The following is a 72,089-nucleotide window of genomic DNA, read 5'->3' on the forward strand; positions in this document are numbered from 1 at the left end:
ACCTTCCTCACACTAATAATAGTAAAGGAGGTGGGAGGGATGGAAAACTAAATATCTGTAGAAAAAATATATTTACTTTTCATTAGAATTTTTCTTTCACATAATTTATTCTCTTTTGAAACGGCCCCAAAAGGACTGAATAAAAATCTATAACAACCAACATGACTTAAAAATAAAAAAAGAAACAAAGTTCCAAAAATGTGGTAATCAATTAAAAATTGCACAATAAAAAAATATTCCAGTCTTTGTTCATGGAGGGCTCAATGCAGACGGAAGCTTGCCAGCGGGCAAATGAGCGAAGCACACATGGTAATCTCCATAAGGATAGTTAAAGTACTTTAATCTGCACTTTACAGAAGGATATCAGAAATCATCCTTCTGTAAAGTGCAGATTAAAGCACAAAAGAAAAAAAAAGATATCTTAACAATGTTTAGTAAATAAAGTTGTTATGGTGTCAGAAGGCCCCAGGGTCTACACTTACATCAAGGGGTTAAACCCCTGGCAGCACTCTGCACTTTCTGAAACTAAGATTTTAGAAACCAGATGCCACTTGGGGGTGTTTAGACTTGTGCTGGAGGCACACTTTGGGGTTAAACCGGTTTAGAGCAGTTTAACCCTTTGAGGAAAGAGTGGATCCGGGGGCCTCCTTCCACCATGACAACTTAATTTAGCTGACGCTGTTATGGTCCCCAAACTACCCATTCAATAATAGAGACTGAAGTACATAATTAATATACTTGCTCGATGGGTGCTTATTAGAATAATGGCCAGTCGGGATCTTTACCTGCCAGATGCTGTCCATTTCTGTGCTTCTGGCTCAATCTTTCTGTTGCTGATCTTGCAGTACCTGCCTGAGATTCCCTTTGTTATCCTGCTCATCAGCTTTTTTTTATCATGTTTTTGTGACTATAATGGTGGTGCGTTGTGTCATTGTCCTGAACATACATTTCAATATGTCAAGCATGCACATCATGTCTGATGAGATAAAATATTTTTTCATAAACAAACTGCCTCGCGTTCTGCACATGTCAATGCCAGCAGAATCTGATCCTGAGCCATGGAATGGTGTCTTCCAGCACTGTGACTGCTCTAGGGAGAACTTTGTGAAAGCAGAGGAATACTTTTGTGTCAAATCACAAAGTGAACTTGTGTTTAAAGGGACACTCCAGGCACCCAGACCACTTCTGCCCATTGGAGTGGTCTGGGTGTCAACTCCCACTACTCCTAACCTTGCAAGTGAAATTATTGCAGTTTTCTATAAACTGCAATAATTACCTTGCAAGGTTAACTCCATCTCTAGTGGCTGTCTAGTAGACAGCCACTAGAGGGCACTTCCTGACTCATAGCACAGATTATCTGTGCTAGAGCGTCGCTGGAGGTCCTCACGCTGTGTGAGGACCTCCAGCGTCGCTCATTTCCCCATAGGAAAGCATTGAAATAATTTTTTAATGCTTTCCTATGGGGAGCTCTAATGCACATGCGCGGCACATTAGGTCTCCCCGGCCGACGGAGACAGTAGGAGGAGCGGCGCAGAGGAGGAGACAGCGACGAGGGACATCATCGCTGCCTCAGGTAAGTGACTGAAGGGGTTTTCACCCCTTAAGTAACCGGGGATTGGGGGGTGGGAGGGAGAGGGAACCTGCAGTGCCAGGAAAACGGATTGTTTTCCTGGCACTGGAGATTCCCTTTAACCCCTTAAGGACCATACTTCTGGAATGAAAGGGAATCATGACATGTCACACATGTCATGTGTCCTTAAGGGGTTAAAGGACCACTAAAGGCACCCAGACCACTTCAGCTCAATGAAGTGGTCTGGGTGTCAGGTCCATCTAGGGTTAACCCTACAGCTGTAAACATAGCAGTTTCAGAGAAACTGCTATGTTTACATTAGTGTTAATCCAGCCTCAAGTGTCTGTCTCATTGACAGCAGCTAGAGGCGCTTCTGCGCTTCTCACTGTGATTTTCACAGTGAGAAGACGCCAGTGTCCATAGGAAAGCATTGAGAATGCTTTCCTATGGACTGACTGAATGCGCGCGCAGCTCTTGCCGCCCATGCGCATTCAGCGGAAGAGGGAGGAGAGTCCCCAGCGCCGAGGGTGCCCGGCGCTGGAGAAAGGTAAGCCTTTAACCCCTTCCTCTCCCTAGAGCCCGGCAGGAGGGGGGCCATGAGGGTGGGGGGACCAATTAGTACTATAGTGCCAGGAAAGCGAGTTTGTTTTCCTGGCACTATAGTGATCATTTAAGAAGCAGTCAGAGAGACATGGACCAGCAGAGCCAATCCTGCACATATGTATGAAGTGGGGCAAACTTTATTATGAAACATATGAAGGACAAAAATCATTACAATAAGGAGAAGGATAATTAGGATCGCACTGATTGGACAGGTGGCCAATTGGGCCTTTTCCTTGGGACACCAGTAATGATCAATGGGATATTTTAGGGAAGGGCTTATAATTAACTGCCCAAGTATCCATTCTATAATATCCGCTATGACTATACCAATGGTTCCCAAACCAGTCCTCATGGCCCACCAACAATCCAGGATTTACGTATTTCCATGTGTTATTCCAATAGAGATACCAACAAAACCTGAACTATTGGTGGATCTTGAGGACTGGTTTGGGAAACACTGGACTATACAATAGAGAACCATAGATTAATATAGGATCAAGGGGCAGATAATGTGAGCATGCAGCTCAGGGCCAGTTTATACAGCCTGCTATGTGGACAGGGTACTCTGGATAGTATAGGATGCGAGATGATGCACACAGGTAGTATGGGATTTGCCAGCCCCTATCTAGTTTTACTTTTTTTTCTTGGCAGAGTATAGCATTTCTTTCATAAAAAAATGTTGTTGCACAGCAACAAAACAAATCTTATGATTAGGCACCGAAAAGTCCAAAACATGTTCATATGGGTTTTCTTTATTTTGCGTGGCTCCCCTTGTGATTGTTTCTATTTTTTATATCTGAATGTAAAGTGCTGATTAAAGTTCTCTTACTATCTTTATGGAGAATACCATCATGTTGTTCTTTCCTTATAGCCTACTATATTTTTCTGTATGTGTATATTGCTGGTCAGATAGCTTAATGAAGCATTATTTGTTCATCGATCATGTCTCTGCAGTCTCACTGCTCAATTATCTGCCATTTAAGAGTTAAATCACTTTTGGTTTTGTGCATGCAGCCCTAGCCTCATCTCCCTTGGCATTGACTCATACAGCATGCACGTGTTAACTTACTTTATAGCTTTTATCTCCTGCTCTATAAATTGAACTTTAATCACATACAGGAGGCTCATGCAAGGTCTAGCAAGCTATTAACACAGCAGGGGATAAGGAAATCTAAATTAAACAGAACTTACAATAAAGGAAGGATAAACATTAGATGGATCTTTACAGGAAGTGTTTATGGAAGGCTGTGCAAGTCACATGCAGGGAGGTGTGACTAGGGTCCATAAACAAAGTGATTTAACTCCTAAATGGCAGAGAATTGAGCAGTGAGACTGCATGGGGCATGATCTATGCACCAAAACAGTATCATTAAGTGAAAGTTGTTTTGGTGACTATAGTGTCCATTTAATTAAATGGTTGCTAGTTTAATATATATTAAGAGGCAAATAGTTCAGATTTCAATAAAAATGCAAAAAACAAGTTTATTTATTTACTGTATCTTTCTGCAGATTGAAATCTGTGCAATCTGTGTTTGGTAAATATATAATTATTTTACATAGGATTTGCATGCAAGAAATATTTATTCTTAACCAGATACTGAATGGATCCAACCAAATGGTGTTAATTCAGTGGATTGACTGAATTTCAATCAAATTTTGCTTTAGTAAATATGAGAATTAAAAATCTGGTAATTTTCACCCAATTTTGAAATTCACTTTTAATTTCCAACAGTTCACACGTTAGTGAATAAGCCATAAAGTGTGATGAATAAATCCACGCTATCTTGCATTGATTGAGAGAGCCTGAATATCAAACCAAATTGGGAAATTGACTACAGCTGTGATTGATTACAGAGATGAGAGTAAGGCTGGGTCCAGGCAGATAGTAGTGTTCAAGCTTACTGCATTCATAATGCCAAACCTCCCCCCCCAAAAGCTACAAATAAAAACAGAGGAGTGAGCTGCCACATGGAATACCTGCCAAAGTCTTATTCCACAATCTATTGCAGGAAATCCCTGGGCTTTCATAAAGAAATAGTCAAGGATATTCTAAGCTTGCTAGTGCAGGGTCCCCACTAGTTCCTGTTAACATTTGTAAGAGTTTGGCTCATTTACTGTTATATCCCCAAATAAAAAATTTGTAAAGTGCTGCAAAATATGATAAAACTTAATAGTTGACAATTATAATAAGGGTATACACAGATCTACAGTACAAATAGCAATCTAAAATAACACTGCATTAGAGAAAAACAAACAGAGGAATACAAATCAGATCTTGCCAAACTGTTAGGCTCCCCCACTACCTTACACAACCCCACATGCTGCTCTGTACTCGGCCACCTCTTTAGAATCCTTTAGAAAAGACAATATGTTCATCAAATAGGTCAGCTCTTCTTCCCTTTTCACAAGCTCCGGTCATGACCTCTCCTCCATGGATTCCTGGGGGGTAGTCTATTCTCTGTCCCACCATCTCCACTATTATTCATCCAATGAATGACTTTTACTGTAAGTAATAATGCAATATTGTACTTCTAACCCATGTATACATACCCGTTTGTGGCATAAATTGGACTTATTCACTAAACAGTTGTTTGAAAAACAAATTTGGAAAATATAGGACAAATAGGCAGGTTGGGTATATAACAGAATAAAGACATGCCCAACTCAGCTGCAGTTTATCACATTTCACTGTTTAGTAAATAAGCACCTAAATCCTAACTGCTTTAAATAATTTGGATAGGTCAGTCCCATGCACCTATAATAGGCAATGTAATTACTATTGCTTATCATATACAACATAATCTCTCTTTACATATATGTCTACAATCTTCCAGTGAATAAACATATTCTCAGGATCACACAGTATAGACCAGGAGTAGGCACTTCAGATTTTGTGAAGTACATCTTCGTTAATGTTTTGCCAGCAACATGTCTGTAGAAGCTCTATGGGAAATGTAGTCCACAACATCTGCAGTGCCAAAGGTTGCCTACCCCTGGTATAGACCTAACTCCTTCCTTTTCTTTTAATTCACTCAAGATATCTTCTACAGTTAGGTTGGACACATCCACCGCACACCTCCTAAGTGTCCCTATTTAGTAGGGACAGTCCCTATTTTGGGCTCAAATCCATCTGTCCCTATTTTCTAGGAGCTCCATATAGCTGGTGTGGCTGAGTGTATAACAGAGCTTTTACAGCAAACATTCAAATATAGTGTTCCTCCTTGTTCATTTGAAATGTTGGGAAGTATGCCACCATGTTCCTTTGATACATATAATTTATATGAACTGCTCTCCAGCACATAAAAAGTACTGGCCAACAGTATTTAGCATGCATATGCTCCCAAGGTACAGCCTTGATTCCATAATTTATTTTCTCCGAAAATTCTAGGTAATACAGTGACGCATCATGTGTATTGACTGCAAATATGGTGTCCCTGCCAACCCTATTCATTTAACTCATAAATTGTACAGCTCCTTGATGAAATCACTGCTTGAATGCTGGTGACTGAACCAAAAGGGACTGTAGTGGTTATGGTACTTGACTGCCTTTTTAATCTGCCTGTAAAAGGAACACTATAGTATCAGGAACATAAACGTGTATTCCTGACACTATATGTTTAAAATAGCCATTTAGATCCCCGCATCCACCCTTGTCCCTGTTAAAACTTACCTTTTTTTAACCCCTTAAGGACACATGACAGGTGTGACACGTCATTATTCCATTTTATTCCAGAAGTTTGGTCCTTAAGGGGTTAAAGACCACGCATGTCTTCTCGGCTCCCTACCTCCTTGGCTGAGGTTATCAAGTTCCATTCAATGCTTTCCGATAGGGAGCCTACTACGCCGCGCTGCACCAATCAGCATCTACTCATAGAAACGCTGCCTTTTCACTGAAAAAATGCAGTGTTTACCTTAAAAAGCCTACATTAAAGGACCACTATAGTGACAGAAAAACAAACTCGTTTTCCTGGCACTATGTAGTCCTTAGGTCCCGCCCTCATGGCCCCCCTCCCGCTGGGCTGAAGAGGTTATTTTATTGTACCCTAATGTATCAATGCAATGTTTTGTGGATCCAGGACATACTTGAAAACAAGAGAAATCTCAATGTATCCTTCCTGATAAAATATTTTATAAATAAACAAAACCCTACAGCCACTTTCTCCAGCGCCAGGCTCCCTCGGCACTGGTGATCTTTCCTCCTCCTGCCAACGTCAGCGCCGAATGTGCATGCGTGGCAAGAGCAGCGCACCCATTCAAACTGCCCATAGGAAAGCATTACTCAGTGCTTTCCTATGGACGTCCAGCGTCTTCTCACTGTGATTTTCACAGTAAGAATTGTGGAAGCGGCCTCTAGTGGCTGTCAGTGAGACAGCCACTAGAGGCTGGATTAACCCTCAGTGAAAAATAGCAGTGTTAAAACTAAAGGGACCTGGCACCCAGACCACTTAATTGAGCTGAAGTGCTCTGGGTGCCTATAGTGGTCCTTTAATCTTTAGCTGTTCTGGTGACTATAGTGTCCCATTAACATTTATTTGACTTGTATGTATGCACACTGTAAAGCCCTGCAGAATATGTTGGTGCTCTGTAAACAATATGTTATTATATGCATACAGCAATATATCTTCCGGCACAGTTCTTGTGCCATATTTTTCACATCATTAGTTATCTTCCCCCTGGAAATGTGATATTTTGGGAGAAACTTCTAAAGAAGGCATGTTATCAGCAAAAAAAATAGGGTTATGCATTAAAGTGAGAATTGCTGGGGATTCAAAGTGCTGCCAAAATGAAAACAAAATTGACTTAAACAAGTTTCTAATTCGGTTATTTTTAGCCTAAATTTTGAAATTCATTTTGAATTCCAGGCAATGCTCACTTTAGTGTTACAAAAAACTATAAAAATGAAAAGATTAAAGTGATGTACAGAGAGCTGAGAGTGAATAGTGTGTTTATCTACTAAATATCAAATTGGAAACCAAATTGCAAAGTGTAAGACAAAATTGCCAAGCTACGACTAGAGCCGAGTTGGATAATTTTTCCAAATCAGCACTTTTTGTCCAAACTTTGGAATAACGTTTTCAGTTTACTACAATTTGATGATCAGTGAATAAACCCTTTTGTGTGGAATTAGGGAGAAAATGACAGAATGCTACCTGATAACAATAAGAACATTAAGATAGAGAGAGATTGTAACACTGGACTGAGGAGGTATGAGCCAGAGGGGGAGAGGAGGAGTGTGACAGATCCAGGGAGGGGAGTAGAGGAGTAGAGGAGAGGAGGAGGGTCTGCTCTGCTCTCATTGGATATCCCAGCTGAGCTCCTGGCTGAAACCTCCAGCTCTGTGCTCTGCTTTATCATTCCTTGCTAGCACACAGGGAAGGCTCCATACTGCTCCACTACACTGTCAGTGCTAGACATCCCCTTATTATTATTATTATTATTGCCATTTATAAGAGAAATATAACCTGCATTCATTTTACAATTGTTTATAGCTGTATTTTAGAGGAGAAAACAATCTCCTTTCTAATTTTTCTCATTGTATCTACAGTGTAAAAAAGTGTGAGGTTTGGCACACTATGTTGTCAGGTGAGAGTATTTGGATTTTTGTAATGCTTTGGGTAACCCCGAGCCTATCTGCTCGGGAGTCCCAGCCTAGTGAGTACGACTATGTAAGTTTCCAGCCAGAGATGAGACGACAATACCAGAGTGGACGATTTTACTCTCGACCGGCACAATGTGTGGATATTCCCCAGGACCTGGCATTGTGCCATGGAGTCGGATACAACAAGATGGTACTGCCCAACCTTCTGGACCATGAGACTATGGTAGAGGTGAAATACCAGGCTAGTAGCTGGGTGCCCTTACTCAGCAAGAACTGCCATCCAGGCACCCAAGTGTTCCTGTGCTCTCTGTTTGCTCCTGTTTGCTTGGACCGGCCCATATACCCATGTCGCTGGCTTTGCGAAGCGGTCAGAGACGGTTGTGAACCAGTCATGCAGTATTTTGGTTTTCCTTGGCCAGAAATGCTTCGTTGCGACCAGTACCCTCGAGAAGATGTCTGTATAGCAGGCACATCACCAAATGCCACTCAAGCCCCACGCCCTCGAAGTAAGTATATATGAAGCGCCAACTCTAGACTTGCAGACATCACCTACTGTAAAGTGACTGTCATTAGTGATTATTCACTTTTTATACATGTGTGTCTATTTGTAATATCCTATACTTTCTTGTGTATGCCTAAGAATGCATGTTCTCTTTTTAGATCTAACTCTATATGTGTGGCTAGGTTAGCCATTGTGACTTTAGTGCGTTACAAATGGATAAAGTGCAATTCTGTAGCAAAGTTCTAAAAGAGAAGCAATCGCCATGGAAACCAATGGAATGCATCTGCTGATTGTCCCACTGTTAGAACTCTGCTCCACAATTGCTCTTCATAAAAACCCCATTGTGTCCCCTGCTGTGACTCTCCATGCCCCCTGTTCTGTAATTGCAGACCTAATCATCTGTTGCATGTGATACAGAGTAACTGTCTTCTGTATTACAGTATTCTGATTTTCTTGTATATAGTGATACCTCCCTCAATATCTGTAATTTTATTTCCCTTGTGAATATATCTAAAATACACCAGCCTCCTTTTTTAGTTGAGTTTTAATTTTTTTCCCCGATGCAACTTTCTCTCTCTGTTAATTTTCTCTCCCATTTATCAAATGTTTCTCATGCAACTGAACACAACATATTAAAAAAGCAGTAGTGGTTTAAACAATATATAATTATTTAGTAGACATCCACCATAATACAAAGAACCATAGGTAAAAATACAAAGCGTTGATGATGTCCATTTTTGTTATTCAAAGAACTATGGCTATCATCGCTATGTGCTGAAAGCTTTGAAATACATTCTTAACATTGCACCAGGGGCATATATTTGATTAAAGCTTTAGGACCATCAGTTAATGTCTCCATCTTTCCCTGTAAATATATTCTCTCTATTTGAAAGTGTCACCATTGAGAGCAGATAATTCCATATGAAATGAATAGCTATTCATGCAGTACACCCAGAGATAATCAACTGGTTTAAGAGCCCAGGATTTGATCATTCAGTTGTGTACACGTTTGTGCAGCTTTGTTTCATCTTGCAGAGCTGGTTTCTGAAGTTACCACAACTTACTGTTTAGTAAACAAACACACAATTCCTGCCTTTTCATTAGAAATCTAAACCGAATTAGGGTCTTGTTTAGGGTTGGACAACCACTACCATAACTCTCATGCAGCTAATAATGGAAGCTGTCTCCTGGTTATTGTCTAACCGTTAATCAATAAGTGTACTGGTAAAAACCCACAATGCAGAGCTATATAGTATCTCTACACTTTTGCAGTATGTCATTTTCTGGTTATGGTATCAAGAGTGTGCATTTATTCACTAAACCCCAAATTGAAAACCGAATTGCAACATTTAGGGAGAATGTGCACATCGCCATAACTTTCCTCTTTCGGCCTACTGCAATTTAGTGTTTAGTGAATAAACTCTTATTAGGTACAAAAAAAAACCTGATTGCATTCATGATCCTTCTTGCAGTCAGATGGTTACTATGATAAAATGTAGGCTGGTGTCTGTCTAGGGTACAGAGCAGACTCTTTCCCCGCAAAGGGGCAAAGTTAATTCCCTGATTCTTGGAGCGGCTCTGTCACTCCCCCTCCTTTTCCAAAATACTAGAACTTTTAAAGAAGTTTCAAAAAGCATTATATATTGCATCGCATCAGCTAAAATACCCTGGTGCTGTTTCAAGCAGTCATGGTATATGGCTATAATTATAGGCAGGTGATCTTTGGTATCTACAGTTCCTAATATATTTAATGCACATCTAAGAACAACTTCAGGAAGCATTATTTTGCCCTGTAGCAACATAGCTAACTGACTGGTGCTCATCTGTGCAAAATAAATGCACTGCATTTGTCAAATAACAGATTTCACAGATCTTCAAGTAACTCTTAGGGTACCCAATGAGTATTATACAGACCCTCTGTCAGTGAGATGGCTTTGCAGAGAATGATGGGAGTTCACAGAAACTGGTGATTTGTGTGCAATTTGAAGGTGATTACAACATGTTATCTCTATCATGCTTTGCCCTATAAATATTAATCATTTTCCTTTCAGAAATCTGAAAGCACCTGTTTATTAAACAGATGCATTGTCTCAACAGACACTTTTTACTCGCATCTATTAATTCTAAACTTTTATACGTTATTTCGGAGAGAAATGTAACTCAATCCCTGACTCTCTGACATCTGACTTGGTTTTTGCATGGACAAGGTGCCACGGATTTTCAATCCTGAACCCCAATCTGAGACCATTTAAAAATTAGATTAAGATCCCACAGGGCCCAAGGCAGATTACAAGTTTGAGCACTGCCAGCTAGGATTGCTGAATGATTGCACATTTGCCAAAGGTCCCACATTTGCCAGTACAGTCCCTTGTTTCGGGCTCCTGTCACATATTGCAGCGGGGAAAGGGAGGTAACTGCATCTGTGTATTATTTTATTATTTATATAGCGCCATCAGTACTATGGGATCACTGTATGTGTGTGTGTCTCTGTTTTGTATTTTTTTTACATTTTATTATATATATTTTATTTTTTTGTGCATCTGTCCGTACATGAAACGGTGTCCTTGGACAAAAATTATAATGCTTTCTTCAAATGTTGGCAACTGTGTGTGCGGCCTTAGGTCTCCTATTGGTTAATTTGTTTGTTATAGAGATTGCATTGGGAGAGTGTTTGTGTTTTCCTAGTACATGCGTAAATGCATGCTGATATGATTTCTCTGAATGACCATGTTCATTGTCGGAACCTGTGACGTCAATAAAAGCGGAGCAGTAACTGGCAGTGTTGACTGTAAAGCGAACCATCGTTTGCTTCAATCGTCCCCAATATAAAAATACGGCCACTTTTGCTTGTGAATATACACCAGATTATGTAAATCTCAAGTACCATTCCTTTTCTAGCACTCTTTCAAACTCCTCATCTGGGAGCCAGTTTCTCGATTCCAGTACCTTTTTCTATAACTTTATACACTCTTACTCCTTCATGGGCTTAAAGTTCACAATAAATTCGGCACAATTGTTATTTTGCTTGTTGCAGTTGGCTGGTATTGCTATTCATGCAGCGTTTCTGCTGTACAGCAAAGGTGCTCAAAAAAGGGATAAAGGCACACTGGAATCTTTTATTCTCTGGAGACAGCTACCCACCCCTGCTGTGCTCAGATTACTCATTCCATTCACTATAAATCTGAGATGGAAGGGAAGCATATCACAGTAAGAAATGTGCTGGATCAATAGGTCAAGCTCTCAAGCAAAGAGTGTAGAAATCAAATGTGACAAAATGGTGCTTTACAGCAAGGCCAGTGGGGGGGGATATGGTTGTCCCGGTGTCAAAGGTAGAGCAATTGCAACCATATTTGTGTATTCAAAAGAGGATTACTGACAGTAAAAAGAACCAGCTTGAAATCTGCCAAAATTACAAAGTGGATTCAAAAGTGGACATGCAATTTTAAGAATTCTGACCCAAAAATGTAGATTTATTCACTAAGCAGTGAGTAGTAGGAAGTTTATTTATTTATTACTGGTATTTATAAAGCGCCAACAGATTCTGCAGCACTGTACAATTAGTGGAGAACATACAATATACACAGACCAATACAAAAGTTGAACTCAAACTCTCATGTGTAACAGCCACATTTTATTTGTATTTAATTTGTTTCAAATATCAGATACATGGCAGTGCAGACACAGAATGGAATATACTGCAATTTTTAATATTGTCCTTGATACCCTCTGAGTGGTCAGAAAATTTAATTATATCTACTCGGTATATGAGTGAAATGTACATACACTTATGGAGTTTATGGTTTCTGTCCTAGATAAATCCTTTGCATACCCAGCTTTGTATAGAAATTGGGGGAGATTAACCTCGCACTCCCCCATTAATCTACAGCTAAAGAACATATTATAGTGAACGTGAAACCAAATTGCAAAATTTAGGCTGAAATACCCAAGTTTTGGTTGGATATTTTTCCCCCCCAAAATTATTTTACCTAAATTTAGCAATTTGGTTTACACAACACTAAGGGTAACTGTGTCTGCAAAGTCTCAGTCCAACTGCCAGATCTCCTAACAGAAACAAGTAATAGCCAATTCGGTTTACCCAGGATTCATTTTTACGCTACAGGCAGCCACAATGCATCTTCAGGGGCTTCTGAGTGCCATATGTGGCACTATTACTATTGTATTGTCAAATGTAGAATAGAGATACAACAGCACAATTCATTAAGGTATGCACCAGAAGCTTTCTCACTACAATGAGATGTGACCTCCCTGCTGGCTTATTTAGAAACCGGTACTCCAGTTGCATAAGAATGTGCCCAAGCACAACTAGCTTACCTCTGCTACACTTTGGAAAATCTTCATCAATATCTTCATCCCAGTGTTAATTTTGTCGACTAATCATTTTAGACAGATTTTAGTAGACAAAAATGTGGGGGATTTAGATGACTAAAACTGGACTAAATCAATTCAGATGACTATAATACAACTAAAACTACTTTTTAGCCAAAAGGCTATGACTAAAACTAAATTTAAATTTGCCACCAAACTTAACACTGGGAGAATGAGACGCATGGGTGGCTGGGGGAACGAGACACGTGGTGGAGGTGAGATCGATTGAGGGGCTGGGACACACACAGCAACATAGAGGGGCTGGGGGGAAGAGACACACAAATCGGGCTATGGAGAGAAAGAGACCCACAGAGTGGCTAGGAGGACATAAAGAGACACATAGGGGCTGGGGAAGGGGCAAAGAGACAGGGGCTTTAACTACACCCATTAGATTTTAGTTGACTTATACAAAACTGCTTTTTAGTCAAAAGACTATGATTAAAACTGAATTGAAATTTGCCGCCAAAATTAAGACTGCTTCATCCGCTTGTGAATGGAGCAACGTTGTTCACTCTACTCCTATGATCCTCCTCCTCTCAAGCACAAAGGGATTATTACATAATCTCCAGTGCATTGCTACACTGGATGGTAAGTAGGAGATTCGATAGACAGGTGACGAAGACTTTTAGATTTTAATTTTATTTTTTTTCCCTTTTGAAATATTATATTCTTTAACATGGACATAAATTGTGTGAGAAATTCAACGGTGGAAGGAACCTTTTGGGTGTTGTCCCTCTGTTCTTTTCAGAAAAGCTATTGCTTGTAGCAAATAGAGATAAAATTCCTCATTATCTCTGCGGGAAAAGAAATGTTGGACTTTAGCTCCCTGGGGAACCACAGTTGTGTCTAACTTTTAAAAGTTTAAAAAAAATTACTAAGATATAGGAACTGCTCCTTACTTGGTGTCCATTTTAATTATTATTTTGGCAATCTATGTGACCTTTAATGTTCCAAGTATATCTGCTATAGTAATCCATTTATATCCCTGCAATGTGATAAGTCCTATCACATTGCAGGGTTAAATCCACCTGTATTGGCTGTCACCCTGATAGCCACTAGAGGGGCTTTCGCTGCACTAAGTAAAATTGTCATGTAGCAGCTCCTAGGAAAGCATTGTGTTGGATGTGTATGTGGCACCTGCCACACATTTGCATCAGGTCCCCAATGTTCCTCTGAGGAGCATTGGATTGAGCAATCGACTACGTAGGCCACGCCTCCTTAATGATGTTGCAAGATGTGGAGAGGTGAGCGGCGCTGTGTCTCAGCAATGGGAAAATGTGAGTAAAGGGCTTTATTACATTTATTGGAAAAAAGGGGGCCTATATATAACTAGGGATAGGGCCAGTAACGATGTAATGTTCCTTTAACCTCTCCACCAACAAACTATTCAAACCTAAATTCATTAGCTTAGCAGGATAAACATTTACATTTTAATAGGAAGAGGCAGTGAGTGTTAGTAGAGAGGTGAGAAGAGGATTTTGCGCCTTCAGATGCCATGTCCTCAACAGATCAACCACAGAACCATGTACATTCTAACCAATTAACTACCTTCTGTAAAAGCTAGGAATTTGCACACTGGCTGGCAGGAGTATAATACTAGCTGAAATACTAAAGATATAAAAATCTGTAGGTATACTAAGCACATGTCATAATGGTGTTCCTCATGGAATTTTCTCACTCGGTCACAAAGGATGTGTAGTTTTTATTTCTCTAACAAGAACTTAATTGACTTTTTTTTTTAAATTACCACATAAATGTTGCTTAAAGAAACACACTGAGGTTAAAAATATATATTTTTTGGCCCCGTTTTCCTTTACTGCTGTAGACACCCTTAAAAAAAAAAAAAAAAAACTCCAAAAAACCTGGAGGATGATGTAAATCTATAGACCTAAGTGGAGGGGTAAAAAGACACATTTGTCTTACATTAGAGTCTGACTAGGGCACTTCTGACACTGTGTAGTATGGCTGACTAAATTATGACCAGAAGGGCAATGGATATGGTTTATGCATTACACCTTACATCATATCTTCCAACTTATTTAAATTAACAATGAGGGATGCTCTAATTTTAGGGGTTTAAGTGGGGGTGTGGTCAGGGGCAGGGTTGTTGAGAAATTTTAGACAACTAAATTGTAATTATTTATATTCATCTCAACTATACAATATAAGGCCTGTGCATAGGATGGCTATATTGACTTTAACAGGGACTCCTTTTTTAACAGAGCGAGCCTTGCAGCTCTTTCTAGAACTAACACACTTTCAGATAATCTGCTGAGATTGATTGCCAAATACAATAGATGTGTGTCTAGTCCTGTCAAACTTTTAGCAAAATATTGCATGGCTGATCTAAATTGCTCTTGTTTTTTTTTTTTTTTTGCTACTCAGTCATGAGAAGCTACTGTATCTGTTTCCTCTTATTGAAGTGGTTATAGTGTCTGGAATCCCCTGGCCCCAGGGCCGATCCTGGCCAGGTGCACCACACCCAGGTGCCAGGAGGTGGGGGATGCCGCGTGGAGCAGGCCGATGGCCTGTCACAAGGAGACCAGCAGGTGGCCGACTGGCCACCTAAGGGCGCCCCCAGAGTGGCATTTATTTAGCAATGCAGAGTAGGCACCTGCTTATCCCAAAAGGCAGGTGCCTACTCTGCAGAACATTTCCCAGACCGGATTGGAGAAGGAGGCACGTGGTAGCAAGGGAGCGCTGACTGTGCTGATGATCTTCATGCTCCCTCGCACGCCCTCTGTGGTGATGCCGGGAGCCGGAATATGATGTCATTCCGGCCCCATATCACTAAACCGTGTGAGGGAGCAGAGAGAAGCAGGAAGATCATGAAAGTCACTGGACCCCGGGGAGAGGACCCAGAGGACTACTAAAGGTAGGAACAACAAGTAATAGTAAGTTGTGATTGTGTGTGCAAGACTGTGTAAGTGTGTGTGTGTCTGTCAGTGAGTGTGTGTGAGTGTATGTGCCTGTCAATACGTGTGTATCTGTCAGTGTTTGTGTGTGTGTGCACCAGTGAGTGAGTGTGTGTGTGTCTGTCAGGGTTTGTGTGTGTGCAGGGCCACCATCAGAGGGTGACTGCTCTGGGAGTCCTGGGCCCCACATTCTCTATGTACACATACATATAGCGACTATCGCTAGATGTATGTGCACTTGTGGGCCCCCGGCTAGCTGTACACAGCAGAGGGGACCCAGCCAGCTCCGTCTTTACTTCCCAGCTGATCTTCTATCTCTAACTCTCGGGAGCCCTGTGAAAGTAAGAGCTTTGCCACGGGTTACCATGGCACCGCTCCGTGTGCACGTAGGCAAGACTCGTGAGAGTTAGAAGACACTGGCTGGCTGGGCCCCCTCTGCTGTGTGCAACACCTGGCTCCCTGCACTAAGCAACTGGGGAATGTCACCTTCCCCTTCACCTGCCACAGGTAAGAAGCAGGGAGGGGGAAATAAAGTAAAATATATTAAAATAAATTTTTAAAAAGCTCAGTTTTTCCCACAGAATGCTGCCCCTATTTCACATAATATTTACACACACTACACAAACACACACTCTACATTCACAATCTGCGTACTACACACAAACACACACTCGGCATTCACTATACACACACTGCATCCACTACACACAATACATCCACTACACAAACACACTCTGTATTCACTACACACATTGCATCTAATACATACAAACACTACATCCACTACACAAACACACACTCTACATTCACTATACACCCTGCATCAACTTTGCACACACATTCTGAGTCCACTACGCATATTTCATGTGCTCTATACACACACACCACATTCAGCACACACGCTGCGTCCACTACACATAATACATCCTTATGGGGGGGACTCAGGATGGTTCCTGGGGCCCCGTACCTTGAACTGTGTCAGGGGCCCCAAAGTTTCTGATGGCAGTCCTGAGTGTGTGTCATTGAGAGTGAGTGCCAGTGCGTCTGTCAGCAGGGCCAGCCTTTAGGGTGTGCAAGCTGTGTGGTCACGTAGGGCGCCATGACAAGAGGCGTCCGGTGGCCAACACAGCTTTCAAGTTGGGGACACCAGCATATTAAATTTAAACTATTCCCTGGTGGTGCGCAGTTGGTGCAGTCAGATCATATCCTATCCCTTGTGGTTCCAGCGCTCAGTTAGGGAGTCAGAGCACAGGCTCAGAGATTCTCAACCTGCGCTCTGACAACATTGAAAGCCAAAGCCGCGAAGGAGTGTGTATTATGATCTGAAACAACAGGACGTGCGCTTCCTGCTTTTCACCAGCGGACTGCCAGGGAACGTATATAGCATACCACTGTACCACCAGGATCATTTGTGGGGGCCAGTATGTGGCTGGCAAAGGAGCTACTGAGTGTAGATGGTGTTACACCAGCAAAACTCTAAGTAACTGCCTACCTACCCTGTCACTTAACCACACCTGAACACCAATTCAATGAACCTACCAATCAGCCTGCTATACATAAGCAGTGTGTGTGACTCTGTACCTGCTATTGTTTACCTTTGTATTTATGGGACTGTGTTTGTGATGTTATGTCTAAGTATGTAACTGAGTGTTTTGTGTGTCTATGTATGATACTTTGTGTCTTTTAATTTATGTGTCTGTGTTTTGTTTTGTTTTCTGAATGTTTGTAAGGACTGTGTGTATGTGACACTGAGAGACAGTTGTTACTTATATTGAGTAAGTATGTGACTGGCTGTGTGTGTGTTTGTGTGTGTATGTGACAGTGTCCATATGGCTGTGTGAATGTGTGTGTATTGTATTGTGTGTGACTGTCTAGGTATGCATAGGGCAGTATGTGTGTTATTGTGTGATTATGTATGATGTGATTTAGAACGCTGAGTGCTGGACTAACTTGTTTTGTGTATCACTTATATCTGGAGATGTGGTCAACTCCTTAGTTTGTAGAACCACATTTTTGTATTTGTTTTGCCTTTTATATCATTCAAAAGAAATGGAATTCTGTGACTGGAGTGCAGTTTGCGATTATGTTATGTATATGTGATTGCATGTCTAGGCATCTATGCATGTGACTGTATTTATGTGGGGACAAAAAAAGGGTTTAAAAGGGATTAAGAAACATACAAAAAGTAACAGTGGGTTCAGAGACAATACTGTAAAAGGAAGTGAGAAACACAAGGTGGAAAGAAGGGATTAGGAGAGACATTAATGAAGAATCAGGAAAAACAGAGAAGTAACGTATGAAGTAACACACAAATGTTTATTCTAATCTATTGGCATGGTAAAGACTAACCTATTCCAAAACAGCTGAAATGGAAAAAAATATCAAATTCATTTCTTTTGAGATCAGCTGTATTAACCAAGATATATTGTTTTGATTTAGATGTAGAAATACCATTGGGTAGATCAAGGTAAAGGGCCAGGAAGGCGTGCTGTGAGGATTTTTGCACACAGGGCCGTCTAACAGCCTAAGGCCGGTTTTGTCTATCAGTATGTGTGTGTGTCTGTCAGTGAGCGTTTTTAAATCAGTGAGAATGTGTGTCTGTCATTGAGCGTGTCTGTCAGTAAGTGTGTATGTGTGTGTCTGTCAGCATTTGTGTCTGTCAGCATTTGTGTCTGTCAGCATTTGTGTCTGTCAGTGAGTGTTTCAAATCGGTGAGATTGTGTATCTGTCATTGAGAGCGTGTGACTAGATGGAGAGGTGGAGTCGTTGCAAAGAGGAGGGGTTAGAAAGATGACCACACCCACCTGGGAGCGCCAAAAAAGTCTGCACCTGTGACCCTAAGATCGTCCCTGTCCTTTCATTCAGCCTTAAATTGTTTTTATGTTCTAATGTTAAATGATAGGCCCCAGCAGAACATCCCCTCTGTGCTTCTTGGGATAATGAGGAAGCATTGGCTCGAGCACCAATGGGTGGGTGTGATTGGCTGAGAATGTCCGCTGAATGCTTTAAGCCTATCACAGTGCCCATTGCTGGTATGGCTAGAAGAAAGTGAGTAACATCTGCCAAAGTCATACGTTCAGTAGGGGCTGGGCTGTACGCGGCCAGGGACCCTCGTTCAGTGTTAACCTGCTCGTAAATGAGGAACAGCGTCTTCTTACAGCATTAGACTAATAAGAATTCTGATGGCCCATTCTCTTGTCGAACACAAATGATTAAATACCAAATCTATCAAATCAGGTTCATCTCTGCACCTCCTAGGCTTAGTGAGTAAACTTTCTGAACTGTGACCTACTAGGGTGCTGTCCTTTTGGGCTATATTTTTCAAAGTAAAATGATTTTTATTTTTTAAAGGATCACGTATAATTGGGTTTTACTCTATATTCAGTCCTACTATTTACAGCAGTAGTTCCCAACAGGTTTTCAAGGTACGCGGAACACCAACAACTCAGGCATTTACCACTTCTGTAGCTATTGGGCTACCGACATCCTGTGCCACTATTGTGGTTCCACTGATCTGATCTTCTCATTTCAGATTTGCTGCAGTTTACCTGCAGCCATCATTTAGGTTTAAGTGAATTCTCACAATTTTCTTTCCTCTCCATGCTCACTAACTGCTGAGAACGTACGATTGAAGAAGTGGTGTGTGTGATGTCGGTAGTATTTTATTATCTTACAGGTACTCACAGGCACTGTTAAAGGGACACTATAGGCACCAAGGCAACTCTAGCTTAATGAAGCAGTTTTGGTCTATAGTCCATGCCTTTGCAGTCTCACTGCTCAAATCTCTGTAAAGAGTCATCTAATGTTTATACTTTCTTTATTGACTTTCTCTTTAATTTAGATTTTTAGACTTATCTTCTGCTCTGTTAACAGCTTGCTAGCCTCTGCAGGAGCTTCCTGTATGTGATTAAAGTTACATTTACAGAGCAGGAGATAAGAACTTTTAGAAGTAAGTTACATCTGATTGAAAGTAATATTGTTTTCATGCTGGCTGTGTCAGTCACAAGAAGAGGTGTGGCTAGGCTGCATAAACAGAAACAAAAGTGATTTTACTCCTAAATGGCATAGAATTGACCAGAGAAACTTCATTGACATGATCTATACACAAACACTGCTTCATTAAAGGACCACACTGCTTCATTAACCCTGCAGCTGTAAGTTAATCCAAACTCTAGTGGCTTTCTCTCTGACAGCCACTAGAGGCCGCTTCCGCAATCCTCAATGTGATCGCATTAAGGACTCGCTGACCTCCATAGTAAAGCATTGAGTAATGCTTTCCTATGGGCAGTTTGAATGCGCGAGTGGCTCTGGCCGTGCATGCGCATTCGGAGCTGACGTCAGTGGGGGGAGGAGAGGTCACCAGCGCCGAGGGAGCCCGGCTCTGGATTATGGTAAGTGGCTGAAAGGGTTTTAATCCCTTCAGCCCAGCGGTAGGGGGGCCCTGAGGGAGGGGGGGAACCTAATAACCCTATAGTGCCAGGAAAACTAGTTTGTTTTTCCTGGCACAATAGTGCTCCTTTTAAGCTCAAGTTATTTTGGTGACTTTCGTGTTCTTTTAAAGTGCTGACTTCTACAATGGAATAATAATACAGAAGGTAGAATATTTTGTATTAATGTGTTAATCACTACAAATCCATTTTAAAATAGTTACAAAATACGTCTTATGGCATTTACCCATATAGAGATAGTTAGTTATTTATAGGTCCTATATGCTGTTCACCTTGGATTTTGCTTTGTGTTTTCAGTAGTTCTACTGCTGGATGGATAATAGTTGATTTTTTTTAGATTTCTTTCTTTTTTTTTTTTTATTCTTTATTTTGGTTGTGCACGGAATGAACAAACAGCCGGCGTGTGCCACAACAGCGACAACCGGTAGAGTAGGTAAACACTGGTATGACATGTTATGGCATTTGAGATACAGGCACATTTTTATAATATTTGAAAACAGTAGATCAGGATCACGTTTGATTTTAAATATGGTAGCATATTGCACATGTCATGGAGAAACAGGTACAGAAGAAACATATGCGAGGAGCATGACTTGTGCATGAGAGTATACATAGAGTGTTAAGTAATAGTTAAAGAAAATTAACAGGATAACGGTACTCTTTACTAGCGTATATGTGTTAGTGATTGGGGTAACTGAATATTGGATTGCTAGAGTCAGACGCATTTTTGAGAAATCATACAAACAGATCTAACTACAGGCTGATTTGGACATATTGAGACATACTGAGTTAGCTGTAGTGTGGTTCAGGCTAATACAAGTCGTTTATAGAACATAATATGCTAGAGTAACTAAGCGTGTATGGAGTTAAACGTATGATTGATAAGACATGCTAAACTAGCTGTGGGCTAAGTTGGCAATACATAGCAGATTATGGGATCACTGGCAATGATTTGGACAAAAAGAAAATGCTATAGTCAATAACTGTGCTAGTGCGTGATAATCATTATGTGTGCTAAGATAGTGCCAAGGGAGAGAACAATCTTACTAAACAAAATTAATAATAAAAATGTCCCCTGGGGTCCCCCAGGCCAAAAAAGTCCCGCTCTCATCAAGTCGGCAGGTATGAGGATATGCCCCCAAGGTCGTGAGTTCCTGCTATGGCTTTGGGCATTGTGTGAGGTCTCACGGTCAGGAGAGCTAGCGTCCCGGTTCACCCGATGCCTCGTTGGTGCTGCTGTTGCCCGCGATGGTGCCTTGCAGTGTAGCTATCGTGCGGGTCTGTGTGGGGTCGATTGGTCATGCCATGTCGCTTAGATAGGGTCACCCCTGCTGCTCTGGGTACCTGAGGCGGTCCTGAACTTGGCGTCGACGGTCCCCTCCGCTGCGTTGTCTTGCCTGGAAGAGGTGAGCGCTTGACCCTCTGCAGTCTTCTAATTTCTGTCATCTTGGGCCTTGTGTCTCTGTGCCGATCCCATGGGGCTGGAAGGGAGCTGTTCCGACCGGGCCCTCCAGCGTGGTGTCTCGCAGATGGGGCTGTATGCATGCGGGAGGATTGATGTGGGGGTAACCCTTGGATGAGCCCCTTTGGAGGATTTAGGCGACTCACCCGTGGTCGAGTATAGGATTGCTTTAGGTTTCGGCCCCGCTGCATTCTGAAGGCTGCTCTGGAGTCACGGAGTGGGTTTCCCTGCAGACTGCGCCGAGTGGCCGGTCGGAGCCATGCTGTCACCTCTCTCATAGCCATCCTGTATAGCTGTCTTTGGGTCTTGAATCTTGCCCACAGGCAGGTACTTAAACGATGTATGTACTCCATTGCGTGCTTGGGCGGTTTAATTAGTGTGTGCTTGGGCCTGGGCTGCGTCTCAGCCGCCATTTTGGCTGGGCCCAGTGGATCTCGTTTGGTCGACAGCTTATTCATCCCCATGTGGGGTCTGCTAATGTGCTTGTCTCTTGGTCGGTCGCTTGTGCCGGGATATCCCTCACCGGCAAGGGGGGGGTGATCGGGGTCTTAAGCGTTGCAGTCAATTCCCGCTGGTCCGGCGGGGAGGTCGGCCGCCTCTCCCACGCCAGTACTCCACAGGTAGGCCGCAGCTCAGCGTCAGCTACAGAGTGCCTCTTTGAGTCCGGTGGTCCGGCCAGGTAAGTCCCCGGGTGCCACCGCTGCTCTGCTGTGCTAGATTAGAGGGCTCGGTGTGAGATAGAGAGTAAAAGTCGCTTATTAGCCGGGTTTTCTCCCGGAGCTCCTGTTCAGTGCGACCAGTCTGCTCCGCGGTCAGGCCCCGCCCCCTAGATTTCTTTTTAAAGTATTTATTTTTATATCTTTATTCTCTAAATTTAGACCCGTTGGCCATCTAATATATACAGAGCTAATATATTCTTCATATGACTTGTGTTTCAATCCGTGGATGATAGTGATGTCAGTGAATCTGAATTATTTAAAAGAAGAAAAAGTTGTATTTTCAGCTACAATTCCATTTGTTTATTTTTACAATGTTTGCAGGGTTCATAGGGGTCTGTGCCATACACCTCTGATTTCTGAATACACGGTTAGATCCGATAGATCTATAACTTTCATTACGGCAGGGGTTAATGCATGCTGTGGCAACCTAAAACACTTTCACACGCCAACACAACTCTCCAAGAAGCTGAAAGACATAGTAAGGCACAGCTTCTGAACATATGTACCTGTTGGTTTTCTGGGAGCTCTTATATTTAAAGGACCACTACAGTGCCAGGAAAACACTCGTTTTCCTGGCACTATAGTGCCCTGAGGGTGCCTCAGGAACCCCCTCTAGCCGGGCTCTAGGGAGAGGAAAGGGGTTAAAACGTATCTTTCTCCAGCGCCGGGCGGGGAGCTCTCCTCCTCCGATCCTCCTCCTCTCCTCCCATTTGGCTGAATGCGCACGCGCGCATTCAGCCGGTCTCATAGGAAAGCATTTACAATGCTTTCCTATGGACGCTTGCGTGCTCTCACTGTGATTTTCACAGTGAGAATCACGCAAGCGCCTCTAGCGGCTGTCAGTGAGACAGCCACTAGAGGATTTGAGGGCTGGATTAACCCATTTATAAACATAGCAGTTTCTCTGAAACTGCTTTGTTTATAAAAAAAATGGGTTAACCCTAGCTGGACCTGGCACCCAGACCACTTCATTAAGCTGAAGTGGTCTGGGTGCCTATAGTGGTCCTTTAATCAGCTGCTTTATTTGTAGTAGGTGTATGTTACACTGTGTTGACAGATCTGATTAATGTATGTGAATTTAAGGATGAGAAAGTTAGGTCTGTCTAAACACAAATGGCAGGTGTATAGCATGACCAACTGACTTAAAGCATTGCTTGTCTGAAAGAGTTATCAGCACCTACCCCAAATGCTGGCATACTAAATGGATGGTCAAGCCAGTATATTGGTAATCTATATAAACAAAGTGCGTCTAACAATATATACTAAGAAACCAGGAATGGAAATTGATGACCTTATTGTTACTGTTTTACACTAAGCTTTTTAAACTCTTTCTATGCAATTTCCTGGTCACTGGCCACTGGGTTTAGAAGTGAAGCGATAGTACTACAATGTTATGAGGCTTGTAAATTTTCCATTATTTTCTGTGCATTTGGTTTTTTTTTCAATTTATGCAAATTTGTCTTTGCATTTAGAAACAGAGGTACAAGAGAAGAATACAATGAATTGTAAAGGTTTACAGCAAAGCATATTGGGTCCATGTAAACATATACCTGTCCATAATTTCTTACAATGTATTCCTGTGTACCAGTAATAACTTATCCAGGATGACTACCATTCCATATCCAAAAGATATACGAGACATGAGTCATACTGGGATTTGCTTTATTTCTGGGTACAATATGATTCCAGCCATATAAACAGCGTTTAATTGCATTCTGCGGACGTGCTCCAGGAGACCTCAACATCGAAACCACAAATTGAATTGTACTGCCTGACACCCCCACTTCCTCAGTCAAAGTTCTGTAAAATATGAACACTGAAAGTGTCAAGCTTTGTGTGCCATTTAAATTTATTGGCCAAGTGTTCTTCTAAAAAAATAAAATATACACTATACATTATATAAAATAAATACTATATATTAATTAAAAAATACACTGCACTCACCTAAACATGCATAAATGGGGTGCTGCTGGGGCTAATTTATACAATAAACAAGATCCAGATCACCCACTTAAAGGGACACTATAGTCCCCCAGACCACTTCAGCTCAATGAAGTGGTCTGGGTGCCAGGTTCCTCAGGTTTTAACCCTTCAGATGTAAACATAGCAGTTTACATTTGGGGTTAAGCCAGCCTCTAGTGGCTGTCTTCCCGACAGCCACTAGAGTTGCATCTGCGACGCTGGAGGCATATTATGCCTCCATCGCGCAGAGCATCCATAGGAAAGCATTGAGAAATGCTTTCCTACGGACACTTTGAATCCGCGAGCAGCACTTGCTGCACACGCGCATTCGGCTCCGCTGACGTCAGACAGGGGAGTTGACGTCAGCGGGGGAGCCCAGCGTTGGAATAAGGTAAGCTGCACCTTCAGGGCACTATAGTGGGGGCACCCTCAGGGCACTATAGTGTCAGGAAAACCGCTTTGTTTTCCTGACACTATAGTGATCCTTTAACGCTTAAGGCAACTTCAAATCTTACAGATCTAATTTTTTTTTTTTTTTTTTGTAAACACCTAATCTAGGCAAAAATATATACTGCACTATTATCTTCAAATAATGGCACCTACAAATTCAGTAAGAAAAAAAAAATATAAGTGATGTAGAGATTTTTTTTTTTCCATTTACAAATTTTTAGGAAACCGGAAAGGAAAAGCTTACGTTTGGAGACCTATGTCAGTCAGGCAACAGTGACTTACATGTAAAACTGACTCCAGTGCACCTACCTGTGATCATTTACAACCCTCCCCCCTCTGTATGCTTACACACCCTGTTATAACTGGTCAGTGTATCTATTGCCCTTTGTAGCTCCGTTCTGCTGTACAGAACATTTACTGTTGATACATAGTGAAAATAAATGTTTCATTCAACTAATGAAGTATTTTCAGTTTTATTCGTAGCACTTGCAATACTTGTGTTTCATGTTAAACGATTCATTGCTAGCCCTTTGATATGCATTTGTTAAGTATCACACTCCCACCCAGTCCAGCTCTGTCAGATTGTGACGTGTCAAAGTCTACATTCCTGCTCCATTTCCCCCCCACCTCATTTTATTCCCAACACATAAGACAGCTGTGTTTCACATATTGACATCAATGTGTCTTATCACTAGTAATTCACAGCCCACCCACTTTGCCTTTTATTTGCCTCAATATTGGGCCATTTGGTCTTTCTAATTAAACCTGTGGGTTTTGTTTTTGTTTTTTACTTTGTGACTTTGTGCACAGTAGGGAAAACACCTTATCAGAATAAAATGTCACTTGTGTGCCTTTTTTTTTTGTCACACGTATAAAGCTGTTAAGCTATATTTTTATTTACTACCATGAAGCATAATTAAGAAAATCCTTTTAATATCGAGACATGCCAGGTTTAAGTATGGATTTAAAGTACCATAATAATGTATGGTCCTTGAATTGGTTATGCTGTAAGGAGCTACCCTGTTACTGACTCTTTTCTTCTTGTAACTTTAAAGGACCACTCTAGGCACCCAGACCACTTCAGCTTAATGAAGTGGTCTGGGTGCCAGGTCCTTCTAGGGTTAACCCATTTTTTCATAAACATAGCAGTTTCAGAGAAACTGCTATGTTTGTGAATGGGTTAAGCCTTCCCCTATTTCCTCTAGTGGCTGTCTCATTGACAGCCGCTAGAGGCGCTTGCGTGATTCTCACTGTGAAAATCACAGTGAGAGCACGCAAGCGTCCATAGGAAAGCATTATGAATGCTTTCCTATGTGACCGGCTGAATGCGCGCGCAGCTCTTGCCGCGCGTGCGCATTCAGCCGACGGGGAGGAGGATCGGAGGAGGAGAGCTCTCCGCCCACCGCTGGAAAAAGGTAAGTTTTAAACACTTTCCCCTTTCCAGAGCCGGGCGGGAGGGGGTCCCTGAGGGTGGGGGCACCCTCAGGGCACTCTAGTGCCAGGAAAACGAGTATGTTTTCCTGGCACTAGAGTGGTCCTTTAAGCTCACTCCTCAATCAAATACAGTAAAACGCAAAACTAATACTTCCCCTGGGTGTACAAGTATTTGTGTGATATACATTTGCAAACTGGGTTCATTCTATAGTCATCACCTAGTATGTTTTTTCATTCACGTTCTCCTATGAATGGAACTGGTGATAAGTGTTAAAATGCATATGTATATGTCCAGTAATGGCATTTTCAAAAACACACCTTATTTTCTATTGAATCACAGTTTTGGTAAGGGTTAGATAATTTCCCAGGCGAGTGAAGATTTTAGCTCGGCCCTATGGGTTTGTACATTGTGTATGTATGTGAGAGTGTTGTTGAAATGGTGCGACAGGTGGTCTGCATATTCAACATATGCATGTCAGTAGAGTATTCAGTGGAAACTTTTAATAGGTAGAAATAGAGCCGGTTAGCCTGCTATAAAGGATGATTTCTACATCCCACTTGTATTTATGAGTGTGCCAACTTAGGGCTGTGCTCTCAGTCTACCAGATATAAAGCTCTTATTACACTATGATCTTGGCACTATCAAAATCTTGAGAAGATCCTATTATTTTGTAGCGTTTGGCTTTAATAAAGTATGTTTGTACTAGACTAAGCCCTATAAAAAAAATAAAATAAAGGGTTACTCCAAGCATCATGACCACTTCATCAATTTGATTCTTGGCTGCCAGAGGTGTAACAAGAATTACGGCTAATGTCCGTCTGGTGCAAATTTTAATGCCAACCATTTATTGGCTGAGACTGGTCAGCTGAGGCTCCCAGTCAATGAATACGCATCAGGATCGAAATTTGTATTCTGCAGGAGCCAGATGTCCTAAACCTGCCTTGTAGGACCAGGTAAGAGGGCAAATTGCTGTTAATAGGTTTGCCCCATAACCAACAAATGGTGCAGGGGTGTAGTGGTTATGATAGTTGGAGCATCCCTTTAAGTCTTATGAAGTTTTTCTTCTAACTGGACACACATACTGAGTAAGGGTTCAACTTACTGAAGAGAAACACAATGGGATATATCCTTACTGCATGGAAACAACGAGCCTAGCAACTGCTTAAAGGGCAATGGTCACATTAGAACTATCAAAGCTAATATAATTCTTTCATCAAGTTTTAAATGGAGATTAATGTTTTTTTTTATTAAGTATATGTAAAATTATTAATGAATTAAACAAATTTCTACATTTAGTTAATGACAAGATCCTTCAGTCATATACATGCACTTTGGGTCAGACAGTGTTTGAAAACTGGCCGTCTCAAAGGTCTTCCCTGCTTCACTCCCTGCACAAAAAAAAGTGTTGAATTTCAAACACTGCCTGACCCAAGACGCATGTATATGTGGTGACTCAATTTGTGTGATTGACACATCCTCACATCCTTATTACATAACTCCCAATATTGTAATTTATGCATCAAAATTTGTGTTAGCCAGTATTTCTGTCCAGATTGACGTGTTGGCCAGTTTAGCCTTCACATCTATAATTGAGCATGAACAGTTTAGGCTTTATTTGTGAATTAGAGCTTGGTCATTATATTTTAGTATTGTCACTGGGCACCAGAGCCCCAACTTCCATGTTAAACTGCAACCAAATCGCTTAATTTCAGCAGGTAAGAGGGTGCCTGGACTATTGTGCCCCCATAAAAATGTAAAGAAATTGGGACTAGTAGATTATTTTACAACACCTGACATTCATAAACCTTTTGCTGTTGGATTACAATGCAGGACTTTTTAAGCCTCTTGCACTCACAATATAATATCTAATATGTTGATTTTCTTCATACAGAGACAGAGATGTGCCCACAATGTGACAGCGAGATTAAGGCCGACACCATGTATGAGCACATGTGCGCCAGTGAATTTGGTAAGGAAGTCTCAAATATCGTGAAGGGGGGAAAAGGCACTTAAAAAAAAATATATGTATTCAGTACAGTTCCAGTATTCTAGCATTGCACATGCTTTTATAATGATTAAAAGCAAAATAATAATAAAAGAAAGACTTGATTACTAAGAGTAAATGTAACCTGATAACCTAAAGCAATTAGGAGCATTTTTTTGATTTAATATTTTTTTTCATTCAATGTTGACCGTGTGGGGCTTTGGCTAGAATTGTTTTTTGCTGGCACATTAAAGGATCACTATAGGGTCAGGAACACAAACATGTATTCCTGACCCTATAGTGTTAACACCACCATCTAGCCCCGCTGGGCCCCTCATGCCTCCATACATATAGCAAAATCTTACTGTATTCAAACCTGAAGTTGTTACTCTGCATGCTGTTTGCCTAAAAAAAAAAAAATCAAGCAGTCTGCTGACCTCATCAGAAGTGGTAGCCGGATCCAAACACAATGCTTCCCCATAGGATTGGCTGAGACTGACAAAGAGGCAGATCAGGGGCAGAGCCAGCATGATTCAAACACAGCCCTGGCCAATCAGCATCTCCTCATATAGATGTATTGAATCAATGAATCTCTATGTGGAAAGTTAAGTGTCTGCATGCAGAGGGAGGAGATACTGAATGTTTGGATGCATTTTAGGCAGCCATGACCCAGGAAGGATCTCTAACAGCCATCTGAGGAGTGGCCAGGGAAGTTATCACTAGGCTGTAATGTAAACACTGCATTTTCTCTGAAAAGACAGTGTTTACAGCAAAAAGCCTGAAGATAATTCTACACACCAGAACAAATTCAATATGCTGTAATTGTTCTGGTGACTATAGTGTCCCTTTAATGCAAGTTGAGTGAGCACCTCAAATATACTGTAGTCAGTTGAAGTTCAGGAGAATTAAATAAAAAGTAATGCACTTGTAGTTTTCTGAAGCTGATAATTATCTCCAAATGTATGCGCCTGGACTGTACAATCCCCACCTGTGGATATACTTTGTGTCTTGTTCCTATGGGGTAACTTCGGATGATATAGAGCAGTGTTCCCCAACCCCCGGGCCGCGGACCGGTACCGGTCCGTGGATCAAACGGTACCGGGCCGCCCGGATCCCCCCCCCGAGATTCTCCCCTGCCGGCTAATGCAGGGCTGGCATTGCCCAAGTGCCAGCCCTGCAATGTGCCTGCGGACCGGAGGGGAGATCAGAGATCTTCCTCCCCGGTCCGCAGGCACTGTGCTGACAGCCGGCAGGGGAGGGAGTGAGAGAGGACCCGGGAGCTCTTACCTGCAGCTCCTCCGGGTCCTGCTCTCGCGAGATTTAGAGCGTTGCCGCGGTAACCACGGCAACGCTCCAAATCTCGCGAGAGTGAACTCTAGCCCTGTAACTGGGCTAGAGTTCATCACACCACCGCTGGGACCACCAGGGATTCCCCACCGGACCACCAGGGACTAAGAAATGTCCCCCCTCCTCCCAGTAAAGGTAAGAAGGACATGAATATATTAATTTTAATAAAATTAAAAAAAAGAAAAAGCCACCCTATCCTCCTTACCCCCTATACACACACTGCCCCCATGCACACACTACACACATTGCCCCACAATCACTGCCCCCATACACACACTACACACACTGCCCCACAAACACTGCCCCCATACACACACTACACACACTGCCCCACAAACACTGCCCCCATTTTTATTAACTCTCACATGAACATGCTATATACATTCAGTCTGCGTATGTGTGGGACCCTGAACCAACAATTTTGAGTCTATGTCTTTATGTGACTGTGTTTGTGATTTTCTGACTATGTATGTGTCTGTGTGTTTTTTTTAATATATGTGACTGTTTTTTTTTTTTGTCTTATTAAATCAAAACAAGCGGGCCACGGAAAAATTATCAAACGTTTACCGGTCCGCGGCGATAAAAAGGTTGGGGAGCACTGATATAGAGCATAAACAGAACCAATATAGTGTAGTATGTTCAATATACCAAATTAAAAAAGTATTATGTGGATGTACACTCATAATCTACTCACAATTTACATTTACAATTTACTCATTGATGTGCATGTAATGGGGTAGTTCTCACACTTGGGTATACTGGTGTTTCCACTCTATTGGTTTACATAGCATCGTATTCTCACATGAGATATATAAATAAAACAGAAATAAAAAATAGTACTCCCTGTTAACAGAGGCGGCTCTCTAATTAGGCGTCCTTGAGGACCCGACACAGGAGGGGGCCCGGCGGCTTCCCCTGTGTGCCTCCGGGTGCGAGGCCCCTCCTGTCAGTCTGCCCGGGAGAGCCAACCTTTAGTCTGCAGCTCCGCTGGGTGTGAGCTGCACACTGAAGTGTCTCGCGATTTCTAGCCAATCAGAGCGTTGCCGCGGGTTACCACGGCAACGCTCTGACTGAAGATCGCGAGACCTTCACCATGTGGTCTGCAGCTCTGCATCCGGCAGAGCTGCAGATCGGAGAGCCCACTGGACCACCAGGGAGTCTGCCACCACTGGACCACCAGGGAGTCTGCCACCACTGGACCACCAGGGAGTCTGCCACCACTGGACCACCAGGGAGTCTGCCACCACTGGACCACCAGGGAAAAAGGTACCTGTCACCCTGCCACCCCACCTGTCACCCCATCTGCCACCCCCTCACCCTGTCACCCCCTCACCCAGTCACCCCATCTGCCACCCTGCCATCCCCCTCACCCAGTCACCCCATATGTCACCCTGCCACCCCACCTGTCACCCCATCTGCCACCCCCCTCACCCTGTCGCCCTATCTGCCACCCCACCTGTCACTCTCCCCACCCAGTCACACCACCTGCCACCCCACCTATCACACTGTCACCTCCCTCCCCCTGCCACCCACCTGTCACCCCTCTCTCACCCTACCACCCCACCTGTCACCCCCTAACCCAGTCACACCATCTGCCACCCCACCTATCACACTGTCACCTCTCTCCCCCTGCCACCCACCTGTCACACCTCTCTCACCCTGCCACCCCATCTATCACCCCACCTGTCACCCCCCTCTCACCATGCCACCCCCCTGTCACCTCCTTTCACCATGTCACCCCCTCTTACTCTGTCACCCAGCCTGTGACCCCCCCCACTGTCACCCCCTTACTCTGTCACCTCACCCTGTCACCCCCCTCACCCTACCACCCCACCTGTCACCCCCCCTCACCCTGTCACACCCCTCACCCTGCAACCACCCCACCTGTCAACCCCCTCACCCTGTCACCCTTCTCTCACCCTGCTAACCCACCTGTCACCCCCTCTCACCCTGCCACCCCACCCGTTAACCCTTCTCTCACCTGCCACCCCACCTGTCACCCAGAAAACCCATCTGTCACCCCCTCTCACCCTGCCACCTCCCTCTCACCCCCTCTCACCTTGTCACCCCACCTGTCACCTCCCTCTGAAATCGGTCCTTCCTGATTTCAACTAAAAGATTTTACCATCAACGCCATACGAATTGAGCAAAATCTCTTTTGCTCTTAACTTGTGAGTACATTTCCTTTTGTTATTTATACCTTTTTTAACTGTGAGCACTATGTGTTTTATTTATATATCTCATGTGAGAATCTGGGGAGTGTGTGTGTATCCCTCTATTACATGCACATCACTGAGAGCCGATAGTGGACTCAGTAAATTGTGAGTATACATCCACATAAATAGTTATATAGTTACATAGTTACATAGCTGAAAAGAGACTTGCGTCCATCAAGTTCAGCCTTCCTCACATATGCTTTTGCTGTTGATCCAAAAGAAGGCAAAAAACCCAGTCTGAAGCGCTTCCAATTTTGCAACAAACTAGGAAAAATTCCTTCTTGACCCCAAAATAGCAGTCAGATGTCTCCTTGGATCAAGCAGCTATTAGCCCACTAATTAGAAATTGTATCCCTGTATGTTATGTTTTTGCAAGTATTTATCCAATTGCAATTTAAACATCTGTATAGACTCTGACAAAACCACCTCTTCCGGCAATGAATTCCATATCCTTATTGCTCTTACTGTAAAAAAAACCTTTTCTTTGCCTTAGATGAAAGCTCCTTTCTTCAAGCCTAAATGTGTGACCCCGTGTCCTATGTATAGCCCTGTTTATGAATAGATTTCCAGATAATGGTTTGTACTGGCCCTGAATATATTTGTATAATGTTATCATATCCCCTCTCAGGCGCCGTTTTTCCAAACTGAAGAGATTGAAATTTTTTAACCTTTCTTCATAACTAAAATGCTCCATTCCTTTAATCAATTTTGTAGCTCGTCCCTGCACTTTTTCTAGTGCCATGATATCCTTCTTTAGAACAGGTGCCCAAAATTGCACAGCATATTCAAGGTGTGGTCTTACCAGCGATTTATAAAGAGGCAAAATTATATTTTCATCTCGAGAATTTATGCCCCTATTTATACATGACAAAACCTTACTGGCCTTAGCAACGGCAGATTGACATTGCATATTGCTACCTAATTTGTTGTCTATAACAATTCCCAAATCCTTCTCGTGTGTGGTTATCCCTAGTTCACTACCATTTAGGGTGTAAATTGCTTGTGCATTCTTAACTCCGAAGTGCATAACTTTGCATTTTTCTACGTTAAATTTCATCTGCCATTTTAGTGCCCAGTCCCCCAATCTATCCAAGTCCCTCTGCAGCAAGGCAATATCCTGCTCACATTTTATTACTTCACAAAGTTTTGTGTCATCTGCAAACACTGATACATGGCTTTCAATGCCCATTTCAAGATCATTTATAAATATGTTAAATAGAAGCGGTCCCAAAACAGAACCCTGAGGGACACCACTTACCACTTTTGTCCAGATTGAAAATTTACCATTTATGACAACTCGCTGTACTCTATCCTTAAGCCAATGTTCTACCCAAGAACAAGAATATTCATCTAGACCAGGCAACCTTTTAGCAGCACTGTGCCGATATAGGATTGTGATGTCCTATTTTTTAAAATTTAGGTGTGTATGCTGCAGTATTCTGCTTGTGTTATTTTTACTGCAGTTGCTTTGCATCATTGTATTTGTGCGTATATGAGCTATTATATTGTATATGTTCATAAGTAGTTTATGGTATTGTGTATGATACATTTGAATGTGGGCTGTGCATGAGGGCTGCTTGTGGAATTGTGTGTGGATGGATATGTCACATTGTGTGTTTGGTAGTGTGTGTGTGTGGGCTGTTTGGGGTATTGCATGTGAGAGGCTGCATGTGGGGTTTGTGTGCATGTATGTGGATTGTTAGCGGGTTACGTTTGTGCAGATTGTGTGTATGTTTGTGTGTGGGCTGTTCGTATTATTTGTATATGGGGAGGGTTATTCTTCATTTCTGTGTTATGAATGTAAATTAGTGATAGTAAAAATGTCTATTTACTGTGTATACCTGTATTCAATATCTACTCAAAATGGCTGCTAAAGCACCCGCTCCCACCGACTAACTACCTCGTGTAACAAGATGGCGCCTACATCCGGAGTAAAATCCCGGGGTGATGGTGACATCACGCCTCGTAGGATGTGCATTAGATAAGACACTTAACACCTAACCAATTAGAGATGTATTCTCTCTGTTATCTACATTTTTGCATATGATGTATTTTTGCCTTTATAAGGGGCTTGCCGCCCCCTGAGTAAACATTCCAACGTTTTTTATTAACCTGATACCTGTGTCTCAGTGTAATTTACTTCAAAACGTGCACGCATTTATTTTAACAATTTGGAAAGGAGCAGATACTCAGATAAACACTTGGTTTGATCCACAATATCTGTGTATATCTAGCAGTATGGTTGGCTTCCCTGGGTTCCAGTGGGGACCAGGCTGGCCTGGTACAGGTCAAAGACAGGAGCTGCAACAGCAGCTGCAGGCTGCTCTACTACGTTGTGGATTCCCATTCACAAGTGCTTGGAGGAAGTGGTCTGAGATAATTTCCTCTATGTGCTGCAATGCTTAAATTGAGGATTGTCCTTCACCATCTTTTCGTATTAGCAGATATTTGAAGTTTTACTGGGACTCCTGATAGGCCAGAGCCTGTTTGGCTCTAGCAGCCTTGAGTGCCGTGCAAAGACACCTCGAGTGCCGTGCACGGCACTAGTGCCGTAGGTTGCCTACCTCTGATCTAGACCAATTTCTTTTAGTTTGAAGACTAACCTATTGTGAGGAACCGTATCAAATGCCTTGGCAAAATCCAAGTAGATCACATCCACTGCAACACCCTGATCTATATTTCTACTTACTTCTTCGTAGAATGCAATTAGGTTAGTTTGACATGACCTATGTTTCATAAAACCATGCTGATTATTGCTAATAGCACAGTTCTTCCCAATGAATTCCTGAATATTATCCCTTAATAGCCGTTCAAATAATTTCCCAGTCACAGAAGTTAAGCTCACAGGTCTATAATTTCCAGGCAAGGATTTTGAACCCTTTCTAAATATAAGAACAACATCTGCCTTCCTCCAATCCTCCGGTACAATACCTGAGGATGTATTGAACATACTACACTATATTGGTTCTTTCTGTGTTTGTTCTATACCATCCGGGGTTACCCCATTGGAGCAAGACACAAAGTATATCCACAGGTGGGAATTTTTAAATGTATGTGCCCAGATACATACATTTGGAGCTAATTATCAGCTCCATAAAACTGTAAGTGCATTACGTTTTATTTAATTCTCCTAAACTTCAACATACCACACTATATTTTGCACGTTATCCTCCTTTCCTATACATATTTGCCTATCTGAATTTGGATTGGAGGACATCCCTAAGGCGCTGCTTCCCTTCATCTTTTTTTATTTTTTCTACCAGTAATCATCTATGACCAGAAATAAGAGACTCTGGCTTGGGTTGTTCAAGCTGCCTACCTCATGTGTGTAGGTAGCGGTTACGTGTGGTGCGACACAATACATCACCCCCATTCAAACCCTTAACCCAATCAAAACCAGGAAACATATATGTGTGGTATAAAAAGGCCACAGCTTTTATTTATATTTCGTTTATAATTTATCAAACATATTTATAAAACCAACCATAAATAAAACAAGGTATAAACATTATTTAACTTGAACTAGTCCTTGCCAACCGTACCACCAACCCTCTAGGGTACACGCCCTACCGAGGCATCAGCCCTCCCCCCTCGTCCATGATACCTGGCCTTCACCTTGGCCTTCCAATACCACATGCCAACCCCTGGCCACCATTCCTGGCACAGAGGGCACGCGCAAATACCCAAACCTTTCCCGAGGTTAGGGGAGGGGACCCGACCCAGCATCCTTCTTTTTCTTGTACTCCTCTTCCCAATTGGTTCGGCAAGGACCATACCCGCCAGCTGTGACAAGATATTGAACACCTACAGAGGAAGGAAACAAAAACAGCAAAAAAGGGGAGGGAGGGAGGGAGATTGTCACCTTGCCGTTATTTTAAGATGGCTGAGGTGAAGGGGACAAAATGTCCGTTATTTATACAACCCCACCCAAACCCTTAACCTAAATGCCACACCCATTTTACACCCACACCCACCACACCCACACATGCCTCCTATCCGGCTAGCTTTCAGCCCGCCTCCTCTGGGCCTTATTGTAAACTAGTGCTAGAAACCTTCCCCTGTGGACTGTTTCAATCTTCATTACACTATGCATAACTGCAAAGGTGATGGTGCATAAGACACCCTGTACCCACTCTTGGTCTGGAGAGTGGCTTAGAAACAGAGGCCTTGCCAAGACCCAAAAATACCCAGACCAAGACAAACAAACCTTCTCAAAGCCCGACAACTGGTCCCTGACAAACTCGACCCATTTACCGTTGCAATATGTGTATTGATACACTTGGATACATGCCTAAAGACACATACTCAGTTTTATATTTATAGACACACAATTTGAGTCCTTACATTTGGATGGGCCAGGGCATTCTTGGCACCATAACCACTTATGGTGCTTGGAGTGTTCCTTTAAACAGTAAGGCATTTTATTTCAAAAGCCACTCCATCATGACTAAGGGGGACTTTGCCCCTTCTACATTTTTTGTTTTGGACGGGGAGGGAGGAGTTAACCCTCCCCGCCCCCTTTCTTCCTGAGCAATTTTTATATGCAGCCCATAGATGGAATTCTGTTTTCTGTACAAATTCCATATAAAAAATTGGGACAGACTATGGTTGCCAGATAGCAGCCTTGCCACCAAACGCTACTGCTGATTGGCTTTGACAATAGCTGATGTTGATTTTCTAACCCAGCTATGCTCTCAGATCAGAATTCCCACTTTAGTAAAGTGATATTAAACCTTTTACAGGGTTTTTTTTTTTTAATTCTTTATTTTTGCATGTGCATATAAATTACAGACAAGCGTGCAGGGCCACAACAGCAACTGCAAGCATAATCATAGCATTCCAATGAGTGGCATGTTGGTACAGCACATTTTTTTTTTTTTTTGCGTGAACAGATAGATTACCGGCATATTTTTGTTTAAACGTTAGAGTGGTGCTGAGTAGTTTTAAGTTTAGATATAGTACAAGATTGTGTCAGCGAGTTATAAATAGGCTTGTGTAGCCACAGTAGGAGATACAGGCTAGTAATACATATTAAGCATTTGAAAGGTAACAGCTAACAGCGCTATATTTTGTAGAGTCAGCATAGTTTCAGGCAGTTAAACAAGCATTATAGGGGTGTCTAAAGCGTGAAACAGTTAGTTAATAGTTTTTTAGAAAGAGAAAACAAGCTAGGAACATTTTTAAGGTTTATGAATATATAGGCAGACTAAATAGTGACCGCTAAAACATCGCATGAAATCACTGCGTGGCTGTAAGGTACTGCAGTTTTACATTGCTCCCCTCCCCCCACTCAATCTCACTATCAAGCAGAAGCACACACTTGAGTTAGCAGAAACAGTTAAACATCAACTGATAAAACTAAAAAGTAGGCAACTCAGCCATGTATCATTGGTGATGGTGGGGTGGTCTGTCCTGGGCGCCAGCCTTATGTGTCAGTATAGACAGGTGGTCATTCAGCCTATACCCCTGCTGGGCTGTGGGCTTCCATGTGGGGATAGTTCATGCTGGGCTTCCAGCGGCTTGTCCTGCGCCTGATACCCTGTAGTTGGTTGTTGCTGGTGCGCTCTGTTCTATCTTGAGGGCCTGGGCTTTGCATGGCGCGGTCGTGGCTTGTTGCTGGTCTTGGGCTGCTGCTGGACAGGGGATGCTGTTTGGAGGGTTAACTGACTGGGTGGGGAATGCAGCGTTGTGTCTAGGGCTCCGGCCCTCATTACTGGTAGAGGTGAGGTAGCTCCGCGTGTGCTGCCGGTGGCAGTATCTGTACCGCTTTTCGCTGTGCAACCCCCCCTCCTTCTCCCGTCAGCCTCTGAGGGTGGGTGTCTCATATGGACCCCGTTCTGCCTACTCACTGTGAGGTGCCCGGCATGTCTGTTTTGCGGGGATCAGTGGTCTGTGTCAGGCGATGCTTTCACACGCGGCCTCCGCCATCTAAGATTGAGGCGTCAGGCCGTCTCTGCGGGGTCTCCGAGTGCGGCCATGAGGTGCGGACTGGGATCACCCCCCCAGCCCAGGGGGGATGGGGGGTTGGGGCCGGGTCCGTTCCGGTGCAGCGTGACTTTCAGGCTCCGGGTGGCAGGACAGTGGAGCGGCGGCCGTCCACTCCACTCACCGCCAAGAGAGCTCCCGCCCGTTGCGGCAGAGAACTCCCCTCCGGGGGACTAAAACCCCTCAGGCAAGCCTCTCCCCGGTCCGGTGGCCCTCAACCATCGAGGGTCGCAGTGATGGGTAAGTTGGGTGATTTAGAGCGGTTTTAGTAGGCTTTTAGGGTCAATGTGTGCGGGAGCTGATCTTCCCTGCGACCGCTCCGCTCGGCGGTCCGGACCCGCCACCAACCTTTTACAGGGTTATCCAATAAACATGTTATGGTATAAAGACATTATATAACAATGACCTAAGTATTTACATATGAAACATAACTTTATATGAATACAATCTAAAAGAGTGTAAGAAGGGGGCGGAGTCTGACTGCCGAGCAGGATAGACGTGCTGTACATCAGCTCCTGGAAGAAGCGACAATAATGGGGATAAATACCCCAAACACAAACCCACCCACCAGTCAGAGGGCATGGGACGAGCTGGGGAAACCCGGGGGCATCGAAGGAACCCACATACGAGACTCACACTGCCCGGGATCCCACGCAAAGCACATGGGGCCTACATGCGGCCGAGCCAGGGAGAGACGGCTGCTCTTCTGGATGGTAACACCGCACACACACCCCTCAGTGCACCAGCCTTCCTCCCCTCCCTCCCCCCCTGGGCCGGTGGGGGTCATCCCGGCCCGCACTCAACATCCACAATAACCAGCTGAGACAGCAGTACAAGCCTGACCCAGACAAGCAAGGCTACAACCTCCTACAAGGCGCACTTAAAATGGCAACTGGCAGCGGGACATGCAGGATGACCATGCGACCAACACAACCGCACTGGAGTGACCCACTGCAGAGCTCAGAGGTGATACTGAACCACTTCTGGGATATCCACATACAACGGCAACAACCAACGGGGGAGGGGACCCCACAGCGCTCCGGGCCCACCTGCCACATGTACCTACCTGCACACAAAAAAAAAAAAAGGAGTGTAAGAAATTAAGAAATGTTGTTAACTCCTAAATGGCAGAGAATTGAGTAGTGAGACTTCAGATACATGATATATGTCCCCAAACTGTTTCATTAAGTTAAAGTTGTTTTGGTGACTCAAAAAAAAAATGTAGTAATGATTTTGAAAAAAATTTTTAAACACTTGTTTTTTTACAGATTGGGACATTGTAACTCTGCGATCTCTCTCACATCAAAACAAAGTGAGGAAAGAGAGAGGCAGAGAACAATGTACACTGACTATTGTAACTGTGATCGCGGTGACATACTGTCGCCGCAATCACTTGACATGGGCTGCACGGTGACTGCCTTGATTGCCAGGCAGACATCCAGCTAGTGATTGGCATGCCGGGTGAGCAGGTAGGCCGGACTTTCCCAATGTCGGGATGGTGTTAAAGCATGATAACGTTTTAAACTGCCTTGTCTTATTATACGGATGTCCCTCTTGTGAATTCCTATCACCTGTTATCCTCACCACTTTTGTTTGTTTCATTCTTTCCCCGATCAATTTTCTTTAGTCTCCTCAGGCATGGAATTAGAAGGGTAATTTAATCAAGGATGACATTACTCCAGACTGAGATAAGCTCTTTGTTTCTGTGCTATTTTTTTTTTTTTTTAATTCCCTCCCTCCATCTATTTCCCAGAAATTGCATGCAATTGTAGCTAGCTAACTTTTCATTTGAGAGGATTAAAACTGCAAGAATGTAGCCCCCCACTCAGATCAAAATCTGACGACAGGAGCTGGCAACTAGGCACCACGGATAAGCAGGGCAAACTGAGGGCATATTTAACCACATCCTTGCATGTCAGAACTATCAACAAATCTAGCTATTTTTATATCTTGTTTAGTGCACACTGTATTAATAAAGAAGAAATTGTATAATCACTCTGAGCCTGTCCTAAAATTGTAGTCGGATCACTTTACAGTTTATAGATTTGCAAATTGAACACTGTCCGAATCTGTCTCTGAGCCTGTCCTGATAATCTGCAGTCAGATCACCTTATATTAGATCTAAACAACACACTGTCTGAGCCGGTCCTGATAAATTTGCTGTCAGATCACCTTGCATTAGGTCTAAACACGGCACTGTCTGAGCCCAGGGCCGGCGCAACCGTTGGGCGAACTAGGCATTTGCCTAGGGTGCAGGCCTGCTGGGGGCGCCCACCGGGATGTTTTCTTGTGGGCTGCCTGCACCTGTCTGGGGCCGCAGCGCTGGGCGAGCGGCTCTTGATCCACCCCCAGTGCCGGACTGATCCTCAAGGCTCCGGAACGTGAGGGTGCCGAGAGGAGCCCTGTTACAAGGGGGCCAGGAGGTTGCCATCTGGCCACCGCAGGGCGCCCCAGAAGCTGTGCTGGGTAAGACACAGCAGGCACCTGCTTACCTTGATGGCAGGTGCCTGCAATGCCAACAAATGCCAGTGACCGTCCAGAGGAGAGGGGGACGGAGAAGCCAGGCGGCGAGGGAGGCTGTAATTGCAGCCCCTAACTCCTCCCTTGCGCGCCCTCTGTGAAGACGGAATATGACGTCATTCCAGCCCCGGCATACTAATCAGCATACTGTCAGTGAGTGCCTGCCTGTGTGTGTCAGTGAGTGTGTCAGTGTTTCACTGTGAGTGAGTGTCTGCCAGTGTGTGAGTGACATGAGGTGGTGGCAAAATTGATCTTTGCCTAGGGCGGCAGAAATCCTTGAACCGGCCCTGTCTGAGCCCGTCCTGATAATGTGCTGTCAGATCACCTTACATTAGATATGAACTTAGCACTGTCTAAGCCTGTCCTAGTTAATCTGCAGTCAGATCAATATATTTTATATATACACACAAATTATGTAAATTACTCTTCCCATTGTCTAGGGGCTCTTTATTATATTGTCAAATATGTTGTCACTACTGTAAACCTTTTATTATTGGCAGTTGTATAGGACCTGATGAGGTCCTACTTGTTTCCATTGGGTTGTCACATAGACATAACCATCACTGAACTTTCATTAAAAAAATACACATGTGGCATATATATTAATGTGCTCTACTGCCCATTTTAAAAAAGTAAATTTTTTTTCACTAAATGTATTAATTTCTTTCCTAATGCAGCTCTAAAAGTCACTGTCCGTGAAGTGAAGAAGGAAGGTGGAGATAGGAAATTGGTGCTCCGGAAAAAGAAAGCTTTGAAGAGAGGACCCATCCACAAGAAGGACTGGGGTGATCTTGTACTCTACCTGAAGAATGGAGCTAATTGTCCTTGTCATCAGCTGGAGCAGTTGAATGGACAATTCCTGGCGCTCGGGCGAAAAGTGAAGACACAGTACATCCTTACAGCCATTCACAAGTGGGACAAGGCCAACAGAGAGTTCAACCGTTTCATGCGCAAAGTCAAGAAAAGCAAATGTCCCAAACCTCACTCAGTCTTTATGTGAGATTACTTTTTTTTTTTTTTTATTGACAGTGCGGTATATCCCACTGCTGCCTCCATGTCAGCTTGTGGAGCAAGTACACTGAGGCAGAAGAAGGCACCAAAATGATGTTGAGGAAAGCAATCATGAATTTAGCAAAACTTCAGAAGGGAGCAAACTGAGGGACTGTCGGGAATGAGCAATAGACAGCTGCACAACAGGCAATGACTGAGAATATTATTAATAATGCAGTCATGCAAACAATAATTCATTCACTTAGTGTCCAAGATTCTAGAGTCTGGCCATTTCTCTTCATGCTTATTCATAACGTAAGACAGCATTTCACCATATTCAATCTTTGAATTGACCATTTGCTTAGCAAACTTAGCAATACAACTGTAAAAGGCTCTGGGTAGGTAGAATTTTAATTTGCTTACTGAGCATTCCATCGTTTAATTATATGCAAACATTCATTTACTGAGGAAAAACATTTGATAAACCATTGGTCTACAGCATCATCTGCCAGCTAGGAATGAGAGTTTCGGGTTGAATAATGTCAATTCTGTGAATATATTTGTCATTCATTGTCTGTGAGCAGGGGATCTGCATCTGACTTGCAGAAGCTGGATTTGTGTCAGCCAGCATCAAAGTAAGCTCAGCGCCCTGTGGGACTCTGGTAAAGGGACAAACCAATGCAAAACAGTCTGTCCCATTCCTGGAGAACCGCTCACGAGTATTCCTGACATCATAACCACTAGAGCGGGCTGTAGTGATTATGATGTTTGGAGTAACACTTTTTATAATTCAGAATTTCACCCCTCATCAGATTGTTCAGTCCCCCACTTTTATTCTTACACTTTATCTAGAACTGGATCTAGTAATTTGCATTGCAATCTGGAAATATTACTGGTGCAGGCCTCCTATTCATTTACTTAAAGGAACTCTTTAATGCAAGTACATAAATTAAGGAATCTATATAATAAGTTAATAACAGAATTGTTGTAATCTTGGAAGAAAGCTCTGCTATTTTGGTCTAATCTTTGCTACTCAGATGTAGGCTAAGTTAATGAATAAAAGGCCATAAATACTGTACCAATAAAATAAAAAATGTTCTTCCCTATATGCGGCACAGAGATGTAAACTTCTGTCAAACTACAGAAGTCATGTTAATATACTCCTCTGTTGTCTAGAGTATATTCATTGCCAAATTGGAGAGATCTAAACAAAACATTAGTATGTACATATTCACAAAGTATATATGGACAGAAAATAGCTTTTTTTTTATTAAAGATTGGGACTGTCTTTTTACACTCTGTGACCAAATGCTAATCATGATTTATGAATTAGTTTACATATGAAACATTAAATTCATTTTAAGATTGTGTGAAATCTGGAGTAGAACCTGCGATATCTATTCTACAGGAAATTGATTTGAGAAATGGCACCTACATCTTGTACGTAGGTAAATCTACGGAACCATATACCAGAGACATGAAAAATACAATGTTTTATTTAGTTTTTACCTTGTATAATAGTGAAACATGGGGTGGAAAAATTCCAACTTAGTTAATATCACAATCCCATAATAACCCAAACTACAATGTTAAAGAAATTATACTCCATATTGTACATAAATGGCAATGGTTGCAAGTAAACATCTAACATTTTTATGTATAAAATTATAAATGATTGTAAACTAGCAAGAAAATCACAATAGTTTCTCAAATAAAGATCATGCTATATATCACCAAAAACAGCAAAATGTATGTGATGCCCTTTAATACAGTAAGAAAAACTACTTCAATATAAATAAACTATGTCTAAAGTGCAAAAGCATACCATACTATAGCAAAAAGAAAAGAAGACTACTTGTGAAAATCACTGGCCAGTGCTATAAAAACAGAAAATGTATTCACATTTATTATAATTTTCTTTTCCTGTTTTTTTCCATGGCAATATACATATAAGCAGCTCCTCCCCTCACAGCTCAGAAGACACAGGAATAAAATGTGCACATGGCTAAAAATCAGAAACTCATGACACACCTCCTCAATCATTCTGCTTCCATGGCACATAACCAGGAAATGTCTGTATTTAGTGGTTAAACATGGCGCATACCTACTGGTAGTACCCAAACTTAAAAAACAAGAAATGGAGAGAAGCGATATGCAATGCAACAGAAGATTGATTAGGCAACTGAAAAAACTGCTGAAAATACCAAGTGTCCAAAATTAGCATCATAAAAGGTAATTGCAGTGCTTGATAAAAGTACCTGATTATAACTGGATGTAGAACTTATCTATAGTCCGTTCAGGCTAAGATTGATTTGAGGAGAACACCATTTCTTGATCAGCTGTTGAAAAATATTTTTGATACAAGGATCATTCATGATTCTCTAAAATCTGCTATGACCTTGTCTTTTCCTGGAAGGGAAGTGACATTGATACCTTCCATAAAGCCAAGACATTAGTAGGAGTTCTAGTTCCTGCAACAGTTCCTGATTGTTGGTGCTCCCCTTATTACTGATGCATGACACGCCTCATTTGTTGCTCATATGCACCAGAATTCAGTGATGGACCAGAGCTCTTGCTTACAGAACAACCTTTGTTGTTGTTCAAACCTGCTGTTATTGGCACCAGAACATTGGTGAAGGCTCTGGATGCAGTACTTGTGCCGAACAGCATGGCCCTCTATTGGAAATGGTTGCTGGCAATAGCTAAATGCAAGTTCTGATCGTAAACTTGTGCCTCAGGGATGTGATAGAAGGCATCTCCTAGATCCATAAAGATTAATCCGTTGTCATGGGCTATAACACATAGTAGTTTGGAAGATTATCTCATACTAAATATTCTGGTATGAAGCAACTAATCGATGGGACGCAAATCCAGTATTGAACATAATTTTCCCATGGGCTTTTTCACCAGAAAAGGCTATGAATAGAGACCTTGAAATTTTTCCCTCAGTGACTGTGCCTTCTAAGACACCAGGATGTATTTGTGAACTGCCAGTCTCCTCTTTGTCTGCTAGACATTTTGACATTAAGAAGCCCCTCTTTAGTGTGTTGTCTCTTAATCCCAGTCTGCAGCCCTTTTTTAGAACTGATAATATGGTATGTAACATGTTTACATCTCATGAATTTGCCTAAGTCTTACTCACAATTTCAAGGGAAATGAAGGAGTCAGAATGGTTGCCACAAAAGGAATATGATATTCTTCTACTTCTGTCCTGGTTTGCTTGGCTTCCGTTTAGGGAGGTATCCATGCTATATAATCCTTACTGGGTCTACAGGCCCTACTCTCCGTGAGGCTGGATGAATGCTGTTTTTATCTTCTGTTGTCATCATGTCTATCTTGATGCAGAATGGCTTTTCTATGATTGTTGGCTCTTTTAATTATATCTTTCAAATATTGGGCAAAAAGAAGATTGCTTTCAAACAAAATGGTACACAAGTTATTTTTTAGATGAAGCATCCGTGGCCCACAAGAGAGGCTTCCGAGCTCTTCATGCCACGACTAAGAAGGCCAAGGACTTCAAAACAGTTGGCAAATCAGGATTAAAGGGCACATGGCATATCTGTCCCGTCCTGCTGAGAGGACAGGAGGAAGCCTGAGGAGCCATGGAATAAGTTCATATGCAGGCACATGCAAATTTTATTCCTGTCCCCTAAGAGAGGAGAATTTCCATTTTTAGCCAGGGCAATGTTACTGAATAACTTGCCGCTGATGGTATTTAATTTCCAAATGCATACTACTGTATAATGAGGTCTTGTCATTTAATGGGGATGGAATCCAGATGTTCTGGCATGGTGACTGTGCTGTCCCCGTTGTGAAATGGCAATACACTTATTTTATCTGTTGGCAAATCCAGTAACTATATATTTGGTGCTTACTGAGGATGAAATGGTGTCTGAGACCATTTAGTTATTTTGATAACACTTAAAAATGCAAGCTGTATTAAGGACTTTTTATTCAGTCTTTTACTGAGTGGTCTTTGATTTGTTTTTGTAAAGCACTTTACCTCCAAGATACCTTGTATTTTCTTCTTTATCTGCTATGCGTATGTGTAAACACATTTTGTTATGTTTACTTGCTACCATTTATTGTTTTATGGCCAATATGGATTATATTATTTACCATATTGTACCGTGGATTATTTAGTGATTGTGGTGTTAGGCAAAATGTATTACTTTTTGATATACCTAAATATGCAGTAAAAAAAATAAAACCTGTTCATTCCACCCCCTCCAGTGTACCACACAGCTAATTAATACTTTATTTAGTAGTCACTTTTGTGACAGACAAGGTTGCCATCTCAAATAAGTATGATCTGACATTTTTACTTTTAATGGGATCTGAATTTGTTTTTAATAAGCTTTATTTGAATGTTATCTAAAAATGATAGTACTTTTGAAAATTATATTATTGGTGGTTAACATAATCTTTCATTTATTCACATATCCAGATTTTTTTCCCCACACAGTACATTATAATACATACATTATAATCTAGTATTTCGGTTTGTGGAAATTGGCACACAATTTTTAACTTGGTAATCAACAGGCTGAGTGCCAGCTCTCCATTCTTTATTTAAATAGTGATTCAGTATTTATCGATGCAGGCTGTCATTCATCCAACAATCTTTTCAAGCAATAAACGTTTATCTTTTTTTAATTGAAGGCCCTTGTTGTTTAAGTTGTTTTGGCATGATGTCTTTTGCAGAATGCCTGCCAACTACTATCAATACTTCTCTTTAGTATGTTAAACAATACTGCTTTAGCATGTTAAAGCAACACTACTATAGCTTTAGGAATACACATCTGTATTCTTAATGCTATACTGTCCCCACTCCTGGTGCATTAAATTTTATTTTATTTTATTTTTTTAAATACTCACCTTTTACTCCATCAGAGTTGCTTGCCTCTCAACCTCCTGTAACATTACCTCTTCTGCCAATGTCCAAATTAATGAGATCTAATACTCATGCACATTTAAACTTTCCTGTAGGAAATAATTAAATGAATGCATCTCATCACTTGACCAAGTTTTACTTAGTCAGTGCAATGGAAGCTGCTCTAGTGGCTGTCACACTGAAGCCACTAACAGTGGTCTTAACCTTGCTACGTAAACATTGCGGTTTCACAAAAAAAGTTTTACATTGCGTTTTATTGAGATGGACACATCTTTTTTCAGCCTGTGTGACTGGTCTTGGTGAGTATAGTGTCCCTTTAAGCAAGGACAACTGAACAGATCTGTCAATTTGTTCTTTCCTCAATAATTTAGATATAATACAAAGTAAATCAAGAAGCCACACGTTAGAGAAAGTAATTTATGGCATGGCATGCCTGACATTTTGCTGGTTCTTAAGGAGTAAAGAAGTTGACTTATTTTCTGCTGCTATGGTAACTCGGAATTTTAACTCTACCAGTGTCAGAAGACAGAACTAACATACCTGCATAGGATGTAAATGCAGCAACGTATAAAGCAATAATCTATAGGGGATTGGGCATTCAGAAAGGAATTGGGGGTTGTGTGGCTAAATTGTGCTAATCTGCAGAGAAGGATGAATGGAAGTTTTGATTAATCTGTGCTATACAATAGGCTCTTGATAATTCATTTGCCTAGCAGATTCTCATTTAGCAATTCCTGTCTGATTTATATTTTTTCTGTTCTGCTGTCTTGTTCAATCCTGTCTGTTAAAATTGTGATCAGTCACTCGCCCAGTCCAAGGAGCCATTCATTCATCCATCTGGTGTGCATACGTGTGTATTCATTGCTACGCACTATCTTCCTCTGTTCATGTATATTTGTAATTTGTTTTTATAGCTTTGATTTTTAAATAACAATCATGTGACTCGATTGTCTAATGAATTCATTGTGTTTTGTAAATGTGAAAACCAAAATTACAACCAGAAAGAAATGTTCACCCTGACAAAAAAAGGATTTCTTTCACTCTCCTGATTGCCTTATTTACTTGATTTAAAACACAACTCTATATGCTGCTACCCATAATGCCTTTCACAGTTCCATTTTCCCTGAATACCACATTCTTTCATATATCGTCTCCTTAAAAGCTCTTCCTATTACTCCCTGTAACCTCTCTTATTACAACTGCTCCTGATGCTCTGTATGACCTCCCCCGAATAATTCCTCTTATTCCTCTTATTACTCTGTATACCTCTCCTTATTAAACCCTTCTATTACTTTATGTACCCTCTCCCTATAACCCATCTTATTATTTTGCATAATCTTTTCTGTTAGTCTGTATAAACTCTCCTATAATGTCTGCCTATAACCCCTTCTTTTCAGGACCAGATTGTGCCTGTAGGCACAGAATTCTCAAACACCCCAATACCTTTTTAAACTAGTAAGAAAAATATATATATTTGATCATATTAGACATGACACAAATTGTGGTGTGTGTGTGTGCGCGTGTGCACGCGCGCATGTGTAGCAGTGTGTGTAAATAAGTGCATGTCTGTGTGTTTAACAGTGTAGGTAGCTGCATGTGTAGACATACATGTGTGGACAGTATGCGTAGCAGTAAATGTGAATGTGTGTGGGTAGTAGTAGTATTTGCAGCAGTGTGTGTGTGTGTGTGTGTGTATTCCATTGTGGTGAGCAGTATGTAAAGCAGTGTGTGTAAGAAGTGGTAGTAGTAGTAGTGGTGTGTGTAGCTGTGTGTCCGTATATGTGTAGATTTTGCCCTAGGAGGAATAGTGTAATCATAGTGAGCACCTTTATACAATTTATATTTTTTATCCATGTATACATTATGTACCCTCCTTGAGTAACTTGATGCTATATGTATGTACCTGTCATTCTGGCCCCAGTCCTGTCCCTTCTCCTGGAAATTCCTCTCCCTCCTGCAGACCGCTGTGTTCAGTCTGAGGGGACGGGGCCATGCACAGATCACTGTGTTCAGTCTGAGGGGGCGGGGCCATGCACAGCGCACTGTGTTCAGTCTGAGGGGGCGGGGCCATGCACAGCGCACTGTGTTCAGTCTGAGGGGGCGGGGCCATGCACAGCGCACTGTGTTCAGTCTGAGGGGGCGGGGCCATGCACAGATCACTGTGTTCAGTCATAGGGGGCGGGGCCATGCACAGATCACTGTGTTCAGCCTGAGGGGGCGGGGCTATGCACAGATCACTGTGTTCAGTCTGAGGGGGCAGGGCCATGTACAGATCACTGTGTTCAGTCTGAGGGGGCAGGGCCATGCACAGATCGGGATGCTCAGACTGTATAAAGCAATCCCAGAGTGCTGGAGCATCTGTACTGGTCAACAAGCAGCAGACACTAAACAGGAGGCAGGATGGGGCTTTTAACATGCAGAGTGGGAGCCCCATCAGTCATAAGTCTCTACGGCGTGCCTATTCTGCCTAATAGGTAATCCGCCCCTGCTTCTATTACTCCATAAAACCTTTCACAATAACGGTTCTAATAACTAATTATAACCCTTTTATTACTCAGTGTACCCCCTCTCTATAGACCCTCTTAGTAGTCTGCGTTACCTTTGCCTGTAACCTCTCCTATTGCTCTGATGTCTCAATATACCGTGTATTGGTCCATATAGCTTGTCACTATAACTCCTTTGGTTTTTAATGTTCCTCCCATACACCATGATACCTGTTTAGGATGCTTGCTTTGCTGTCTGAGTTTGCGGCATTCTCCATGCTTTATGGTATGTGTGCATGACCCTGGCCATGTGCTCCGTGGGATGTCTGTAGTGTGAAGGCCATGTTCTCTGTGGAGTTTGTGCAGGATACGCTCTTTCCTGTGTAATGTATGAGCGTTTAGTTCTGTATACCCTGTGAATGGGTGTATCATGCTAATCTTATATTCATCCTTGGCTGTGGGATATATGATGGATGCTACCTGTGTGCTTAGCAGCGTGCATGTGTTAGATATGTGCTGTCTACACCGAGAATGCTGGCCTTCTCCACTGAACATTAATATAATTCAGATGTGTCCTGGCAGGAGGCATATAGCAGGAATATTTCTGCTGTGAGCCATGCTCCCAATCCCATGCATTCCAGTGCTAATTAATATGAGGGAGCTAACCCTTTGCTGTACTCACTGAGATAATAGAAAAATAATACATTGGACTATATGTATTATTCCCCTGTCTCATCTTCTACAGGTATAGTCTATAAGAAAAATAAAAAATGTTCCAGAATGTATAATAGATAAGTGAATAAGTACAGCAGGTAACCAGAATGGAAGCATGCAAACTACAGACTTAGAAAAATAGCCAAACCAGCTAATCTCCATACAATGCAACAGGTGATCAGCCTATTCCATAATGGAGTTATCACTGCAACCTTTAATGCCTGACTACATTTAAGGATTCTCTCTCCACTGCTAAACATGACATATGCATAGTAGCCTTTTTGGCATATGCTTTACAAAACCCTTCAAGGATACTCACACACCTTATTTTTGGGGAAATTATCACAGCTTTAATAATATAAATAAACACATACAATTTCAAGTTAATTGTCAACATACTTAAACATTACATATCAGCCCCTTTAACAATTCTACAGGTAATGACCCACACCACAATAAATTATACCACATTATAACATATAAGTAACATATAAAACATAAACCATTGCCACAGAGTGCATAATTTTCCAGGTTTCACAATGTAGGGGTATTCTGAGATACACCCTACACACACCAGGGTTGGAGGTACCAACAAGCTTGAACCTACCAATACCCTTCCAAACCCAACTGTGCTTAGCAAACTAAACTATCTTAGATCTGGATAAACGACCTACACCACAGCTTGCCTATCCATCCCCCGCCACAGCTCAGAGCTCAACTCCTTGAACTATCTGAGCACCCCCACCAAAACCAACACCAGTTGTAACCTTATCTGAAACCCCAGCAACAAAAAATCCATACCGACTTCCAATAGATGTACACCATCCTGCCTAAAATAACCTTGCAATTGAGCTTCCAAATCCCTATGCCTGACAACCACCCCACCCAAACGTCTAACAAAAGTTGCCATGAACTTATTCACCTTCCCCTTGGCCACTGCCTTGGGATCTCTAGCGTGGCGCCATTGTAACTGCAGGACAATCTCCGACCATACAACAATCACGTCAGGGACCAGTTGCCTTGGTCTATCCATATCTCTCTTAATCCTGGGGATTAAATCCCTTTATTAAACAAGTTCCAAATCATTCCCCCCCCGGCATGAATCAAAACTATATTAGGCACGTGACCCTCACTAATCCTCTGGAAAAGCTCAAAACAAACCCCTTGATAACTGAAACCCCAGAAACCAAACCACACAAATTGCACCAATGAGCGTGGAAAGCCCAGCTGCATGCCTTGACGACGAACTGCGGCTCTCGTGTGTGCCTAATACACATTTGAGTGTCCCATCAATCCAACCTATGGAAGAAAAACATGTTATCAACAAAGAACAGAAATAACCACCCCCACCCTATACTTAAAGGATCACTATAGGGTCAGGAACACAAACATGTATTCCTGACCCTATAGTGTTAACACCACCATCTAGCCCCCCTGGGCCCCTCATGCCTCCATAAATATAGCAAAATCTTACTGTATTCAAGCCAGAAGCTGTAACTCTGCATGCTGTTTGCCTCAAAAAAACCAAAAACAAGCAGTCTGCTGACATCATCAGGTAGCCTGATCCAATCACAATGCTTCCCCATAGGACTGGCTGAGACTGACAAAGAGGCAGATCAGGGGCAGAGCCAGCATGATTCAAACACAGTCGTGGCCAATCAGCATCTCCTCATAGAGATGAATTGAATCAATGAATCTCTATGAGAAAAGTTCGGTGTCTGCATGCAGAGGTAGGAGACACTGAATGTTTGGATGCATTTTAGGCAGCCATGACCCAGGAAGGATCTCTAACAGCCATCTGAGGAGTGGCCAGGGAAGTTATCATTAGGCTGTAATGTAAACACTGCATTTTCTCTGAAAAGACAGTGTTTACAGCAAAAAGCCTGAAGGTAATGATTCTACACACCAGAACAAATTCAATAAGCTGTAGTTGTTCTGGTGACTATAGTGTTCCTTTTAAACTAAATGGTTGGGCCTCACATAGGACTTGAATCTTACCGATTCCCACCTCCCAATCTTTTTTGGCCAGGTCATCCCCTAATCCGAGCTGAGATGCCTCCGTCGCAGCCCTAAACCTGAATGAGTGTAAATGAATCACTACCCGATTCTGCCAAAGTTCAACATCCGAACACTGTAACCCACCCCCACCCAAGCGTTTGCTGCTGACCAACTCACTAATCCTAAATGCCCCAAAGAAGGCCCCACTAAAAGACACTAAAACCAACAGAACTTCCACCTCGAAAAACAAACCCCTGGAAGTGCACCGAATAAACCTTGTAGAATTTCGAAAGATACCTGTATGCGCAAATCCTGCGACGACCTCCCTCTCCGAAACCCCTTAATGGCCTGACGCACAAGGAAATGTTTAGTTATATCCTCCCAACCATTAAGCTTCAATAGAGATGCCAAAGCTGTCATATTGCGCCCTATAGCAGACAGGGATGCCCTGGAAGCAAACAACCATAACAGAGTGTCAAAAGGCGTCGCAGCCGAGTCATGAGCCAATCCCCCCCCTCCCCCGCACAAACCATCACGTCCCAGTCTTGCTAAGCCTTGACGGCGCCAATGACCCCCTTATAAGTCTGCCAAGCAAGAGGTCCCGAGCTGCCACTTTTCCGCCAGACAAGACATACCCTCCTCCTGCGCGCCTGGAGCCGCCGCTCGAAACCACTCCCACTGAAAATAAGAAAGCGCATTAGCTACCACATTTAAGAACCTGGGCACTTGACGCACCCTGAACACAACATTAAACTGCATGCAAAAGAGAACAAAGCGATAAAGTAGCAGAATAACAGGGATAGAAGAAGCAGGTAAACCATTAACAGCCTCAACCACCGACATGTTGTCGGTAAAGAATATACCTTCCTGCCCTGCAACTGATGACCCCACAAAGCCAATGCTACAACCTAGGGAAAAAAATCCCAAAACGCCAAATTGCAAATGAGTGAGCTGGCCTTCCACTCATCTGACCACGGTTCCGCACACCACTGCTCGCAAAATAAACCCCAAACTCGATACTCCCCGACTTATGCATAAACAATTCCAAATCCAATGAGGAAGCTGCCGATTCCCGGATATATACCTATGACTGACCGCCTGGCACCCCGACCGGGTACCTCAGTCAATCGCTGCTCCCTAGTACTAACAAGTACCATAAGCACTGTGCTGGAACATCATAACCACTGCAAACCCCACGAACCGCCACAGCTTGGTTGGGATCTCGCCGTCTCCTACCCACCCTGGACCTATTACCAGGATCCAGCTTCCGGTGTGGGTAGACCTCTCTTAGTCCAGAGAGCGTAGCAGGAACAAGCTCTTACAAGAGCTTAGTGATTATACTCAGGGGAGTATAGTGATTATAGCAATCCCCCAGAGTGTAGTTCTCCAATCCCCAAACATGAGCCGAAACTTCATGAAGGTGCAAGATGATCTGAGAGTTTAATGGTACAGGTTGGATTTTTATACAACTTTTCATGCCAGAGGAACACCCACTGGACCTGATGGGGCACAGGACACAAATTATACAGACCAATAGAAACAATGTAACAATGCCTGACACTCCCACATACAGCACACAATCCCTCCCCTCTGCCTGTGATACAATTAAGGTAGATAATGTATTAACGTAAAAAAACGTATAAAAAAACACATATTTTACAAAACCCCAAAAGTACCCCAAAACACAACATATCCCCATCTTACATCCACTGATAGCCCTGATTTGGGTGAACAACATATCCAAAAATCACCCAGATCGGTTCAGGGGTTCAGGAATTTCCTGAAAGTCATAGTTTTAACCGACCGCAAGCATGGCCCCATGCCCAAAACAGTTCCAGGGAAATCAGTGCTAACAGTCGGTCAAGTTTGGTAGTCTTTTACAGGTTTCCCTGCAGGGCCCATAGTCTGTGGGCAGGAGGTTGGCAAGCAGGGTCCTCCAGGAGCTCGTGACAAACTCACTTGAAAAGGGGAGTTTGTGACAACACCCGCCTGTTAAAGTCCTGTTGAAAAACCAAACGCATGTACAAATCGGCCTTCATGGAAGCCGACACGCGAATGAAATGATGAGGGGATGCAACACTACTAGTCGTCCTAGCTAAGAACCTGTTAAATACCCGACCCACAGGGATCACCCGGCACGCAAGTTTAGCCAGCCCACCAACAACTGAAGAGCCCTCAAGTTAACTTTCTAACCCCCCCGAACCTCTGCTACCGCCTGCTGGAGAGCAAGCAACTTATCTTCAGGCAACCGACATTCACCCTGGACCGAATCCATCTCCAAGCCCAAGAAGAACAAGCAAGTAGTTGGCCCACCGTCTTGTCGCCTGCTTGCGGTATACTGAAGACATTCCAGTGCTCTCAACCCTACCCAGCACACATCTGAACCCGCCGGCCGAACACCAAGGAAATCATCAAGGTAATGTACAACGAATCTAGTGCCTGCCTCAACCTTGACTACCCATTCCAGAAAGGTACTGAACTTTTTGAAGTATGCACAAGAGATGGAACAACCCATAGGCAAACATAGATCGATTAAATACTGCCCTTCGAAAAAAACAGCCCAGCAAATGATGACAGGTAGGGTAAATGGGCAATAACCGAAAAGCAGCTTCCACATCTGCCTTGGTCATCAACGCCCTTTTGCCCATGCGCTGAACCAACTCGACCGCTTGGTCAAATGATGCATCCTTAAGCAGCTTCTCATGCACCACGGCAGGAAATTACCCTACTGACTTCAGATTCTGCAGATGACGAACAACCATCCGATGCCGAAACAGACTAACGAACTCTTCGTGAACCCGTCTCTCAATAATGTAGCATCCTCCTGGTTAACGTAGCTGCTTAGCCACGGCAACATCACGCCGATCATCACCGGCGACAACCTCAGAGGTAGAGGATGCACCTGATGCTCCATGCGTCCCTCCAATGGATGAGGACTTACCCCTCCTGAAACATCGATTGTAGCTGTGTGCACCTCCACACCCTGAACATTCATGCTTGAAACAGCATGCAGCTCCCCACTTATACTGGCCTTCGTTGAAAAGCCAGCAGAACCCTTTTTTATGTACGGCCGACGAGGAGATTTGTTCAATTTTCGCTGCTCAGGCACTTATTGAAAATTTATACATCTTGTATTTGTCTGTGTATATTGTACGTTCTCCACTAATTGTACAGCGCTGTGGAATCTGTTGCCGCTTTATAAATACCAGTAATAAATAAGTAATACATAAAATATATTATTGTAAAAAATATATATTAAAAGCCCGTAATAATGCAATATTGTATAAGTATAAATTAGACAAAAAGTAGTGAGTAATGGAATCTCACATTTGGTAGCGCCTTCTAAATACAGGCTTCTATGCCTTTAAGGTGGCATTGCTACCTTTTTGCGTGGCTGTACAGCTTCTAACTCCAGCAGTATATAAATAGAAAAAAAAAAAAAAAAGAACAAGCTAGGTTTAGTTTGCAAGGTGCAAATAGGTAAAGTGATGTATCTGCAGGTGTCTGCTCCCCATAAACGACTGGCTCCAAGTTTGTAGACGTAGTGTCAAATTCCAGGTGACACTGCACTTCTTTTTATCCCGGATACAATATTGGAAGGAACTCTATGTTTAACATAAGTTATTTATTAATCTAAAAACAAAACAAATGGTACAATAAAATACTCAATATATTTAACATAAGTTATTTATTAATCTAAAAACAAAACATATGGTACAATAAAAATACTCATATCAAGGTGTTTCTCTCTCTGAGACACATTTCACCTAGTGCAGGTTTTCTCAGTCACCTTTACCAGCCACCGGATTCCTAGCGGCAAAGCCACTGTCGGGGGGGGGTCTCTGCGAATTTGGCCAAGTCCCTAGATGGTGACAGTGCAAGTCAAATATAGCTTTTTTTCTGGTTTAGGCTTTGAGTGTTGTTGTTTGAAGGATTATTTGCAAAGTACTCACCCTCCTATGTCTTCTAAAGAACAGTCAGTCTTCTATGATGATGATTTTATAGCTGTAGGAGCTGTTGTACAGTGTTTATCACTGACAGCTTCCCCTGCTCCTCCTTACTTCCCATGTGATGGCAGAAGGGAAATGATCCCTTCCACTTCCTGTCCAACCTCACACAGACACTAGAGGAGCTGGGACAGCCCTGGGTTTTACACCATCTATGACTGTTTCTGCAGGTCTGCTATTAAGGCTGACTGGATTACAGAGGACACAGGACACAGGACACTGGCCAAGGCTTCTGGTACTTATCTCTCTCCACCAGCTAATTTAAGCTCACAAAGTGAGCCAAATAGAGGTGTCCCCTAGTGGACAAGCACCTGTAGGCAGGTGACTACTCTGCCTTTTGGGATATCCATCCCTGTCAGCAGCACAACAGGGTAAGAGCAATCACGGTTTGTGATTTGATGTGAATCAATGCTTTCCTATTTGGATTTAACAGGCACTAGATGAGCTGAAGTGGTCTGGGTGCCTATAGTTTCATGAATTTATCAGGGAATTGCATATTTTCATCATTCAGCTGGTGTCTGTCAAACACACAAAGTACACTTCAATGATGTTGCTACACCCCTTCTCAACACCATGCTCTCCATTATATGTAGTTTGCTCCCAATGTATATATTTAACCCTTAAGGTCTATTTGCTCTGTATACCTTTGTGTAGTGATGTCCCGAACGGTTCGCTGGCGAATAGTTCCTTGCGAACATAGCTTGTTCGCCACGGACGGCGAACATATGCGATGTTCGGTCCGCCCCCTATTCGTCATCATTGAGTAAACTTTGACCCTGTACCTCTCAGTCAGCAGACACATTCCAGCCAATCAGCAGCAGAACCACCCTCCCAGACCCTCCCATCTCCTAGACAGCATACAATTTAGATTAATTCTGAAGCTGCATTCTTTTTTTTAATTTTTTTTTTTGTGTTTGTGTTTATTATACATTATCCTCCATAGCCAGTAACCTGTGTTTATTATACATTATCCCCTATAGCCAGTAACCTGTGTTTATTATACATTATCCCCCCATAGCCAGTAACCTATGTTTATTATACATGATCCCCCATAGCCAGTAACCTGTGTTTATTATACATTATCCTCCCCATAGCCAGTAATCTGTGTTTATTATACATTATCCTCCCATAGCCAGTAACCTGTGTTTATTATACATTATCCTCCCATAGCCAGTAACCTGTGTTTATTATACATTATCCACCCATAGCCAGTAACCTGTGTTTATTATACATTATCCCCCCTATAGCCAGTAACCTGTGCTTATTATACATTATCTCCCCATAGCCAGTAACCTGTGTTTATTATACATTATCCCCCCACAACCAGTAACCTTTGTTTATTATACATTATCCCCCCACAACCAGTAACCTGTGTTTATTATACATTATCCCCCCCATAGCCAGTAACCTATGTTTATTATACATCAAATTTATATTGCATCAAATTTACAAAGCCAAACTTTTAAAAGCTTTCCTCATTTCTTTCTCGGGATGAGGAATATATCGGTTGTAGACTGAGGATTTCCATCTGCCCAATCTTTTAATAATATGCACTGGAGTGTCAGTGTTGAAGGAGACCGAAGCTGCCCCTATTCTAAATGAAAGACCCGAGACATGGATACAACCCAATCTTAGGAGTAGTGTTTGATGTAGAAGATACATTTAGCCTTAGTCAGAGGGATTCAGTGAGAGTAGTGGTGAAATGTGTGTGGCATGACTGAGTGTGGGTAAGTAAGAGTCAAGTATTTTAACTGGGCACTAGTTCTAGGTGGGATAAAGTGGTATAGTGGATGGATGAGTAGTTTGGTTCGTTTTAGAGGTTTGTATATAGTATATAGTGATCATGATTTTTAGCGATATCCAATATTTTTAAGGTGGTCTCAAACAAACATAAAATGCTATATAAAATTTGTGGGAATATCGAGTAGTCGTGTACAGTAAATCAGAGAGGGCTCAGAATATCGAACCATCGATCGGTAACCTGGATGAAGTAGGGGGTCTATCTGTTTTATTAAATACGCGGTAATATGCTTTTAATGGGATAGGACGTTAGGAAAGGTGTGTGATTGGGATAAGTGGTTGTGGCTGTATTTACCTTATCCTGGGACCGACCTGGCTCCTAAGCTTGAGCCGCGCGTGGCTGGATCACTCCTGCCTCCACACGAGCCGCATGCGGCTTGATCTCCTCTTCTGACTTAGCCGCATGCACTGACCACAGTGATCGGTCTGACTTAGCCGCCTGGCACTAGGAGCACGGCTCGAGTCACGAGCTCGCTCTTAAAGGGGCAGTGGGAGCCAAAAGTTGATTCAGGCTCCCATAGGCCCACGTCATTTCAGCACCCCCACACACAAACGTTTTGGGGGCACAATAGCTTGCATTTAAAAAAATAAAAATAAATACACTTTTTTGACTGTAATATAATAGCAGTCAGTTTCCTTCACACGTGTGCATTTTAGGGCCTGCCAGGGCACAGTGTCACACCAGTGCAACTCATATCTGGTGTAACAGTAGTGTACATTAAAAAAAATACTAGAAATTTGACTGTGAAATAATAGCAGTCAGTTTCCTTTACACGTGTGCGTTTCAGGGCCTGCCAGGGCACAGTGTCACACCAGTGCAACTCATATCTGGTGTAACAGTAGTGTACATTTAAAAATAAAATACAGGGGGCTTGTTGTCACCTTTTCGGGGACCCTTGGTGTTGTACGTGGCTAGGTGGAGGAAGAGACCTTCAATGACATCAGTGAGGACAAGAAACGGGACATGGCTAGCTTGGTATCCAACCTTGTGCAAATGGGGAGTTTGCGGTTGTGCAAATGGACTGTTTGCGGTTGTTTGCGGTGCGTTAAACGTGGAGTTTGGTCTGTCACTGTGAAGCGGGCATAACCCTTACACTACCTGATCGATACATCATACCTGATGTTTTAAAGCACGTTATTCCAAACAATTTAGGAATGTTAGGTGATTTATGCCCTTTATGGATTAAAACCAGACTCTGCATCAGCTATGTAATTTTCCATGGGAGTTTTGCCATGGATCCCCCTCCGGCATGCCACAGTCCAGGTGTTAATCCCCTTGAAACAACTTTTCCATCACTATTGTGGCCAAAAAGAGTCCCTGTGGGTTTTAAAATTCGCCTGCCTATTGATGTCTATGGTAGTTCGCCGGGTTCGCCCGTTCGCGAACATTTGCGGAAGTTCGCGTTCGCCATTTGCGAACGGAAAATTTTATGTTCGCGACATCACTACCTTTGTGTACACCATGGTGACCATGCAATTTAATTGTGGTTGCTATAGCACTTTTTATTATGACCCCAGGGTGTGTCTTTCCAGACGAAACAGACATTTTTCATTAGATCAGATGAATTTTTTTTTGCATAGATTTTCATGCATTCTCTATACAAGAATAAAACATGGGGGTCAACTGCATATGGAATGCAACTAACAATTCCCTCTTGAGATCAAAATCCATTGGTATATCAGGTTTTTAAGTTTGAAATTAGATTAAACTTTTAGAAATGTATTTTTAAGATGTGCCAACATAACTCAAACACAATAATTGCCAGTTCTCTGATTTGTGAAGCAGTGCGGTTAACCTTTACATTCCTTATAATGTCACAATAATGTGTTCCAGACACACAATCTAAATCCACTTATTGCTATTAACTCTATTCATTATGAGGCCAATATTAATGAGCAACAACTAATTCCAGTGGCAAACATCTATGTACACTAATGTGCTGCAGACTGCAATTAACTCTGCATTCCTTATTAGCAGTAAACCATATCTCTGTATCCTGTATCAAATCTTTCCAAATTATATGAAGCCTTTTCTGTGTGACCAGCTGGAGTGAGAGACCCAGAAGGGTTAAGAATTAGGGAGAGGTAACTGGCCTTCAAGGAGGTAGGAAGGCTCATAATGGACTTATTCCAACTGGCATCAACAACTTCACTGTAATATCATGAGGGCTATCTTACCAAGGGCAGCAAGAGTTTGAAAGAATGTTATTTGCATAGAGAGAGAGAGAGAGAGAGAAAATTCAATTGTTCTGGAGACCACTCCATTTTTTCTTCAATCAGCATCTCTACATAAGTGTCAACCAGCTGAAGCAGTGCCTTATGGAAGGTAGACAATGGAGGACTCTATCAACCCCTAATACTGGATGCTGTCACTTTATTGCACTATTGTGTGTGTATGTGCTTATTCATACATACATACCTACATGCATATATTTTGTAGTTTGTCTCGTTCTGCATGCTAAAGGTAGGTGTTCCCTGCCCTACTCATCATTGTTGGTTTGTTAACTATGTTATTCAACTATCTCTTATCTCTAAAGACTTTCTCTGTTATTTCTGCTCCCCCCCCCTTATTTTATTGATACCCACCCGAATGGTCTTGCTTGACCAATCCTCACCTTCTCTGTGCATCTCCATTCCATAGTTTTATTGCAGGCCCCTTTTGACCCTATCCTCTCTCTCTTTCCACAGTCTGAGTTTTAAAAGCTCCCTACTGCAATCCAGGACATAGCGCAGAGAGTGGCTACCCCACTTTCTCTCTTCTAGCCCTCCCTCCCTCATACTCAGGGCCGGACTGGGAATTAAAAGCAGCCCTGGAAAAAAATTATTTACCAGCCCCATAATGCGTCGCGCCAGCATAGTGTGCAAATACAGCGTTAGAAAAGATCATTTAAGATTAAAAATGATTACTCCAACGTGAAAAAAAGCACATATAGGCTTAAAAAAAAACCAAGAGTGCAGATTTATTTTAAGCAGACGTGCCTTTGCATATAACCAATGTTTCAGTCCAACTACCTTGACATATTAAGAAAAGCTTGGTAATGGGACTGAAATGGTGAATATATGTAGGGCACAACTGTAAAAAATGACGATATCTTGTTTATTTTGAAGTCCTGTGGGTGCGCTCTTCACTTTAAATATTGTTTTGTGCTGGAGTATGCACCTAGCAACAAGACTGGGCCAATATCTGCTCATCACATATCAATTGCATTTCTCTGTGTATTACGTATATATATTTTATATATATATATATTTATATATATATATACACATTAATATATGTGTAAATATAATAGGCATATATATATATATATATATATATATATATATATATATATATATAACTAATACACACATTAATATACATGATATATATATACACACACACGCACACCAGTGGCGGATCCAGAGCCTGATTTCGGGAGGGGCACTTATAGATTTAAAGAAATAATCCATGCACAATAACCACTACTGCTCTGTGTAGTGGTTATGGTGCCAGGAGTGCTGGGACCCGCTCCCAGAGTAAGTAGTCAAACTGTTTAAGAACAGTTTGACAACTTACCTGGGGTCTGCTGGGATATGGGCCTGTAGTAGGGTATAGGAGCAGTGGTGCAATGTGTGAGGAGTGCAGTTTGTGTGAAAGGTTCAGTGTGTAGGGTGTGTGGGGCAATGTGTGTTTGGGTGGGGCAATGTGTGTATGGGGGGTCTGGGTGTGTGTATGGGGCTAGAGGTCGCAGTGGTGAGAGTGAACTCTAGCCCGTAGCTCCAGCGCTAGAGTTCACTCTCGCGAGAGCTGGAGCGTTGCCACTGTAACCGCGGCAACGCTCTGTACTCGCACAAGAAGGACCCAGAGGAGCTGTAGGCTGAGCTCCCGGGTCCTCTCTTCCTCCCTCCCCTGCCGGCTGCCTGCATGGTGCCTCCAGAACAGGGAGGGAGATCTCTGATCTCCCCTCCGGTCGGTGAAGGCACATGGTGCTTGGACAGTGCCAGCCTTGAATTGGCCAGCAGGGGAGAGCATCTGGGGGGGAAAGGGCAATTGCCCGTTGCCCCCCCCCCTGGATCCACCAGTCATATTATATATATATATATATATTTCTTTCTCCCCTCTCTGCTCCTCTGTGTCCATGTCACCCCTCTCCTTCCCAGTCACTCTCTTCCCCCTCTGCCTCTTTCTCCCCCTCCCCTTGTGTATCTCTCTCTTCCCCTCTGTCTCTTTTTCCCTCTTTTCCCTGTCTCTCTCTCCCTCTCTACCATCTCTCTATCCCCCTCTTTCTCCCCTTGTGTCTCACTCTCCCTCCCCCTCTGTCTCTCTCTATTCTCCCACTGTCTCTTTCTTCCCTATCTCTGTTTTATTTCCCCCTCCCCTTGTGTCTCTATATTACTCCCCCTTGTGTCTCTATAATACCCCTCCCCTCCTTTGTGTCTCTATAATACCCCCCTTTGTGTCTCTATAATACCCCCTCCCCCCCTTTGTGTCTCTATAATACCCCTTCCCCCCCTTTGTGCCTCTATAATACCCCCTCCCCCCTTTGTGTCTCTATAATTCCCCCTCCCCCCTTTGTGTCTCTATAATTCCCCCTCCCCCCTTTGTGTCTCTATAATTCCCCCTCCCCCTTTGTGTCTCTATAATTCCCCCTCCCCCTTTGTGTCTCTATAATTCCCCCTCCCCCCTTTGTGTCTCTATAATTCCCCCTCCCCCCTTTGTGTCTCTATAATTCCCCCTCCCCCCTTTGTGTCTCTATAATTCCCCCTCCCCCTTTGTGTCTCTATAATTCCCCCTCCCCCCTTTGTGTCTCTATAATTCCCCCTCCCCCTTTGTGTCTCTATAATTCCCCCTCCCCCTTTGTGTCTCTATAATTCCCCCTCCCCCCCTTTGTGTCTCTATAATTCCCCCTCCCCCCCTTTGTGTCTCTATAATTCCCCCTCCATGTCTCTATAATTCCCCCTCCCCCCCGTGGCTCTATAATTCCCCCTCCATGTCTCTATAATTCCCCCCCCCCCCTTTGTGGCTCTATAATTCCCCTCCATTTACCTGAGAGGAGTGAGTCAGAGGGGGCCGGCCGCTTTCCACGCTGGTGCCGCCGGGCCGGATGGCAGCCTCGCCGGTCCGGCGGCACTTCTAATGCTGGGGACTGAGCGAGGAGGAGGGAGGAGGAGGGAGGAGCATGTCTCTGTACCATGCTCCCTCGCGGTTCCTGTGCTGTGAATTGTGGGAACCGCGAGGGAGCATGGTACAGAGACATGCTCCTCCCTCCTCCTCGCTCAGTCCCCAGCATTAGAAGTGCCGCCGGACCGGCGAGGCTGCCACCCGGCCCGGCGGCACTAGCGTGGAAAGCGGCCGGCCCCCTCTGAGTGTGCCACCGGACCGGCCACCCGGTGGCACATACCTCTGCAGCCCCCAGGTGCCGCGGCCCACCGGGAAATTTCCCGGTATCCCGGTGGGCCAGTCCGGCCCTGCTCATACTTGGGGACTTTAACATCCCAATCAACAACCTCAACTGCCCTGATGCCTCCCGTCTGCTCTCTGTAACCTCCTCCTTCAGCCTCACGCAGTTGTCTACAGGGCCGCCATCAGGGTGTGACAACCATGACGGTTGTCACGGGCCCGGCGGCCCTGGGGGGCCCGGACTGCACTGGCAGTCCTGGGCCCCACTTTCCTATGTGTGCAGCCGTGGGCCCTCGGCTCCCTGTTACCGCAGAGGGGGCCCAGGCAGCACACTGCTTCTCCTCTTCTCCTCTCTGCTAATAACTCTTGCGAGACCCGGTTGCCATGGCAACGCTCCGCGGGTCTCGCTAGAGTTATTGGAGGAGAGAAGAGAAGAAGCAGTGTGCTGCCTGGGCCCCCTCTGCGGTAACAGAGAGCCAGGGGGCCCCTCACCGGACCACCAGGGATGGAATCTCCCCCCTCGCTGGGCACAGGTAAGCAGGGAGGGGGGAGAAACTATTTAATTAAATTTAATTTTAAAAAAAGAAAATTATGTTAAAATGCACATTTACACACACACACACTACATACACTGACACAACACATTTACACACACACACACTACACACACTACATACACTGACACAACACAAACTGCATACACTAACACAACACACACACTCCATACACTAACACAACACACACACACTACATACACTGACACAACACACACACACTACATACACTGACACAACACACACACACTAACACAACACACACTACACACACTGACACAACACACACTGCATACACCAACAAAACACACACTGCATACACTAACACAACACACACTCTGCATACACTGACACAACACACTCTGCATACACTGACACAACACACACTGCATACACTAACACACACTCTGCATACACTGAAACAACACACACACACACTGCATACACTGACACAACACACACACACTACATACACTGACACAACACACACACACTAACACAACACACACTACACACACTGACACAACACACACTGCATACACCAACAAAACACACACTGCATACACTAACACAACACACACTCTGCATACACTGACACAACACACTCTGCATACACTGACACAACACACACTGCATACACTAACACACACTCTGCATACACTGAAACAACACACACACACACTGCATACACTAACACAACACACACACACACTGCATACACTAACATGACACACACTCTGCATACACTAACACAACACACACTCTGCATACACTGACACAACACACACTGCATACACTAACACAACACACACACACTGCATACACTAACACAACACACACTCTGCATACACTGACACAACACACACACACTGCATACACTAACACAACACACACACTGCATACACTAACACAACACACACACTGCATACACTAACACAACACACATACTGCATACACTAACACAACACACACACTCCATACACTAATACAACACACAAACTGCATACACTAACACACACAGTGCATACACTAATACACTAATACAATACACACACTGCATAAAAAGCTCCTTTAAAAGCTCCCTACTGCAATCCAGGACATAGCGCAGAGAGTGGCTACCCCACTTTCTCTCTTCTAGCCCTCCCGCCCTCATACTTGGGGACTTTAACATCCCAATCAACAACCTCAACTGCCCTGATGCCTCCCGTCTGCTCTCTGTAACCGCCTCCTTCAGCCTCACGCAGTTGTCTACAGGGCCGCCATCAGGGTGTGACAACCATGACGGTTGTCACGGGCCCGGCGGCCCTGGGGGGCCCGGACTGCACTGGCAGTCCTGGGCCCCACTTTCCTATGTGTGCAGCCGTGGGCCCTCGGCTCCCTGTTACCGCAGAGGGGGCCCAGGCAGCACACTGCTTCTCCTCTTCTCCTCTCTTGCGAGACCCGGTTGCCATGGCAACGCTCCGCAGGTCTCGCGAGAGTTATTGGAGGAGAGAAGAGAAGAAGCAGTGTGCTGCCTGGGCCCCCTCTGCGGTAACAGAGAGCCAGGGGGCCCCTCACCGGACCACCAGGGATGGAATCTCCCCCCTCGCTGGGCACAGGTAAGCAGGGAGGGGGGAGAAACTATTTAATTAAATTTAATTTAAAAAAAAGAAAATTATGTTAAAATGCACATTTACACACACACACACTACATACACTGACACAACACAACACAACACATTTACACACACACACACTACACACACTACATACACTGACACAAAACAAACTGCATACACTAACACAACACACACACTCCATACACTTACACAACACACACACACTACATACACTGACACAACACACACACACTACATACACTGACACAACACACACACACTAACACAACACACACTACACACACTGACACAACACACACTGCATACACCAACAAAACACACACTGCATACACTAACACAACACACACTCTGCATACACTGACACAACACACTCTGCATACACTGACACAACACACACTGCATACACTAACACAAACTCTGCATACACTGAAATAACACACACACACTGCATACACTAACACAACACACACACACTGCATACACTAACACGACACACACTCTGCATACACTAACACAACACACACTCTGCATACACTGACACAACACACACTGCATACACTAACACAACACACACACACTGCATACACTAACACAACACACACTCTGCATACACTGACACAACACACACACACTGCATACACTAACACAACACACACACTGCATACACTAACACAACACACACACTGCATACACTAACACAACACACATACTGCATACACTAACACAACACACACACTCCATACACTAATACAACACACACACTGCATACACTAACACACACAGTGCATACACTAATACACTAATACAATACACACACTGCATTCACTAATACAACATGCACTCTGCATACACTACACACTAACACACTCACTGCATCCACTATACTGACACACACTCTGCATTCGCTACACATTAACACACTCTGCATTCACTACACTAACACACACTCTGCATCCGCTACACACTAACACACTCTCTGCATTCACTACACACTAACACACACTCTGCATTCACTAAACTATGCACACACTCTGGATTCACTATACTGACACACACTCTGCATTCACTACACTAACATACACTCTGCATCAACTGTACACACAGCATCCACTACACAAACATCCTGTATTCACAGTACACACACTACATCCACCACAAATTGAAACACTCTGCATTCACTATACACAGACACTGTGTCTAATACACACACTACATCCACTACAGACACTGCATCCACTAAACACATTTCATCTAGTACATACAAACACTACATCCACTACACAAACACACACTACATCACTGTACACACACGACATCCACTACTTAAACACTCTCTGCACTCACTACACATTAACACTCTGCATTCACTACACTAACACACACTCTGCATCCGCTACACACTAACACACCCTCTGCATTCACTACACATTAACACACTGCATTCACTGCACTAACACACACTCTGCATCCGCTACACACTAACACACTCTCTGCATTCACTACACATTAACACACACTCTGCATTCACTACACATTTACACACACTCTGCATTCACTGCACTAACACACACACTACATTCATTACACTGACACACTCTGCATTCACTACACACTAACACACACTGTGCATTCATTACACACTAACACATACTCTGCATTCACTAAACTATGCACACACTCTGGATTCACTATGCTGACACACACTCTGCATTAACTGTACACACAGCATCCACTACACAAACATCCTGTATTCACAGTACACACACTACATCCACCACAAATTGTAACACTCTGCATTTACTATACACAGACACTGCGTCTAATACACACACTACATCCACTACAGACACTGCATCTGATGTAGAATTATTAAAAACCTTTATTGATCCTGTATTGAATTTTTGTACTAACTCCATTTTAACTACATTACATGACAGATTTTCCTAACAGCATTTAGAATAATGAATAGAGAATGTATTTTCTAGAAGGACATGACTAACACCGGAATTATCAAGTTCCTGTAACATGAAACAAAGTATACTATAGCTAGGCCATGAGAAAGCTGCTCTAATGAAATGTTCTTTCATAAAAAAGACCCTGAACCTGACCATGAGTCTGACATCACTAACTACCCAAAATGACGCCCAAGCCCCCCTTCCCACCGAGTAAACCTCGTGCTGGGTAAGATGGCGCTTGAACCATCTGTCCACACCCGTGTCCAGAATGACGCCACCTCTTGGTGGGAGGACACCTAGCCAGCCACTTAGTACTAGAGCCAATTAATAATATTGATGGGTGGACATTGACATAACCACTTAACACTTAACCCAATTAATGATGTTTATTTGTTGTTATCTTGATATTCAATGATGATGCAATTTCGCTCTTATAAGGGTCTGCGAGCCCGCTTTTTTTCCAGATGCCATTACATTTTCTCGAAGTGCTTTTAACCTGAACTCCATGTGTCAGTGTGAATTTACTTCTGCGTATACGCAATTTAATCATCTCAGATTTGGACAGGAACAGATAGACATTTAAACATATTTGTTTATTTAAAAATAATCTATAGCACATCCACTAAACACATTTCATCTAGTACATACACACACTACGTCCACTACACAAACACACACTACATCACTGTACACACACTACATCCACTACTCAAACACACTCTGTGTTCACTATACACACTGCATCCGCCATACAAACACACACTCTGCATTCACTGCACAAACAGTATCTAATACACACAAACACTGCATCCATTACACACATTCTAATTCACTTCCACAATACACACCACATTCAGTCCCGCATCATTGTCAGTGGACTAGGAAGGGCGTGGGTGGGCCCGGGAGGGAGGGGGTGGGGGGGGCCAGACCTTGTGCTTTGTCAGGGGCCCCAACATTTCTGATGGCAGCCCTGGTTGTCTACTTCAGCAACTCATACGGCAGGAAACACTCTTGACCTCACCTTCACCAATCTCTGTACCACCTCTAATCTCGCCACTGTTCCATTTCCTTTGTCTGACCACTATCTACTATCATTCGACATCAGCATACCCCGTACACAAATTTTACCACCCTCAACTCTCCAATCTCGCAGAAACCTCAACTGCCTTGATCTCCAGCATTTCTACACAAAACTCAATACTCTCCTTTTACCCATCTCAAATCTAACTTGCCCTAACTCGGCTACCTCACTCTACAACTCAACTCTCTCCTCTCAACTCGACATCATGGCACCTCCTACAATTAAACGCAGCAAACGCACACATTTTGCATCTCACTTCAATGAGATCTCTACAATCAGAGAAGAGATCGCTAATTTCTCTCCTTCCCCTACCATTACATCACCTAACCCCACTCCCTCCACCACTCTACACTCATTCGCACCTACTACAGCAGAAGAGGTTTCTTCTCTGCTCCGGTCCTCCCACCCTACCACCTGTTCCCTCAATCCTATTCCTTCATATCTCATCCGCACTATGTCTCCCTCTCTTGCTCTTCCCCTCACTAAAATTTTCATTCTCTCCCTTTTCTTCTGGCACATTTCCCTTACCCGTCAAACATGCAACTGTAACCCCGATTCTGAAAAAGCCCAGCCTTGACCCCAACTCCCCATCCAACTACCGCCCTATCTCGCTACTGCCATTTGCCTCCAAGATCCTCAAGAGAGTTGTGTACACCAGACTGACTGACTTTCTCTAAACATACTCTCTGCTTGACCCCCTTCAGTCTGGATTCCGCGCTGGTCATTCTGTCGAAACGGCTGTGACCAAATTATCCAATGATTTAATTGCTGCTAAATCTCGCGGCCATTACTCTATCCTAATTCTCCTTGATCTTTCTGATGCCTTTGACACTGTTGATAATCAACAGCTTCTTCGCATTCTCCGTAATTTTGGTCTACGGGATACTGCTCTCTCCTGGTGCTCCTCCTACCTCTCCCAGCACTCTTTCAGTGTTTCTTTCTCTCACTCTGCCTCTTCCCCCCAACCACTCTCTGTCGGCGTACCCCAAGGTTATGTCCTTGGTCCCCTACTGTTCTCTATCTACACTGCCTCCCTTGTTAAACTCATCAGCTCCATTATCATTTCTTTGCTGATGACACGCAAATCTACCTGTCCTCTCCTGATCTCTCTCCACCCATCTTGACTCGTGTCTCTGACTGCCTCTCTTCGATTTCCAAAATGGATGGCTGCTCACTTCCTTAAACTCAACCTGTCCAAAACAGAACTTCTGATCTTTCCTCCCTCAAATGTTACTACTCCCGTGTCTGTCTCCCTCCAAGTCAATGGCACTACCATAACCTCTACCTCTCAGGCTCACTGCCTGGGTGTTATTTTTGACTCCAACCTCTCCTTCACCCCTCATGTCCAATCAATCGCCAGATCCTGTCGCTTCCATCTCAAAAACATAGTGTGCATCCTCCCCTATTTAACCCCGGATGCGGCTAAGGTGCTGGTCCATGCTCTTGTTCTCTCTTGCCTGGACTACTGCAATACTCTTCTCAGTGGTCTTACGTGTTCTCAGATTGCACCGTTGCAATCTATAATGAATGCGGCGGCAAGGCTCATTTTCCTGTCCACTTGCACCTCCCACGACTCCCCGCTCTGTCAGTCCCTGCATTGGCTCCCAGTTAGATATAGGGCTCAGTTTAAAATTCTGGTGCTTGCTTACAAGTCCCTACATAATGCTGCTCCAACCTACCTATCCTCCCTAATACACAAGTATGTCCCGTCGAGGCCCCTACGCTCTGCCAAAGACTTGCGTATATCCTCTGTCCGTACTCCCGCTTCTAACGCCTCCAATACTTTTCCAGGGCTGCACCTTATGTGGAACTCCCTTCCCTTCTCTGTAAGAATTTCACCCAGTCTCCACTCATTCAAAAAATCATTGAAAATTCACTTCTTCAAGAAAGCATATCAATTAAACTGTTAGCAGGTTTTTATCCCCCAACCCCATGACTTCTCTCCTGCAACTGTCAAAAATTACTTATTAAGCCCTCAGCGAATACTTTTCTAACAACTTACTTCGTACCCCTACTTTTACCCTTTGTGTCACTATACCCCACTCCCTGTAGAATGTAAGCTCATTGAGCAGGGCCCTCCACCTCTCTGTTCCTATACGTCGAGTTGTCTGGTTACAATTAAATGTCTGTTAGTCCACCATTTGTACAGCGCTACGAAATCTGATGGCGCTATATAAATAATAAAATAATAATAACCATTCTACTCACTGTCTGTTGAATCAATAATAAAATAATAATAACCATTCTACTCACTGTCTGTTGAATAAATAATAAAATAATAATAACCATTCTACTCACTGTCTGTTGAATTCCTACTTAATGATGCATTGATTAGGTTTTCACCTAAACCAAATCGTATTTAATGAGGAAAAGTATAAAAAACACTGTAGCAATCAACACTATTCTCTTGCAATAGGATGAGCTGGATGGCAAAAGAGTGCTAGTATAACCCCAAAAGTCATTGGAAAAATAACTTTTGACCTTGCCACATGAGTTGAGAACCAAGGTTTTGAATGAGGAAAAAAAGGATTTAATTCTCTCTTTACTGGCAGATGGATAAAATGGGCGTCAGGTTGCTTCCATCCTTGAAATCTCAAAGTTATGGGTTGTCAGAGGGCAAAAACTGCTCTCCACTGATGACAGGGATGACTTCCAATTCATTCTAAGGTTACTCAACAGCCATAGGATGACATCAAGTGACCTACAAAAAAGATGGCAGCTGTGGTACATTATTATTATTATTATTATTATTACTGGTATTTATATAGCGCCAGCATATTCCGTAGCGCTTTACAATATTAGGGGGAGATTTAACAATAAATGAGACAATTACAAAAACTTACAGGAAGATGGCCCTGCTCAAACAAGCTTACAGTCTATAGGAGGTGGGGTGTAAAACCCAACAGGACAGAAGGTAGCAATTAAACAAGATGGAGTGAAGCAGAGCTGGAGGAGAAAATAGAGTGCTGCCCTTTAGGAGAGAGCAAGGGACACATATGTGAGGTAGAGGTTACTCTGGAAGGCCATAAGCTTCCCTAAAGAGATGGATTTTGAGGCACTTTTTAAATGATTGAAGACCAGGTGAGAGCTTGATGGTCGTAGGAAGGCTATTCCAAAGGAAAAGAGCCACCCGTGAGAAGTCCTGCTGAGTTGGCCGTACGGGTGCCAGCAGCAGACAGGAGAAGGTCATGGGCAGAGCGGAGAGACCGAGAAGGGGCATACCTGCGGATCAGTGAAGAAATATAGGAGGGGCTAGAATTGGTCAGTGCTTTATAGGTGTGGATTAGTACCTTTAATTGACTCCTATTGGATACAGGAAGCAAATGTAAGGACTGACAGAGGAGAGAGGTGAGAGAGGAGCAACAGGACGGGAAAATCAGTCTAGCTGCGGCATTCATTACAGACTGTAGCAGGGCAATACGACTTGTGGGAAGATGTAGTGGGATAGAGTTACAATAATCTAGGTGAGAGGTTACTAGAGCATGGATAAGCTCCTTAGTAGCATCTTGTGTAAGAAAGGGGCAGATGAGGGCTATGTTTTTAAGGTGGAATCTACAGGATTTGGTAACAGACTGGATGTGAGTCTCACATGTGAGGCCACAATCAAGTATAACGCCAAGGTTGAAGTTTGCATATGGCCATAAAGGTCTGACTGTAGAGAACTGGATTGAGATCATCATATCTAATGAGTACTATTTGCAGCTTTGCCCAACATCTAATGGTTAGACGGAGACCTGGAGAGTCCTACAAGCCCAGTGTCTTGCACCCACTGTGAAATTTGGTGGATGGTCTGCGATGAATTGGGGATGTATTAACAAGGCTTGAATCTAGCAGGTTCATCTTTGTAAAGGACACATTCATAATGCCACATACATGGTTATCTTGGAAGCAAACTGGCTTGCTTATGTTCTGATAATGTTCCACAACTCTGATGAATGTTTTTCATGACATAGCCAGGTCAACCACATAATGCCACATACATGGTTAGCTTGGAAGCAAACTGGCTTGCTTCTGTTCTGATAATGTTCCACAACTCTGATGAATGTTTTTCACGACATAGCCAGGTCAACCAAGGTGTGAATGGAGAACCACAGATCAGGACCCTGTCAACCTGTCAGGGTATGTCTTCTCATTTTTGCTTATGATCATTTTTATAATTCAGTGCAACTAAATAAATGATCTCAAAATAGATTCTCATATCAGTACTGATAGTTAAATGCCTTGTATGTCTAGTATCTAAATTCATTTTGGTAGTTAACCCGATGCTAACACTAACTCTAACTACAGTATATACCTACCCTAACCTGGATTTCCTGGTGCGTGCAGGGATTTAACCCACTGCTCACAATGCATTGCAGCCAATGGGGATTTAAGTCACTCAGTTTGAGGGCTGCATACAGCTCATCTGTCAGTCTGAGGCCACTAAAAATTACCCAAAGTGACAGAGGGATGCCCAAGATATTGATTGATACTTGGGACTCCCTGGTGTGAGCAGAGATCACAACAAA

At 43.1% G+C, this 72,089-nt stretch overlaps 1 protein-coding gene across 1 annotated transcript; it reads left to right on the forward strand.

Moving 5' to 3' along the window:
• Nucleotides 1–7,619: 7,619 nt before the first annotated feature.
• SFRP1 (secreted frizzled related protein 1) lies at nt 7,620–41,490 on the forward strand. The gene is made up of 3 exons (XM_063448521.1): nt 7,620–8,278; nt 27,943–28,020; nt 40,781–41,490. Exons 1-3 carry the CDS (start codon nt 7,747–7,749, stop codon nt 41,101–41,103), a joined length of 933 nt encoding a protein of 310 aa, XP_063304591.1. The 5' UTR covers nt 7,620–7,746; the 3' UTR covers nt 41,104–41,490.
• Nucleotides 41,491–72,089: the final 30,599 nt, after the last annotated feature.

This window comes from Pelobates fuscus, chromosome 3 (genome assembly GCF_036172605.1).
Source record: "Pelobates fuscus isolate aPelFus1 chromosome 3, aPelFus1.pri, whole genome shotgun sequence".
Classification (NCBI taxonomy): domain Eukaryota; kingdom Metazoa; phylum Chordata; class Amphibia; order Anura; family Pelobatidae; genus Pelobates; species Pelobates fuscus.

What these genes read in the sequence shown, in the direction of transcription:
- SFRP1 (XM_063448521.1), top strand. Translation starts at nt 7,747, where the DNA reads ATGTTGTCAGGTGAGAGTATTTGGATTTTTGTAATGCTTTGGGTAACC. An exon ending in TCAAGCCCCACGCCCTCGAA is followed by an intron (nt 8,279 to 27,942) that starts GTAAGTATATAT and finishes TTCTTCATACAG; the next exon opens with AGACAGAGATGTGCCCACAA. An exon ending in CATGTGCGCCAGTGAATTTG is followed by an intron (nt 28,021 to 40,780) that starts GTAAGGAAGTCT and finishes TTCCTAATGCAG; the next exon opens with CTCTAAAAGTCACTGTCCGT.